The 65,544-nt window shown below is 38.2% G+C and overlaps 1 long non-coding RNA gene across 1 annotated transcript; it reads right to left on the reverse strand.

The window, feature by feature from the left end:
• Positions 1-38,709: 38,709 nt before the first annotated feature.
• On the reverse strand, positions 38,710-46,909 carry LOC125321938. Its single transcript, XR_007201777.1, has 3 exons — positions 46,820-46,909; positions 46,548-46,612; positions 38,710-38,787 (listed from the first exon to the last, which is right to left on the reverse strand). It is a non-coding gene; the product is annotated as an uncharacterized LOC125321938 (long non-coding RNA).
• Between the last annotated feature and the right edge of the window lie 18,635 nt (positions 46,910-65,544).

The following is a 65,544-nucleotide window of genomic DNA, read 5'->3' on the forward strand; positions in this document are numbered from 1 at the left end:
CTGGAGATACAGGCACATGATTTGCAGCCTGGAGATAAAATTTTATTAAAAGTGTTTTCCCATAAATCTAAATTGGAATGTGGGAGTGGCTGAAGACAGTCTTACTAAATTCTTACTTTGCTGTAAAAGTTAGAGGACAGGAAGCTTGGATCCATCACTTGCATGTTAAGTGGTTGTCAAAGGGTCATTCAGTGGATGAACAGCAACAAGTGCAGGAAGAATCCACCATGGTCATTGTTTTAAAAACTGAAATAGGTTTTTTTTTTTCCAGACCTACTTGGGTGTGAGGTTTCCAAGTGCCTGAGGAAATTATGTAAATCTTACTTATAAAATTGGTAACCTTTGCCATGCTTTTTTACATGAGATAGTACCTAAATTTATGCAGCCTTGTTACAAGGAGGGAAAATTTTTATTTCAACGGGTCAAAAACCATCGTCCAAATTACTGATAAAACTCACTATTGGATACGTACTTTCCTTCCAAGCCGCTCAGCTTCAAGCACTCCTCCATTAGGGATCCCTGTACCAAATAATGTCTCATGGACTACGCTGTGTTCAGATTTTACTTCCCACCAAGACCACACGCACTCACAACAGTGGGAGGTGGCAGTCCCAGAAGCAAAGAACAAATATGCAGCAAGTAAAACGTTGCACCTGCCCCACTCAACTTATGCTACTGTAGTAATACTACTCCTGTGAGCAACCTTGGTGGTTGTAACCAAACAACAGGCATATAAATGACAGGAATAGCTGGGGACTTTTCCAGGTACCTTGGCCTGTACCTGAAGGCAAAGGGTGATCTGGGATATGTAGTAAGAGAGCTCACAAAAAATTACCAGGAGATTGGTCAGGAATTTGTGTCTTAGGAGCCTCAACTCCTAATATTTTTGTCCTCAAATTTAGCTGTGATATCAGGATCATGGTACAAACATTTGTTGATAGGACCAAATGTAGTAATTCATTAGTAGGAAGTCCAACTGCATTCCACTCCTTATGCTTTCTTATCTGATTGGAAGTGAGTGAATTAGAAAAGGCCTTAGTTAACATTTCAATAGTGTCAATAGAAACTCTATGCAATAATACTGCTGATGCAATTGTGACATTCCAAAAAAAAAGTTTCATAACTCTCTGAAATTTCACTGAAAAATAGAATGTCAGTAGACACTTTCTTAGCCTCACGTGGGGGAGTGTGTACAATCATTAATACCAGTCATTGAATGTTTGTTGACCAGAATGGGAGGATTTCAGCTGATGTCTGGAAGTTTTGGTAGCAAGTAAAATTAATGCATAAAATGCTGTTGGATAATACTTCAACAGGCTTACAAGATGTATGGTCTTGGCTCATCTCCTGGATATCAGATTTAAGAGCCTGGTCAAAATGAATTCTTTATGGTTTATTGATTTTTATAATAATCTTTGTCATACTGTTTGTGTTTAACATTGTAACACTTGCTGTAGTCAATAGTGCTTACATCTTTGAGGCTACAAATATTCTGCTCCCATATAATAAATAACCTGAATGTTAATAAAAACAATGGCAGGACTGTTCTGGAGAGGACCATTATATAATTAAGAATAATTAGCAATAGTAGTTTGCATGAGCAGGCAAAGCCTATAGATTGTGATACATGAACTATAACAACTGTACTGCAGCTGCTGAAAAGACAACCACAGAACCCATTCAAACCAGCCTAAGAGGGGGCAAAACAGGAGAGAGAAACACTTTATCTTGCAGAAAAATATATCTTCCCCCATGAAACAACAAACAAACCAATAAGGTGTAAGACCCCAGGTCCAAACTATTGCTTTAGGGGCAGGAAACTTGAATTGTAGCAGCACAACTACGCAGGGATTTCTTTGTTCGGGTTCCCTCTTTGGAGGCACGCAGCTCAAGCGGTAGCACTATTAATAAAGTGAGCTTTATAAGAAAGTCTCTTCTTGGCTTCCTAACTCAGCGGGATCCTAGAATGTAATCTTGTTATGGTGGCTGGCCTGTAAAATTTCCATAACATCAGGTCAGTCTCATGATATTTGATGGGCATGTAGACAGGTCAAGTTTCAAAAGGATTGTGCAGGCACAAGTAGTGGAACTAAGAGAGGAGAACTATTAAACTAGCCTTTTTTTTTTCCATAATATGTTCCAAAATGGAAAACAACCCACGAGGTATAGTTCCAAAGTATTTGAATTAAAGAATCTCTACTTTTAATTTAACCTGCTAGTCGTGCCCTACAAAAGCAAACTTTCCACCCAGAAAAACAAGATCTATGTTTTTAGCTATATATTCACGTGAGAGGATCCTGGCTATAGATTTAATCAATAACTTGATAGCCCAATTATTAGAAAGCCTTATTTCCTGCACTTTCAACATGGGAAATCAGGCTTTCTCAGTTTAGTTTCTGTGTTTTAGTAATAAGTTTCTTGTTTGTGGTTTAGAGGGAGGGAGGTTGAGGGTTTTTTCTTCTTTTTTTTTTTTTTTTTTTTTTGGTCTTTTGGAACTCATTAGATGAGTTGTCTTTGCAGTCATAGTTTACAGTGTTGGTATTTGAAGGTGATTAACAGAATCAAAATGTCCAATAGGACACCATGGTTTAGATTCATGCTTTGCAATTCTAAATCTAAAAAAATATTTTAAAAGTTTGTGGGACATTGTTATGCTATATATCCAGGGATTTTTCTTTAATCAGAAAAAAATGTATGTGTATTTAAGATAGATTCTCCTTACATAAGTACTTACACTCAAAGTTTCTTTAAAGAACTTGTGAAACTACATGTGTAGAAAATATATCTGTACAAATACATGTGAAAGGCAAATTATTAGCATGCAGTCTCTAACCCACTGTGTAGCTCTATTCGAGTAAGGGTCAGATTTCCCTGGCCAGTTGAAAGCAGAGTTCTTATTTTCCCAGGCTGTGATTCTTCTGTGAACTTTAGGAGCTGCAGATTCTGTATCCAGGCTGACCCTTGATCTCGCACCTGATATGTTATTCCCCAATGTAGTGGTGGTGGTGTGGGAAATCCATTTGTCTATTAGCACTTTCATTCTAAATTGGCTCAGTGCTATGTTTCTCATATCCCCAAGTGATATTCTGTCCTTTAATGAGTGAGTACTTATGAAAAATTTTGCCCTAACATAAGCTGTGCTTTTCCCACCTTCCTTGGAGAAACTTCCCTGCATTTATGACTTTTAAGAACACGACAGACAGAGGGAGATCAACTGATGAGTATATATGTCATGCATAACAGTAATAGTGCATATGGACACAGCCTGAGGTGAGAGGGTATTTAGCTTTTCCTATACCAGCAAGTTGTCTGAACATGATGCACTTAAAATCTCATAGGTATTCCCTACATGTGCATGCACCTTCTATCTTTGCAAACAAGACTGTGAATTTTTCAGAGCTAGAAAATTTATCTTCTTTTTTTCTATTCACACAAATCCTGAAGCAGTGCACACATTCACAAAGTTGATCTCCAGGATGATGTCTACAGGTTGCTGTAGGCAGTGAGGCGAGGTGCTGAACGCAAGTTTCAGTATCTGCTGCTACTTTTAATGTCAGGGTAAAACCAAGAAGTAAGATGGGGAACATATATTGACCTACTAAGGATGAAGAACTAAATAAACTGACTTCAGCCTCCAGAGTTAGAGAAGTTTGGGTGGAGACATCACAGTAACCTTCCAGTATCTGAAGGGAGCCTGCAAGGAAGCCAGAGGGAACTTCCTCAGGGACTGTAGTGACAGAGCAAAGAATAATGGGCTCAAACAGAAAGAGGGAGAATTTAGGTGACATATATGGAAGAAATTTTTTACTATGAGGGTGGTGAGGTACCAAAACAGGTTGCCCAGAGAAGCTGGGGATGGCTCATCCCTGGAAGTGTTCAAGGCCAGGCTGGATGGGGCTCTGAGCAACCTGGTCTAGTGGAAAATGTCCCTGAGCAAGGCAGGATGTTGGAACCAGGTTAAATCTAAGCTCTCTTCCACCTCAGGCCATTATATGATTCTAAAGCCAGTATTCTACAGGAAGCATTTCACGTTCTTGCACACTGCTCGAATTTTGCAGTTAACAGTCAACAAGCTGAATTTTACAGGCCATTAGTCTATAAGTGAATTATTGCCCCTGGGTGTTGTAGAAATGAAAAACATTATTTCATTTTAGAAATGCTCTTTTCTTTGCAATTAAAATTTCATTATGATCTTTAGACACATCAGTGTAGGACATGTGCCTAGTAACTGAATTAGCATTAAAAGATTTTAATATTGCCTTTGGAACAGTTGGTCTCAGGATTTATAATCCACAAAATGAAAGAATTTAGACAAAGGATAGAAGCTACTATTGTCTGTAGTAGTAAATGATTTTATGTAATTGTTAAGTTTATCAAAATATGTATACCTAAGAGCCCTGAAGACTGTTTAAATCATATGTTGCAAAACTGAGGTTAACCATTTAAATTGTAAACATTTTAAAAAATCCTCAGAATTAATTCAGCTATCATGAATCATTCATCTGTCTGCCATCCAGGGAGGCTAGAAAGGTTTCACAACCTTTGGAGACTGTAAAGTACAATTTATATATTAAAATTGGACAAAAGAGAAAAGCCATGCTCCAAGCATACAAACAAAGCAAACCACAAAAGCCAGAGCTTTCAAATTTAAATAAGTAATTTAAAAGATGCTCTTGCTTTTGAATTTTCAAGGTTTTGTCAGCATATATCTGAGCCATAATGCTATTAAATGCAGCGTTTTGTCTACATCAGCTTTCTGATTGAAACAAGATAAAACCCTGTTTGAATTCATTGTTCAGGTGTATTTGTAGAGCAAAAAGCTGTCCCACGCAAGTGTCAAGCCAGATTTTTTTTTTCCTTCTATTTGATTCATGAGACACAGGGATTGTGATTCTTTTTATGTTTAAGACAGAGAGAAAAATTTTTGCATCTAAAAATTACATTGTGGATATATCTCTTTCCTAGCATGTTCCTTAATAGCATGTTCCTTACTTTTCTTTCATAATATAAACTTCTTTCTAGAAAGACTATTAAAGACAAGTAGAGTAGAACTATTACCACCATTAAAATTATATGATGAAATGCTATATGTAAGAGTATAAACAGAAAAGTGTCCAAAGAGATCAATCCTTAACACATCAATTCAGGCTTATCCAGCAAGTATACTTGTATTTCTGATGTTTCCTATATCAATGTTGAAGAACTATTAGAAGTAATGAAATCTAGTTTGGGAATCTCATCTTTAAATCCAGTTGATTTGGTATCATTTCAGACTGCCTCACAAACGGGACAAGCATTGTCTTTGTTTCTCTTCTTCAAATCATAATCTGTTACTGCAGAATATCAACTCTTCCTTTTTCTTTTCTTTTGCCCTTTGAATTCAGCGCTTAAAGCATTTGCCTGAAGCTTCTTTTCAGCTTTCATTCAACATATCTCTTCTTATAGCCATTGCAAAACACGAACAGCTTTTCCAAAATTTGTGGTACACTCTAGCCATACTTTCTCTGCTTGTGCAGAAATAGCAGATTCCTTAAACTCATACTGTTAACACTTTCTGATTATTTTTTTTAACTTATTTCCCTCTACTCTTCTTCAACTTCCCTAATAATTTTTTTTTTTCTGTGTAGGTTCTTGTAAACTGTAAGGTTTCAGGTTCATGATTCTTTTTAATAACTGTTGTAGGAAATTTCATGTCCACATGTGTATTGCTCCCTGAACCTCTGTCAGTAATTTAATGCTATATTCTGACCTCTGTCTCATTTCTTCAGTCCTAGATCTCCTGTATCTTGATGTTAGTCCTGTGTAACTGACTGCCAGACTGAACTTATCAAAGGTAAACCAAATGCACATATCTCTCTGGAGTTGTTCAGCTCTTTATTTGTTCTGATTTCCTCTCACACTGGGAAATAAGGTGTGATTCAGGGGTATGAGGATGTTGTGCTTTGGTTTTGTGGCTTTTTAGTCTTTTTGTTTTCCAAGCAGTGTCATGGGCCACTTGAGAGCAGTGAAGAGCTCTTCCCATCTCTTGTCCAAACACACAGTTACATTTCCCAAATAATCTATCTATTCTAAAATAAATGACAAAATCAAACTGTACTTATTTAGCTAAAACCTTACAACACAGATGAAGCTCCCCACCCCAAAATGGACACAATTACACTAGGTGAAAAAATATATTTTTATTCTCCCTTTACCCTGGTTTCACCCTGGAAACAGGAGCTTGAACGCTATAAAAGTCTTTTACATTTAGGTACTGCTCTGTGAGGTGCATCAAACTACAGTCCTATAAGAGCTATGTGGTCTTTTGATCCAAGAAAGCTCAAGAGCAACCAAATGATAGAGAAGGCTTAGGCTGGTTTTGGTATCATGTTGTCTTGTTTTCTTTTAATAAAGGGAACTGTTGACACTTTGAAATGTCATGAGACTTGTTTAAAACTTAAAGTAGATTCCAGCAAATTACTTTCTGAAGACCAAGTGTGTAGAAGTAAACATGGCATTCCCGTAGAATGAGCTGTATCTGCAGATCCTTACTGTTTCTCCAACGGATTTCCAATCCCTAGAGGGTGATGGCTTTAAAGTGCTGTATCCAATGCTGTCTTCTGGATTAACTAAAGATAGTAATAAAAGCACAGGGAATCACTAAGGTGAGGAAAAAAAGCCTTTTTCATTATTTTTCCTGTTGATTCTTGGTTTAGGGAGTTAGGATGGTAGTTGCTAAATAGAGAGCAAAAAATACTATTCCTCATAGGAGTACCTCATATCCAATGTTTTTTATTCCTGAACAGTTTGTTCTGCAGTGGACTAAATTTAGCTTAATTTGCTTTGCTTTCATTTCCTTAGTGTTACCAGTAAAATCACATTAAAAATCTCTCAGCTTAAATTCCTTAGGAGAATATTCAATGCTCAACTCCCAAACCTGTATTTTTCCTTTGTCACTTTGTTGATCAGAGAGAGAAACTCTTCTTCCCCTTCCCCACCCCCCCCCCCCCCCCCAGTAAAAAGAAATTATGGTTTAAGGCCTTAGAAATTCTAGAGGAAGATATTATAAGGAGCCTTATTTTGGTACCATTTGCATATATCCAAGACTTTACAACAGAGGGAAAAGCATACAGATGGAAAGTTTTGAACGTGACCTACTTGTGTAGGTCTTAAGCTATTAATTATAACACTTAGTATCTTCTTGCTAAAACCTGTCATCAGCAGTAAGGGAGACAAATGTCATACATAGACTGACAAGAGACACAGCGTCCCATATGACACAGAATCCCAGAATGGGTCAGGTTAGAAAGGACCACATTGGTCATCTGCTCAAGCAGGGTCATCCCAGAGGATGTGGCACAGGATTGTGTCCAGATGGTTCTGGAATATCTCCAGTGATGGAGGCTCCACACCCTCTCTGGGTGACCTGTTCTACTGCTCAGTCACAGCCCAATAAGGAAGTCCTTCCTCATGTTCTGGTGGAACTTCAGTTTCTACCTCTTGCGTCTCAGCCGACCCCCATGGAGAACAACCTCCATTCCCCATGGCTCCTTCAGTGCTCAAGCAGTAAGCAGAAAAATTAGGGATGAAGAAATGAAGTTGAGCCTGGGAAGGAGGGCAAAAGATGTTTTGTCTTTGTTTCTTGCTATTCAACTATATATTTTAACTGGTGATTAGCTACATTAGTTTTCCCCAAGCTGAGCCTGTTTTGCCTGTGGCGGTAACTGATAAATGCTCCTTGTCTTTGTCTTGGTTGATGAGCTCTTCCAGATTACGTAGTTCCCCTCCTGCCCTGTTGAGGAGGGGGATTTGTGAGAGTGGATGTGTGGGGTTTGACAGCCAGTCAAGGTCAACCCACCCCAGTAAGAAAGCTTTGCTCAATGAACTTGAGTGAGATCAACATAAAGGCTACGTCAGTAGCCATGAAAGAGGCGTAACTAGGACAGCTGTTCTAATAAATTAAACTTTTCCCTAGGCACTTTCACAGTCTTTTTTTCTTAATGTGTCAGTCACACCTTCCAGATGTGTCTCTTTTAGCTCTCCTTCTCCTGGGATAAAGGACAAACAGTATAGCAGCAATATTATGTTCCTCCCTGTGTAGCTGTAAATGTCCTCAACAGCCTGGGGGGAAGAAGAGAGGGGCTTGTGTAAGAAAACAGAATGACTTCCAGGGCTTGATTTCAGGTTATCAGGCCTCATATTTGAATATCATCAGAAGCGCTCAACTGACCGAATACAGATAGTGATGGTACTCTAAATGATTTTTAAAATAACATTATGAAAACTGGCTGGGGGTTTTTGAGAGGGTGGTAGCATTTGTTTGGGTTTTAACTTGGATGTAATGCTGCGGGTATGAGACCAAAACTAGACTTTCTTCATTATGATTGTCGTCAACCCTCTGTCATTGGGCTAAGAACTATGCTGTCTCCAGTACATGTACTGCCAGCTGTAAGCTTGAGGCAATTCCTTTTAAAGGTCTGTTTTCTTTTTCTTTTTCCCTTTCACCTCTGTTTATCTAATAAGGTTGCAGTTAGATCATGATGTTCCAGAAATATGTAACAGCTATACCTGTCACTAGGCTGGTCTTTATCTGCTGGCTCCCTTGTCTGCCAGCCTGCTGAGCTATCGAGCAAGCTTCTGCTATGAAGATTCTGAAATGATACACTTTTGACAATAGAAGAACACTTTATTCCCATTACATGTAGCCTTAAGTATACACATTACTCATACCAATACTGTCATTTATTGACAGTGCTGAACTGTCAGTGATCTAGTTAGCACAGTTTGGTGCTGCAGCTTCAGTTGCTAGACAGAATGACATTTTGCTCAAAGAGCTTGTTATTACGTTTTGATTTTATACAGGGGATTAAAGCCAAAACACAGGCTGGTTTACAAGGGAAAAAAAAATACAGTCAGGAATGGTTCACTGTTTGCACAATGTTTCATGGAAATTGGATACAAATCACAGCTTGTAACGAACTGGGGAGTTGAATTCTGTGGGTTGGGGTTTTTTTTCTTTTAGATAGGCTTACCTCTATAAATGTGAAACTGTTGAATATTGGTGAACTTGAAACTAATAGAACTTGAAACTAACAGAAATATTAGCTTCAAATTAGATTATTTAAAGGCCCCGTGCTAGAATGGAGTACAAGAGATTCTCAACAAGAACCTTCATTCTGAATTAATGAATTCTCTAGAGCTTTGTAAAAACATATGAAGACTTGGTATGAACACAATACAGAAGGGAATGTGCAAATATGTGTTTAACAGGGGTTAAGACTGGCTTGTGTTGGTGGTGGAGAGCACCATTTCCAGGACAGAGCTTCCAGGATGGTGTTCACTGCAGTAAAATGGAGAAATGTTGTCTGTATTAAGGTATGAAAGTCTGCACTTTGATAAGACCACACTGTAGGTGATTTGTCAGCAGTAAAAAGAAACTCGTCATGTGGTGACAACCTGACAGCTGCTATCTCTTTTTTCTTTTCCTTCTTTATTATATGTGTGAACCTGGCCAGACAATTCCTGTGCATTTATTGGTGCTTGTAAGTGCAAATGACATCTTGATTAAAGATGCAAATGCAAGAAACCCTTCCCCTTTATAAGGCCCTGCACTAACTTTTTGCCATTCCAAAGTTTTAGTATCTTGGTGCCCCAGAAAGGTATATTTGCCAACTGACTTTGAGAAAATACATAAATTTTAGAAAATGTAAGATAATCACACATGACTTTTAATGTACTTTAGGTTTTTTGGCTCGTTTGTGATTAAATTAAGGCAACAAGTATAGTTCAGTGTGTAGGATTCTAGTCTTACAGTAATTTACTCATGTATTGTTTTTAATGCATATTTCATAAAAATTGGGAGGAATGCCTTCTAAAATAAATCCTGACCTAAAACCCAGTGACATTACGCTACTTTAATCGGACACATGTGCTGAGTCTAGGCAATTTGTTCTGTACTGAACACTTTTACCACTGGCCTATGTAGCATCAGTTATTTCCCAACTCAGAAGTCCAAAAGATTTTAGGTAAGGTCTCTAAAGGCGCATTTGCTTTTTAAAAACAGGGGTCACTTTGTTAATTGTCTGGTTTCAGAGTCTTTAGAATGTACTTGGATTGTGATTTTGTCACATTCAGTACACCACTAGTTAGCAAAGTGCAATGGCTTTTTTTGGTCTAAAATACAAGCTCTTAAGGGAAACTCAAATGCTGAAAGACAAATTGCACTTTCATGTAGGAGGGAAAAGCAGAGATGATTCTAAGTGCTATAGAAGAATCACTTTGAGCCTCTTGTTCCATTACTGAGAGTTGTGGCTTAGTCCATGAATAGAAGTGAAACATAATGCTGTTTAACTATAACTGTAATCACTATTACAGGTGTGCAGGAAAGGTCTCTTTTCCTATCCTGCCTTTTTAATAAATTTAGGCAAGCTGGAATAGTATAGCCTTTGTTTTCCACGATGCACCTGATTTTTGCTGAGTGGTGCACATCCAAGACTTTTTGTGACTGGTGGGAAGGGACCTGAACACACATGCCCACAGTTCACTCACATGCCAACATGTTTGAACAAGAAGAAATTCCCATGTTTGTCATAGCAAATAATAAATGCTGAATATACTTGCCCTCCTTTTCACTGCACTTCAAAAAATTGCACAAGTGCAAAGGACAAAGGATTTACAAGGATTTACATAAATGCAGTGAGAAGCCTGTGTAGTCTAATAAATATATCTTCCTGTCAGATCACCCTCTTTTGGACACATCCTATTTCTTCAGTATGGATACACATATAATTTAGGAGCAGACACATGAAGTAGAATGCTGAATTGGTGTTGCCTCAGCCTGTTCTTGGTACCACTTGTGCAGTCAGCTCTCTTCCAGATGCTGCCTTTTCAGCACAGAAGAAAGAGTCTCTCACCACAGACAGCACTGCTTTAGCTGTGCAAGGGTGGGAGTAGGTAGAATTTAAATCTTTATTTAGGGACACTGTCTTGGTTCCGCAGTATCTTTAGCAATAATTTCTTTTTCTAGAGTGAAGCAGCAAACTCGATCTTTCTCTTCTCAAAACTACCTGTTCTCCACTGTCAATAATATACATTGAAAACATTGGTCAAAAAAACCCCAAACAAACAAAAGTACTCTCTGAAAATCTATGAGAACTTTGGGAGAGACTAGATAGAAAACTAAGGAAGGAGAGAGAGAGGAATTAGAGAATTGGACCAGGTAGCAATTAATAAATTTTAAGTTCTAGTCAGGTCATGTTATTTAATATTCCTTTTCCTCTATTTCCATGCAGATAGTGCTCACTGTATACTATCAGGACCTTTAAAGCTCTAAGAAATGTAAAGACATCAAGAAGCACAACAGACTATTTTTGGCAGGTTGCAATGTCATAGTGCCCTTGGACATCACACACTTCTGTTCCTTCCAGTTTCATAATGCGTTAGGGGATTTGTGCAAACTGTATCTCTCTTATAAAGCTCCAGAATGCCTGATAGCAAACCCTTCATGTTCTTCCTAAGTCTCTTTTCTGTGCTAGAGTAGGTTTTGTGGTTTGGAAAGTATCTTCTAACGGCAAAGACAATTTTATAGGGATGTTTCCTGGTATCCATTTCCATCAGCTGTCCCTTTAAACATGTCAGAGTTAAGAAATTGGAGCCACGAATTAGCCATCTGGTAGTTGATGATTCATCTCTGTCCCTTAGAGATAGCAATTTTGTTTCGATTTTCTTTAAAAGCTGGGTTTGCCGGTGCTCACAAGAGAATAAACTTCCAGGGGATTCACTGAGTTCAGGACTAGTGTCTTCCTTGCCATAATCTTCTGAGGAAGCACTAGTAATGACAAGTGCTTCTAGGGCCAAATCATTTCCATGTGAGAGCAAAGCCATTGTGGGTTTCAGGAGCCATGGATTTCAAAGCATTCAGGGTCATCTCCTTGATGTTAAATTATGCTGCAACAGAGCTGTAAGATTTCCCCTACCTGCCTGTACGTACTTTCAAACACCCTGCTGGTCAGTGATGCTAACTCTTCCATTATTTCTCAGCATTCTTCAATGAATAGGGGGAAAATTTAAGATATTGGTTGACAGGGTTTCACTTACTCTCTGCCCTATTTTGCCTGTTAGTCTTTAAGAAAATTAAATGTCAATGAGGGAGGACTGCTAAAAGACCATTTCTCAATTTCTAGACGTCTTTGTTTTACAGGGAAACAACCCCTTGTTATTTTAGCACTGTTAGCACCCTTTAAAAAAAAATAAAAATAACCTAAGTATTCTATTTCTACATTTACAGAGGAATATGATATTTGTATACTAAAAGGTGATAACTACTGAAGTTATAATTAGAATGGGAAGAGGGAGGAAATGGTATAGTAATTAAGGCTGAGCTGTCCTTTAAATTCATCTCCATAACATTTAAATGCATTCATTAACTCAATGCATAATTGGGAGGCATGCCATTAATGCAACATTTCTGAATGTTTATCAAATTACTTCCAATCATCGGTGTGTCTTGATGACACCTGGCAATCCAGTGTATGGACATCAATAAAATAGTAATTATGAAATACTAATTGTAATCACTCCGTAAGGTCTAAAAAGAAGCATTGCTGTTTAAATTAAATTAAGTTAATTTTATTGACTTAATTATTGAAGGATGAGCTGTTCCAAGCTGTAAAATTCTGAACTGACATTTCAAATTACTTTCCTACTTATAATTAATGCCAATTCTTCTAAAAGCAAAGACCACAAACAAAAAGATACCAGAGATAATAGGTCAGGCAAATTAGCACACGCTTCCTCACTGACTGCTGAAAAACAGTTTATTTGAAAATGGGTTATACAATAATTTTTTTTCTTTTCAGTAGAGACAAAAAAACCCCACAGAAGATCTATAATCTTAAACTGTTTGTTAAGTAAGCCTTCTCTGTTTGTCATGTAGTTAGATAAACTACAATTGTGATAGGAAATGTTCATTAACAGCTCAGCAAAATAGGTACGTAACTCACAACTCAATCTGCCTTTTGTTTTTTTTCTCCTTCCGTCTTTGCCATCTCATTTCCCTCTGTCTGGGCTCGCAGCTAACCTGAAGGCAATGTATTTGATCATTACTCTTTTCATCCACAAAGTCTATTGCATTAATAATATATAAACAATCTGTGTTGAAGGAAAATGTTGGTATCCAAAGCTTACAACTATTTAAATAATCCTAGATTTGTTTTCCACTGTGTTAGGAAGTGTTTAACCCATGTTTGGCTTTCACTTGTAATAATGGATTAATTAAGTATAAGCATGCTATAAACTTTATCAGGAGTTATTCACAGTGAAATTATTAGTTTGCAAAATGATTATGCAAACAGATACAGTTTTATATTCAGAGCTTTGTTTTGTGTCGTACAGCAAAGAGTAAAAAGACAGTTTGGAGGGAATACGTTGGTGCTGCTTTTGGCTGGGGTAGAGTTAATCTTCACAGTATCTAGTATGGGGCTGTGTTTTGAATTTGTGCTGGAAACACTGGTGATAACACAGGGATATTTTAGGTAATGCTGAACATCACTTTCACACCACCCCACCAGCAATTTAGCTAGGGGTGCACAAGGGAGAGGGCACAGCCAAGGCAGCTGACCCCCAACTACCAAAGGGATATTCTGTGCTATAAAGCATCATGATCAGCATCTATGGCTGAGGAGAGAAGAATGAAGAGGGTGCTTGGAGTGATGGTGTTTGTCTTCCCAAGACACCATTACATGTGATGGATCCCTGCTCCCCTGGGGATCATGAACACCTGCCTGCCCATGGGGAGCAGTGAATGAATTCCTTGTTTTACTTTGATTTGCGCAGCTCTTGCTTTCCCTATTAAACTTTATCTCAACCCACAAGTTTTCTACGTTTTTTGCTTCTGATTCTTTCCCCCATCCCAGCGTGGGCAATAGGCAAACAGCTGTGTGAGGTTTAGCTCTTGGCTGAGTTTAAACCATTATAGGTAGGTATGGGAGGCACTGCTTTGCAGATGTGTTGAGGCTGTGGCAAGGTTTTGGTGCTTCACAGAGTTTAAGGGATGTTTGCTCTCTTCAGGATATTTAAAAGGCATATTGTTGGATTTCTTTATGCTGCCACAGATACTGCATCAATGCATATGAGAATAATCTGTTTTTCAGGTCAGTTCTTTAGCATATAATTGAAAGCTAAGCTTTATTCTTAAAGACATACTAACTGGGACAAATGGGATAGAGCTAAGACACCTTAGACATGCAAAAATCTTGGATTTGGCAGAATGTGTGTTGAGATTACCTAAAACTGTATCTACTCTGTAGTATTTCAGAAATTAATGTATAGCTTGAATTGAATATCTCCAAATAGCCTCAGACAATTTGTATCAAATACATTTCAATTTCTCCAGATTTTCACCTATAAATATTAATAATTAATTTAAATGAATGTGGTTGAGCTTCCACTACTTTGAAGTAATGAGGAGAAATTATGTTATAGGAATGCTTTCTAGGTGAGGTGCAACCATTATAAATGTGAAAGCAAAGTCTTTTGACTCTTGATATACTTTCATTTGTAGAGGATGACTTTGAAATTTGAAAGACCTTCAGTCATTCAGAGCCCCCAATAAAATATCAAAAGCATCAAACTCCTTTATTTTTCAAGGGAAATTAGTTAATTATATTTACTGTAAAAGCTATTCTAATATGAGCATACGCTTATGCAGAACCAGAGGTGTATAGGTTCAAGCAAGCAGAATTAAATTTTTACAGCCTTGTAATGAAATTAGAAGCTGCTTTCAGACAGGATCAAAAAGTTAGGTCAATATGTGTTGAACTCAGCAGACTCAGCAAAGCTTTTATTTCATGAGTATAATACCTGAAAGGGTAACTGAAAAATACACAAGCGTTATACCTGCCTTATTATTGGTGGTAGTTTATCAGAGTTCATCAGAAATTTTGCTTTTCTAGGCTTACAGGAAATTTCTTGGGCAAATATCCTGTGAGCTGTTGGCCTTTAAATTTCCCTGTTGTTATAGTATAATTATGTAATATATGAATATGTAATTAATTTCATGTAACTAATTATTTCTGTAAAGATGTAGCAGTGTTTACTGCATGTATTTATTTAACATTGTTTTCACAATCTAAAATCTTTTTTACAAGTAGTTATTGAACACTAGTTTTAGTAAATTAGTGCTTCTTTCCTTCCTTGTGAAAAGCATACTGTCTTGATGTGCTAGATTTCTATTGGATTATTTGCATTCCAAGGCATACTACTGGTTAAGATTGAAATGTTTCATCTGCTGGGATCTAATCTCAGAATCTTAAAATCTTTCTCTTTTTTCCTTTTTTTTTTCTTTTTCTGTTGTTTCATTCATTTATTTATGTAGCAATATTTTTAAACTGCCATTGAGCTGTTCCAACATATTGATGGAACATCTGCTACCAGGCTGTTTGATTCTGCTGTTGTTTTCCAGATGTGTAGAACAATTATTTTCTTCTGTCAACACAGGCACCTCTGTACTTGTCTTCAGCTGAAGTTTGAGAAATCTCTGGAGAAATACTTCTCCCAATGAGAGATTTTGCAATTTTATCACACTCTGATAAACGGGTTTTCCTTTTGTACTAGTTTGAAAACAAACCAGTGGGAGGCACCAAGTCAGAATAACAATTTAATAGAGAAATTAAAAAAAAAAATAAAAATAAAGGCAGAAAACACTGGTTCAAACTGACAGTCAGGATACAACCTGACACCCTGTTAGTCAGGGTGGTGGTGGCAGTCTGATAAGATGGTGGCTGCAGTCCTCCTGAAGTGATGGATGTGGTTCTGTTGAAGCAGTGATCCTGTAGAGGGGCCTGCTCTTCCTCAGAAGGTCCAGTGGTGGCTATGTAGCTCCTGTCCTCTGGGAATCCAGTGGAAAGGTTGTCTCTGGTGTTCAGAATCTCAGATTACATCCAGGATGGAATGCTTGGTTCCTCCCTCTGGGTGGAGCATCTCAAAATGGGATGATGAGTCATGAGGCAAGGCATTGATGGGCTCATTAACAGAAGATGGTCGGGAGGGAGTTATCTCTGAGTCATGCGGCAGGACAATGATGGGCCATTAACAGAAAGATTGTCCGGAGGGAGGAGGCAAGGAAACACTGCCCCACCTGGTTTCAGCAGCTCATGAGGATGGTAATGGAATACACTGCAACCCAGGACACCTTTTTAAATTGTTTCAGAAGGCACTCCACCCAGCCTGGTATCACCTAAAGTACAGGTAGAGTCTCTACTCCATCATCCAGATTATCACCGACAAACGCGGGACATTTTCAAGGTTTCCACTGGGGGTTTCTATCAGACTGGCTGCAAAATGTGTGCAGATAACTTATCATAGAATGGCATGGGTGTGAGAGACCTTAAAGATCTTTGAGTTCCCACCTCTAGACCAGGTTGTTCAGACCCCCATCCAACCTGGCCTTGAACACTTCCAGGTATGGGGCAACAACAGCATCTGTGAGCAACCTGCGCTAGTGCCTCATCACCCTCACGGCAAAGAATTTCTTCCTAATATCTCATCTAAATCTACTCTCTGTCAGTTTGAAGCGTTTCACCTTGTCCTGTCACTCCAGGCCCTTGTAAGTTGTCCCCTCCATCTTTCCTGTAGGCTCCCTTCAGATACTGGAAGGCCACTGATTTCTACAGGGAAGCCTGACACGACATATCACCTGTAAATTACATTATATTAATCAAGTGGGAATAGGGAAGACAGGTGCAATCATGCAGAAAGCAACACCACCTAAAAAGATCTTGGGGCTATCACAAACTGCAAGCTACTTATGTTTGGGAAAGGGCTGGTGTTGGAAGTAAGAAGGCATTTGGTCATATGGCCAGAAATGCTCAGGGAGGTATTTATGGTGTTCTCTCATGGTGTAACAGTGGGAGTGGGGGAGGAGGAGGGGTGAGTCTTTGATATGTACTTGAAATTTTGGAATAGACCAAGATCTAAGGAACCTAACAAAAGCACAAAAATGAAAATAATGTCATTTGGTGCTTATTGATACCTTTGCAAGATCATAGTCCTTGGTAAGGACATGTTAGTGAACTCGTATGGCAATTCCCCAGCTTTGTAACTCTGTGAAACCTATTTCTTCAGCATACCACAATGTTGATTACTATGCATTCTCTACTGTCACGGATTCACTAACACTCATATAACATGGCCTAGAGGAAAATCATAAGTGGAAGGTTCTCAGAAGATAGCAGCTGATTTTGCTAATGAAAAATTGAAACTTAGGGCTGAGTGACTTCTGAATACAAGGTTAACTTATCTTAGTCCTTTTCTTTTGTCCGATTTAGTTTGTCTCAGCATCCTAATTTAATGAAATCTTTTACTGAACATTTAGATAGAGAAAAGACCTATTTTTCCCTAGCCAAAGTGGCTCTAAAACCACAGTAGAGAATACTTGGAAGACTGAGAGGGAAATGGAAACCTATAATGGCTGTGAAAATGCTGAGCAATGTCTCCCTTGCAGCATTAGAGCTTACTGTATTTCCTACAGTGTGGAATATTGTACATGAGCTGCAGGGATCTTGTCATGTTAGACCTTTCCTCTTAAAACACTAGACAGTTTCAAATACTTTCTCTTTAATCCTCTATGACAGCATGCGAAAATTTTTTAATGAAACTTCATTCTCCTCTTACAAAAATTACTGTTTTAGAAAACAGTGGAGGCTATTAATGATATTAGATGCATAAACTGTCAGTCGGAAGAAGAAAAGTCAAAACAAGCCAAACTTTGGATTGACACACTATAAACAAAAAAGGCTTTTGAAATTTTATAGCAGTGAGAGGCACTCATGCAAGATTACATGTTGAAAAACAGGAAGCTGAAGACTTACACCTACAGTAATTATTCCTTGCCTAGTGGAAATGACATGTCTGAAGAACAGGGTGGGAGTTTCAGAACTCATCATTTGCCTTATTCCCGGTTATGAACCAGTCTGGTCAAAAGCCTGTGGAGGGAGCTCTTGCTTTCAGAAAACAGAGTTCACTGTGGGATGAAGGATATCGCCTGGTTCTGACAATAGTGGTGGCTGTGATGCTTGTAAAAATATTTCTTTAGCATAATCTGCAGCAAAATTATTGTCTTGGGCTTGCTTATGCGTACTCCCTGTCCTTCTCCCATATCAGTTGTCTGTCTCCCCACAACAAGGCTCTTCCTTTCGCCTTCTTAGGTGTAGACTGGGAGGTTGAGCACTGAGGCTGACTGAAGACTATTCTAACCTAGGAGGCTTTCGGCCTTGGCTGTTAGCAGGATCCAACTTTATGTTCTTAGGAAACTTGATGAAATTTAAAGGCTTGTTATTGCACCCATTTTGGTTTCCATGGGAACACTGATAAAACATTTCACTTCTTCTGTAATCTCTTCTCATTATCTTCCAGAAGATAAGTCATCTGCTACCTAATTTTCTGGGCACTTATTTCAAGTAATTTTTGTTTTGTCTTTTTTTTCTATCTTGGATAAAATTTGGGAGCTGCTTGTGTGTCACTCCTACAGTAAGAGCAAAGGGTGGACAGAAATCCTGGTTTGTGGGTAGAAATGGTGAGATAAGGAAAAGCAGGATACAATTAGGAAACAGAATCATAGAATCATTTAGGTTGGAAAATACCTTTGATAGGTTTAATAGGTTGGTATTCCCCCTGCACTGGACTGAGAAGCACTTCTATCAGAGATGTGGTATAAGCAACTGAAAGGAAGGGGTTGTTCACCCATTCAGAGGACCAAGAAGTAGCACCAAGGTCATGGTATAGCTTATCATGGTATGCCCTGAAAGCCTATGGGATCTCCAAGATCCCAAGAATTATAACAGGGTATGAAATGTCACTCAGTTCTGTGTCAGAAGTTTGGGGTTTTTTATGACAACAAAAGTTCTGCAGTGACAGTGCTGTATTTTAGAAACTGCTCATCTTTATAAATTATTATTAGGCAAGCATCTGAGAACTTTGATGCACTGGTGTTTTTCTGAGAGTAGCACTGAACCAAGGAAATGACAAGAACGAGAATTAGAATTTCTGAAAGTACACCAAGAGCTCAAGTAACTTTTATGTTGCTCTATTTTCATTTTTTCATGAGAATTTTTCCTGAGTTGTAATCATCCAAACCCAGCTTTGGCTCTCAAGAAAAGTGGCCAGAGGTAGCTGGCAACAAATGGGTATATTTGGTCTATATGGTGTATTGGCTCTGGCTGAGACCACAGGAGACCTCAGAGGTCTGTGCTTTGCATTGGTATCTAGAAAGGTTTGAAGAACACACCCATGTTCTGGTCTTGCTGGGCAGTGTTCCCACAGTGCCACGGCCATCTCTCCAATATACCAGCAAGGCTGCCCTCACCCAGTAATATGGGAGTGGGTAAGATCTTGGGAAGGTGTTGCAGTGGGGATCCTGCAACACGCATATATCAAACCAGGAGTCCCGTGGAAAGGAAATATATATACGGACAGACTGATTCTTGCTAGCTGTTTCAGAGATGTTTATTTCTCCAGCCGCATGGCCGGAGCTCTGCCGAGGAACTGTCCCAGTCACGGGACCAAGGGTCCTTCTGCCCGCGCAGGGGACACAAACCAACCAATGGGAACGAGGCTGAGCAGGGGCAGCGAAACCCCGTGTCTGTGCCCTCAGGGCCCCTCTCCCAGGGCTACACGGCAGGGGAGGGACCCCAACACCTCACCCGTTTTATTTTAATAAAAGGAGAATGAAAACAACTGGATAAACATAACAAGAACAGTTTCAAAACAAAACAAGCCACCCTCCTGAGTCTTTAAATGTCCAAACAGATTCTCTGGAACATCTTAGGGCTGACAGAAGGGAGACAGAACTCTGAGCATGCTTTGTGGGGAAACTGAGGCAGGAGAGGGTTTAACTTCTTCCCTCCCCCTTTTCATCCCCCACTCGGCATTGGAAAGGGATTTTTGGGGAAACAATTGGCAAAAGCATGGTTTTGTGAGGGAAACCATGGATGAAAAAACGGATTGGGAATACACTGGGGGTAATAGGACATAGGGTAAAAGGGAAAGGTGGGATTAGGAAAGGGAAACTGTAGGGGGGGCTTACAATGGAGATACTGTCTAACATGACTACGATTTTTTGCATATATACTGCCTTTTACAGGAACACCATCAGGCCCAGTGACCTGCGATGCTTGTAACCCTTTTCTCCCTAGTACAATATTAAATTCCACCACCTCTCCATCTCCCAAGCTTGGGATGCATTTTTCAGGGTTATTCTTTTTAATAGCAGTTCTATGCACGAATATGTCTTGCTGGTTGTCACACCTTGTTATAAAACCATAATTTTGCTTAACATTATACCATTTTACTATCCCTAAGGTCTTAGTTGCTATGATCTTTTCCTTTTTCCGAGTGGCTGCTGTTTTCTGTCTCGCTGCGTCTTTGCTGTCTCTTTCGGTCGCTCCCGTGTTGGAATTGTCGGGGCTGCTGGTGCCTGCGCGCTCTTCCCGGGGTCGCGTTCGGGGCTGCGCGGGCCGGGCCGGGCCGTGCCGCTCAGTTCTCCGTGCGTCGCCTCCTCTGGTCGCAGCTTCGCTGCCGCTGCCGGGCGCTGCACCCACGTCTCGGCCGGGTCCCCGGGCGATGACTCCCCCGCGCCCTGCTCCAGCGCGCGTCTCGGCTGGGCGCGGCTCCGTTCCATCGCCACCGCCGCCAGCCGCTGCCTGCGCGCCGCCCCTCTCGGTCGGGCATTCACGGGGCTCGCTCCACCACGCGCTGCACGGGACCGTGCAGGTCCCGCCGGGTCCCGCCGCTCCCCGCTCCGCCGCCGACACTGCGGCTCGCGTGGCTCCGCCCGCGCGCGGGAACTGCCTCGCTGCTGCTCTCAGAGCGCTCGGTGCACGTGGCCTGGGCCGCACGGTCCCTGCGCCACGCTTCCCTTCACCAGGACACAGCTGACACTGCTCAACAGTCTCGGTAACTAAATAATATTCACGAAAATATTCTTCCATCGGCATATATCTTGACTCCAGTATTAACTGTGTCCAAACGGTTTTCCAAAAGCCCTTGGTAATAATTAAATCCCAAGAAACATAGAAAAAGTTCTTAAACAACCATGCCAGGAAGTGTTTCAGTTCTTTTTGAGCTTGAATCAAGCTAAAATTTACAAATCGTTGTTCAAGAATCATTTTAAGTTTAAGATAAATGTCCATATGCGGCTCTGAGAGCCAAGAGTCTTCCCACGGTTCCTCCATAGTTTAGATATGGAATAGCAAAGCAAAACCAAGAAGAGGAATCCAAAGTTTCCAGGGTTTACTCACACAAATCAGTCGCTTAGGGATCGGGGATCGTTCTGCTCACAAATCTCCACCATTTGTTGCAGTGGGGATCCTGCAACACGCATATATCAAACCAGGAGTCCCGTGGAAAGGAAATATATACGGACAGACTGATTCTTGCTAGCTGTTTCAGAGATGTTTATTTCTCCAGCCGCATGGCCGGAGCTCTGCCGAGGAACTGTCCCAGTCACGGGACCAAGGGTCCTTCTGCCCGCGCAGGGGACACAAACCAACCAATGGGAACGAGGCTGAGCAGGGGCAGCGAAACCCCGTGTCTGTGCCCTCAGGGCCCCTCTCCCAGGGCTACACAGCAGGGGAGGGACCCCAACAGGAAGGGTCACAGCCAGGACAGATGACCCAAACTGACCAAAGGGATATTCCATACCATACAGCATTTGCTCAGATATAAAGGCTAAGAGAGAGGAGAAAAAGAGAGGACATACATTATTATGATATTTGTCTTCCAGAAGAACCACCATCTGTGCTGAAGCCCTGCTTCCAGGGAAGTACCTGGATATTGTCAGCTGATGGGAATTAGAGAATAAAATCTCTGTGTTCCTTTTCTTCTGCATGCATCCTTTTCTGTGTCTTGTTAAATTGCCTTTGTCTTATTCCGTGGGTTTTTTCCATCTTATTTTCTCCCCTCCTGTCCTGTTGAGGAAAGGAGTCATAGAGTATCTTGATGGGCAACTGGCATCCAGGCAAGGTCAGACCCTCACGGTCCTTTTGTGGCATCCAACATCCGACATGACAAATTTCAAACAAAGATAGTAATTGGGAGAGGTAATGGGCAAAACATGGACTGAACAACATTAGAGAGCTAAAAGATCCTAGAGAACTTTCAGTTGTCGTAATTGGGACAAAAGTATGAGTGTTGGATTGTGTGTAAATTGTCCCCTTTTGTTTGGTGTCATGATGATGATTTTGGAGCACACAATTTTTTTTGTTGTTGTTGTTGTATGTGTGAGTGAAGTTTGTGAAGATTATGTGAGGACTGTGGATTTCAAAGATAATTCTTAAATACATAATTCCCAGATATGGGGGATCGAATGCTTTCGGTTTGTGTGGCAAAGTTTTGGTAGCGGGGGTGCTACAGCCGTGGCTTCCATGAGAAGGTACCAGAAGCTTCCCCCATGTCCAAGAGAATCATTGCCAGCTGACTGCAAGGGGGACCAGTCTCTGCCTAAGGCCGAGCCCAACAGCAGTGGTGAGAGTGCCTCAGGAACAACATTATTTAAGAAGAGGGGAAAAGTTACTGCACAATGTCAATAAAATTCCCTAACAGAAGTATTCACCTCTACTGGTACATCTCTTAAAGAACTGTAGTCTGTGGAAAGGACCCACACTGGTAAACTTTTTGAAGGGCTGGATGTCATGTTAAAGATGCCATGTTGGAGCAGGGGAAGAGCATCAGAGCAACAGAGATGAAGTGTTATGAAATGATCACAGCTCCCATTTTCCACCTCCCTGTGTCACTTGTGAGGATGGAGGGTGAAAAGTCAGGAGTGCAGTTGATCCTGGGAAGAATGAGCTGGGGAGAAGGTGATTTTAGCTTTGTATTTATTTTTCAATGTCCTACTCTTATTAGTTGGCAGAATGTTAAATTAATTTCCCCTAAGTTATACCTGTTTTGCCCACGCCAGTAATTGGTAAGTGATGTCCCTGTCCTTACCTCAACCTTCAAGCACTTCCATTGTATTTTCTTCCTCTGCCCTGCTGAGTAAAGGAGAGTGATAGAGCATTTGGTGGGCTCCTGGTGGGCACTCAGGGTCAGCCCATGACAGTGAGCCAGAAATTGATATATTGGGAGTGCACACTGGCCTACTGAACCATAAAGAACTGCCAGAACCTCAGAGTTCTCTTTTTTGTGTTAGGACTGACGTCCTTTAGCATGATTGTCATTCTCAGCATATAGACAAAGCATTCAGAGTTTGAAGTCTGTCTCCAGACATGACCCCTACCATATATATGTGGATGCTAAAAGGCAGGAGCAGAGAAATTTTCCAGCTCTGTAGCGTTTGTGAAGTTTTTCCTTTCTCATGCTTTAGCTGAGAAACAGAGAAATCCAGCTTCTCACAGCTTCTCTGTGAAAGCTTTTGTTCTCATGCGAACTGCATGGACAACAGTTTGAGAGAACATAAGCTATTTCTGCACCTGTAAGTTGTTGTGAGAACAGTAGAATTGTTTTCAGTCTTGTGAGAATAATATTTGGAAATGGGTATCTTACTGCTCAACCTATCACCTTGAGAGGTGGTCAGTCAATAGGCCAATAATGTAATTTCTTTATTGGGAACCACACTATAAAGACAAGCTTTCCATTAAACATGGTCTTAGCTCTGCTTCAGCCATATCTTTTAACCTGGACTTGTGTTGTGATTTCACTGTTCTCAGGGGATAACGGCAACGTATATATAGCATACCAATGCCTTAATTTTATCTGTAGTTAAATATCAATTAAACAATCTAATTTCCAGCTGACCTTCCCATAAGACAGGTTTTGCGGGGGGGGGGTGGTCCCGAGTGTGGAGAGCTGGCCAGATAAACGACACAGACACCGATACAATTTGAACATCGTTCTCCCCTTTATTGTTTACCTATACAAGCTTATATCTACTTTGCAAAGATTCACGCCCTAGTCCCTCTAGACAGCCCCGAATCCGTGGGGGAGCGGACCAGTGTATAATTTTGCCAAGGACTTTCAAGGCTGTCTGCAGCCAGGTGTTATCCAGGCTTGCCTGCAGCCAGGGGCCAGTTCAGGGGTTTTTCCTCAGCAACCCTGGGTTGTCCAATCTTTCCTGGGGTATCATATGCCCCTCTTCAACAAGGAATCCCTCTACAGACAGGGCTATAGTTATCTTGGCTATCTGCTGCCCATCGATAGATGCTGCCCTAGGCAGCATTCTTTGAATGAAAGAGCTGCCTAAGGCACTCCAGGTGCTATCTCACCAAAAGTTCCCTGACAGTCTCTGGAAAAAGGATGCTGTATCCAGCTCCTCCCTATAATGCAGCTATCTGGAGTGCTGTCCGAGTAAAATAAGAGGAAAAGACAACAGGATCAAAGTCTGTCTGAGGTTCTTGCCTTTGCCTCACTGAATACGCTCTAGAGAATGGACTTTTTTTAATATTTCCTATCCTAGTCTTTTCTACTGTAGTGGCTGTTTTTCTGCAAGCATGTATTTATCTTGTCCCAGTGCATGTTACATTTTTAAGTATGTGTCTCTTGAAAAGTGCAAAGGCAAGGGGTCCAAAATCAGCTTTATCCAGTCAATTCCAGAGCAGAAGACTTACAATAAAAAATGTTGGAATAATATAGGCAATGAAGGAAAGTAGCTGGAAGACTGCCAACCTAATACAAAGTCTATTCATAAACCTTACTCATACTGAAATAATAGAAAGCATTTAACTCATTTTAAAGGCCCGTTTGGGAATTTGCACCAACTGGCCAGTTAACTCAAAGTAGCAATTGTGCTGTATGATCACAGGGCATTATCATTTGGAAGAAAACCCCCAAAAGTTGATGACAAGTTAAATCTCTATCTAAAGAAGATCTTAAACATCTCTGACCTTCCAAGACTTACCTTGACTGTTTAAGGGAAATATTGATAAATTAAATATAGAATAGGACATGTATTTTTTTATTAATAGCAATATTCAACCCTGAAACCACCTCTGAATACTTAAAAGCAAAGACTCTTTTTCTATTCCTCATTTATTCCTCTTTTGCTGTCCTCATTTATTTTTCTTTTTGTCCTTAATCTTCAACAATTGTTTCTATTATCTTTTAAAAGATTATTAATGCAAATCATCTGTGGTATGGCACTGCAGTTGCATGCAATTAGATGTATAAATATATATATATTTGTATTTTGTTTGCCTTCCTATACACAAATGTATAACTAGTATATATTTCTGCTATTCTTCCTGTTTTCATGTTTTCTCCCTTCTTTTTTCCTGTTTATAACTCACAATGTGCACAAGTCCATACAATTTACCCCTTGTCCCTTTCTTTAAAAGCATTACCATTAGTAAATGCAGTGTTCCCTCCCTAGGAGTCTCATCTGGCAGGAATTCCTAGAGCACTTTTAGGCAATATTCCCGTCATCATCTAGATTCAAAGGGTCAGTTTAGTGCCTTGGATCTGAGGACGTCCACTTTTCTCTATTGATTACTTAGGAAAATAAGTAATATTAATAGCAAAATCCCTACCTTTCACTCTGAAATGTATATAAGGTGTATTTAATTGCCAAAGGTGAGTGCCATAAATAGAGCTGTGATTTCCACTATATGGATATGGAGCTAAAGGATTATGCCTTGTCTCACTCCATAAAATTCTACCAGTTAGATCATGTAATGTCTGGGATCAATTCACATGGCTTCTTCCCTTTGTTGAGAGCTTAAATCCAGTCCATGTAGTAAGAGTTGGATACATGTTTGGCTTCATATTGCTCTGGAGTGAGGTCAAACCCATCACCATTGTTCCATCTGGGAGGGTAGGTGGTCACTGAGCCAGAAAGAGCTCTCAAAGAATCCAGCAAAACTCCCTGTGCACTCTTTCACTGTTGCCTAGTCCATGGTTTGTGCTACCTATTCATTGCTGACAGCCACAAGAATAATAAGGAATTGAAACTGGAAACAGAACTGAGAGAAATGTGGCACTGCCAGTGGACCAGGAGCTGCTGACAGGAAACGAGCAAAGGTAGAGGTACACTTTATTGACCTTAGTCTCTCTGAAAGGTGACATTATATTAATGGAGGCCACAGAAGTACTTTAGCTTCACATACCTTTCAGCTTTCTGGTTTTTAAGGAAATGTTTTACAGATAGCATGTAGAAATCTAACTTTTTTTAAAAGGATAACAATTTTTATATCATTACATGACAGAGTATATCCACTATATCATTCATTTAGACTAATGGCAGCATTTACTGTCAGATTGTTAAGTCAGAACTCTAATAAAACCTCTTATCTCAGGCATTTTATAGTTCTTTGTGATAAAGTAGTTTTCTGGGTTTGGAAGAGGAGGATTACTAGTCAGAAGTAAGGGCTGGATTTTTAATTTATTTAATTGTGTCTGTAGCAGACACCAATAGCTTCATTTGTGGAGCTACAGTTCAAAGGTAGGTGTTATTTATTTTTTTAAGTATTTTCAGGCATACCAATAAAATAATGCAAGTTGAGGAAAAAATAGCTTCTGCTACTAGGTGCTATCCTTAACCTTCAGATGAAAATTGAATGCAAGCTCTTGTTGATTTCTGCTTTCTGCAATAATAGGTTTAATTTTGTCATCCTAAGTCAGAGGCAGATAAAATATACACATATGCTGTTGCATGTTGAGATTCTTGTGAATTGTGGTTCAAGACAGACAGGATTTATATTGAGCAGGCAATAAATCTGCACATCATCACAAGGTGTTGAGTCACTCCCTGCCTGATCTATGCAATTTTTGTCAGTTTTTATGCATCAGAATCTGCACGAGAACTACCCCTTGACTTCCGTGAGTGAAAAGCAGGCTTCCCTCAAGTGCCACCTCCTTTCCAAAGCATACAGGGAATGTGGGACTTAAATAGGAGTTGGTCTCACCACTTTGACTGCAGCAGCTTCCACAAGCCAAGAGACTCATTTGTTTAGGGCTGTTGAACCAAGGTACGGAGTGGGAATGCCATTGCTTTGAACAAAACCATCCTGCCTATAAATGCTCTTCGTGGAAGTGATAGTAATGTAGCCAATCTATTATGGATGTTGTTCAAAAGAGGCCAAAAATGTCAGTGATCTCCCTCTACTGAAGATATGCAAGGTCCCCAGTGCTGTAAATTCCATTTGGCTTTTGAGAGGAAAGGCATAATGTGTGCAGAGCCAAAGGCTTCCAGTCTACTGTATGAAAAAAGTCCCAGGATTTTCTTGGATCTTTTTTTTTTAAAGAAGCATATTAAGGATGTGAGGCATATTTAACACTCACATCATTACCTTCTGGCCATAAAATTTATTTTCATGGATGCTTTGCCATTGGTTGAATGACCCTAAGCCTAAAGCCACAACCCTAAACCTAATGCAAACCCTAACCCAAAACCTAACCCTAAACATACCCCTTATTTTAAGTAGCATAGTGAGAATGTGAGGCCTGTTTAAAACTCACATCATTCACTTCTGGCCATAAAATTTATTTTTGTATATGCTTTGCCATTAGTTGAATGACCCCAACCCTAACCCTAACCCTAACCCTAACAATTTCTATTTCAGGTGAGAGATGAGGTATCTGTGCACCAAACAATTTATAGAACGGATAACACTACATTCACTGTGACTTTGTACAAATGGAAAGAGTGATCTTTCTGGGTAATTGTGCTACTTTGCCTCTTTGATTGTATGTATTATCTCTGTTATTATGGGCTATTTGGTGTTGGAATTTTTCTAGAAGCTACTGCTGTTTAGAAACAAGCTGTAATCTGGGGTTGAATGTTAATAAATCTAACAGAAAATATGAAGATAAAAGATTTTAAACAGCAAAGTTGCCTGCAATGTTGATATATTGTTTCTAAATTAATACAGAACATATTTTGCAAAGGTATTGAACCTCAATCCAGCAAACACTCGATGCAACCACACAGGCAGAAAAGATTTTCTTACTTATGCTGTGTAGCTTAACCTAAAGTCCAGAAGCTGGATACAGCTCAATACTCCAAAGTGCAACCAGTTTCTTCTGGCATTTCTCCAAGGGCCCTATAGACACTGGCATTCATTAGGAGGCACTGTTCACATGAGTTTTAATTATCTTTCCTGAGGGTTTGACACATGGAGGCATCCTTCCCCATAAACTGACAGAGATTTATCATTGGTTTTTGACTAGAATGTCAGTTCATATGAAACACACACCTGTTACATGCTTGATTCAGGTGTAGAAAGTACCTGAATTGCTCAGGCCTGAGCCCCACAGCTGCTCCATAGGGAAGGAGTGAAGGATGGCAGTGGGAGACTCCTTCCTGAGAAGGATGGAGGTCTCTGTCTGCTGATGCAACCTTCTGTTCAGGAAGGTTTGCTGCTTGCCAGGGACTCAGAGAGATCATGGTGAGGTGACTGAAGCTCCTTTGGCTCTTAGATGGTCCTCATGGATATTTTGGAAATCCACAAGGATGATGGAGGGGCTACAGCTTCTCTCACGTAAGGAATGACTGACTGAGACGGGACTGCTCAGCCTGGGGATGTGAAGGCTCAATAAGGTATATAAATACTTAAAGAAAGGATGCCAAGAGGATGGAGTCAGGCTCTTTTCAGTCATGCCCAGTGGCAGGACAAGAGGCAACAGGTCCCAACTGAAACATAGAAGGTTCCCTCTTAACATATGGAAACACTTTTTCACTGTGTGGAGGACCAAGCACTAGAGCAAGTTGCCCAGTGGGGTTGCAGAGTGTCCATCCCTGGTGATATTCTAAAGCTATCTGGATGCTGCCTGGAGTAATGGGATCTAAATAACCCTGCATGAGCGGGGGGATAGACCAGGTGACTTTCAGAGGTCCCTTCCAACTTCAACCATTCTGTGAGCCTACCATGTGTTCTTATATGGTATAGTCAAGTAGATCCATTGACTGTAAGGCACCAAAGGTATGGTAATGCAACTGAATAAATCTCTGAATAAAAATACTTCATGTTTTATTTTTAAAAGTAAAAATAACTTCTCTTGAAGTTGATACTTCTTTCCTTACTAGCCTTCCCTCACAGATTTAAAGAAAAAACCAAAATCATTCTAAAAGTGCTTTTAGTTTGACAGAGGTCAGATTAGGTAAAACATTCTTAGTAGATCATTCAAGAAAATATAAAAATTTAAACAAGCATGATAGGTATATGTTTTGAACGTTCATAGAAAAATGTTAGAAAATTAGTGGGTTTGGAAGTTGTAGGCAGGTAAAAATGTATAACTTTGCATTCAAAATCATGTCAAGAGTGTACCTGCATGGAAATTGATCTCAAATGTACTGACAGGGAACCTGGATGTAGAAGAACACAGAGGTGGGGTGGTGGTGGTGTCTTTTTAAAAAGAATGTTTTGAAAAAAAGGTGACCAATAGAAAGATACTACAGCAGTACTGTAGGGTTATTTCGGATAAGGTTAATATCTTGTTCTGAAAATTTGGCATACTTGAGATTTTTTTTCACTTTGGTACTAGTGATATACTTCAAGTACTCTTATAATGTGTCATATGTCATGTGAAATTTTCTTTATATAATTATCCATGGACACTGTACAATCATGAAATTTCAGGAATTCGTCTCATCATTCTCAGCTCGGAAGAACAGCAGATGGTGTTTCCTATTGGGTTACCCCAGAGAACTCTTTTCTTTTTTTTTTTTTTCCCAAGCTTGAGTTTATATCTGAGTATATATAAATTCCATGATTCAATTTATATAAGCATGCAAGGCATAAAAGTGATAATAGCATTGACCTGTAAATAACATGTTGCTTTAATAGCCTTAAATGCTGTTATTCCAATTGAGATTTCCTGTATCAAAAGTGAAGGGTAGAGGTGATGTGCCAAGTTAGGGGGGCAGTTAAGTGAAAAAATACTTTTTGTCAGAGAACTGGGGTTGCAATTAAAAATGACAGAGAATATTGAAAATATGTTTTGGAGGCCAGATTGCAAGAGTTCCTGGGGGAAGGAAGGAGGCAGCGCCTCTCTGCTCCAGCTGTCTCTCCCTCCGGCAACACAGAAGGGACTAACATCAGTACAGGCACCTGAAAGAGAGGCTGTATTTCCATATTAATTGCTTATTTCTACATCCTGGGGGACCTTGTGGCGATTATTTTTAGGGCCAAAATTTTGTCATTTGCGTTGGAGAGGGATAAATGCTTCAAGAGTTGCCAACACTTGTCCCATTCTAAGGTTAATTCTCATGGTATAAAACTCTCTGAGATGGCAATAACAAGGAGAACCCAGCTCTCAGATAACACTCAGCTACATTTCCTAGAGAAACTATCATATGGTTTAATAGTGGTTAAGTTAATAATTCTGATATCATGGAAAATGAAAGAAACTGATTAATATCACAAGTAGTGAAGAAACTGCTTTGGAAAAAAAGAATTATTGCCTCAGAAGCTATTCAGAGAAGTACAAATATATCTGAAATTCATATTCAGATTACTATGTCAGTTAATTATTACTTTTTTCCTGGTGCCCTTTACCTTTTTCCGATTGCCAGTCTTTCTTTTCTTCTCTCCTCCTTTTTATTATCTCTATATATGAAAATTTAATTGGCACTTTTAAATAACTATGAAATGGGTAAAAAGTCTCTATTTAAACAAAAAAATAAACACAGTAAAATATATGAGGGTTTGGTTTTGATTTTGTTTTTTTTAAATGGGAAATCAGTGTTAGTATTAATGTGTTAAACATGAGTAAGATTAGTGGCTTAGTTTAACTAGTATTTTGCCATTGGTAGTATGACCTTTCTCCTTTTATTTGTGAAATAGATGTGCTAATGGGACGTCACCAGTCTTGAATTTTGAATTATTGTAATTACCTGCATATACAAGAAATTAATGCAAAGATGTGTGCTGGCATACTTTGTTTTAATTTTCTTTATAAAGATTTTAAAAATCTCAGGCATATTTGTTATTTTCTTGTAACAGCTGCCAATGACTCCATCCTTCTCTTCCTTCTCTTGTTTTCTTAATCTGCAGAGATTATCAAGTATATGTGGGAATAAATTTACCATACATTACTACTGAAAATACAATGTTTTTAATATTTTTTCAAATAGTTTTTAGCATTATACTATGTGCACCCTCCACCTCTCTGCTGCTTCCTACGTGCCACTGGTGGGTTGAGCAGGATGTACTATAACATGACATTAGCTTCCGTCCTGGCTTTTGTCCATCTCATACAAAGCACCAAGGTATATGCCTTATCTTTGCTTCAAGCACCAAAAAAAGCATGGAGCCCACTCACAAATCAAATTGCCGATGAAGAATGATTGCATTTTTTTCAAAGTATTCTGCCATCTGCATGTTGTTTCTTCCCTGTAATATGCCTGAGGGGGAAATCCCCAACAAATTTTGGGAAGATGAAAACAAAATTCTCTGTACCTAGCTCTGAGCTCTGTGTAGTCAGTCAATATATTACCATGGAAATGGATGACACCACCAATTCCTCCAGTATAGTTAAATTTTTAAAAGAAAAGTGTAAGGCAGGTATGAAAACTGAAAGGAAAAATAGTAGTATATGTTGAAGGGCAGAAACCTGTCTGGGATCTGAATTGTAGTTTTACATATGTCTGGGAGAACAGAAGAATTACCGATTCCTTCCTCCTCTTGGCACTTCTGATTTGCCAATTTAATTCTCCATTAGGAGTGGTTTATTTCATTATCATCTTTTATCTTTTTATCTTTTGTTTGGACTTGGCTTTTTTTAGGATATTTCCTGCTGACTGTTCAAATTCTCTCTGAGAAATGAGGTGACTGGAAGCTAAATTGGCAATGCTTAAGACTGTTATGAGTATTAAGGCCAAAAATCTTGCTTCACTTGCTCTTAAAATTTAGAGAGCACATAACTTGTATTTATTAACTTGTTTAACCTGTAGTCATTTGATTAGGAGTGAATTTTTTTCCTTCTTATGGATGAAAATAAGACGTATCTTAGAAAACAAGGGGTACGTTACTCCCAGGTTGGACCAGGGACCTCCTGACGGCCCTTCCAGCCTTAATTCCAGTATGTAAGAATCCTTGGGAAGATGAAGTTTCCTAACAAAGAAGTTGTGAACAAGAGTTATTGAAGATACAAACTCAGAGAAAGAAACTAAGAAACATAAGCCTAAAAATTAGATTTCACCATGCCAAGAGAACTGCAATAAACATTTCACATTTCCAAAGGTATGGAAATGAAGTTGGCAGGGTGGTGGGGGAGAAAATACTTATGTATATTTACTTTTTTTAAGCCTGCAATAAAAGGACTTGAACTGGGATACACTGGTATTTATCTGTCAAAGTCAAAAGGTGGCCGTGAAATACTTTCTTCTACTTAGCCTTTGAAAGAACTTCATTAGGTCTACTTGAGTCATATAACACAGCAGCTGTGTTTGTCAGTTGCTTCCCTTAATGCTTGTGAACTCAAAAGAAAAAGAAGTATCACAAAGATTGATCATCCACAAATTTCATTTAAATAGAAGGAAAAGCCTCGTTAATCAGTGTTTTCTTCCCTTCCATAACATGGCAGAATCCTTTGTTGGTTACTAGGGAATTAACCCGCTCCAAGTAGTCTTAGAAAGGCTCTTCATTCAGGATAAACTCTGATGATAACTTGGACTGTTCTTAAAACCAATTTTAAAGAAAGACATAACTTAATAGGAATTATGATCCTTTTATTCTAGCACTCACTTAGAAGCTTATTTTGTTGTTCCAGTAAGATTTACAATGGCAGCTGTATTTGAACATTTTAAACATTGCAGAAGTAGATTCCAGTACATGACATCTTGTTGTAGCACAAGGGAAGGCAAAAAAAACTCTGCATGCAGACCTTGGATGGGAATTCTAAAGCCAAAAATTCATAACTGTTTCTGTCTTGTGATTGCTATATTTTTTATTGTTCAACTTAATAAACACAAATATTATGGAATATGTGTTCCCCCTAAAAGAGATATCTGTGATACATAAAATTTTAAAAGGGACCTATTTGCTTTTTTAGGTGAATTGTGTGTAGAAAAAAGTTTTCTTTAATTAGTCTGTACATTGCAAATAGAAGAAAGATCAGTTCGTCATCATTTTCCTTGGTATTTGTTCATAACAACTGATCCCTTTTGCAGTCTAGCTCTAGGAGTGGTAGGTGTCTTTCAAATATTTCCAAGGATTCCTGTTTAGAAAACAAATCCAAACCTAAAATTAAAGTAGAGATTATTCAATGAGAAGACATAGACTGAAAAGCTGAAAATATACATAAATGAATTTTTCTATAAGCTTTTATAGAAGTTTAGGGGAAAATATGAAAGGCTGGATATGATAACCTACAATGTTACTCTTATCAACAGTAGTGCCAGCTAGGGTATGGGAATATATTGCTGAAGAGGGGTTTGATATAGGAGTATGTTGCCAGAACTTGTTAGAATAAAGAGCTATTTATATTCCTTACCAATTTAGTGCCAAGGGCAGGGACACCTTCCACCAGACCAGGCTGCTCAGAGCTCCGTCCAACCTGGCCTTGAACACTTCCAGGGGTGGGACAGCCACAGATTCTCTGGGCAACCTGTGCCAGGGCTTCACCACCCTCACAGTAAAGAATTTCTTCCTAATATCTGATCTAAATCTGCTCTCTTTCAGTTTTAAGCTATTCCCCCTTGTCCTGCCACTACGTATCGTTGTGCAAAGACCCTCTTTCCTGGGTCCCACTAGGTGCTGATACAAGGCTGATCTAAGGTCTCCCTGGAGCCTTCTCTTCTCCAGGCTGAACAACCCCAATTCTCTCAGCCAGTCTTCATATATGTCTGCATGTAGTGCATATTTGCCTTGAGCCTGGTTTTACAAAATCTCCATCTCCTCCTGACTTCAACTGAACTGAAAAGATCCAGCGCGTCTGGAAATCATGGCTGTAAATACTTCTGTAGAGAAAACATAGATGTGGAAAGCTCTTACGTGATAAAAATATCACTTTAACTGCATCATTCAACAATCCCCAGAATTACCCAAATATTTTTTCTCTGAACTCCGAAATCGCAAAAGGGAAGAATATTTTTCTCTCCTTTTTGAGTAATCAGTCAGGAATATATCAATCTTGTAGATTTTTGGAAGAGACAAATCTAATCTAAATTCTATATTATAACAAACATTGGTCACACCAGTAAAAGTGGGAAAACAGTAAATATCCGTAATATCAAATTTACTACCCAGCATGCTGAACAAAACATTAGTGTGTCAATAGGCTGTGTATTTACATTACTTTGATGGTAAAAAGAAATGTTAAAAGCATTAACCATAGAAAGATATACCCTCACTGTAATTTCTGTAAGTTATACAGCCAATAAAAATAGGCTTCAATAAAAACACTCCCATAAAATAAATAAATAAATAAGTAAATAAAGTGACAAATTGAAATAATGGAGCAATTTCTTTGGACTCTAAAGTAAACAACGGTAATTTTTTTTTTACCAATCCTGTTGTTTCTTCTCCGGAATTTTAATTACATACAACACAGAAGAAAGCTTTATCTGCACAACTCTTAAACACCACATTTCTGGAACTGAAAAAAGTAATATAAAGGCATTATTTGTTATCCAGTCCAATGCTGTGAGACACTTTTCTGTATGTGTTTTACAAGCCACTCAAATACTTTCTCAAGCAAACTTATGTCACACCCTGATAGTGACAAAAGAAACTTTCTTTTTACATTTTTCATTCTCCTAAGGTGCAATAAAAGTCTGCACTATAAATGACCTTTGAAATAAAACATCCAGAGCAGTTCTCCATAGCTCTCATAAACTCTAATTAGGTGGATTTTTTTTTTTTTTTTTGCTGGGGGAATGTGTAAAAGGGAACAGCAAGTAGAATTGTACTGCTACTCTTTATACCTGCAAGTATCTAATGTTTAATTCAGTAGTCTGGGTTTTCAAACCCACAAAAAGTGAAGACAAGCAGAATGTGTGACTCTGTATGTGCAGCTCATCCCTTTCTGGGTTTAAGAGTTATGGTAAAAGTTTGATTGAAGCTGCTTTTATTCAGTTACATCTTCTGGAACAGTATAGCCTGCAGTATTTGTAATTAAGCAAAATAGAAAATCCTGCCATATACCCCAGGGAAGAAATACGTGCCTGAGGTGTGTGGCCTAGGCAGCCTTTGTCCTTTCTAACAGGCTAGTTATTTGTAGCCCTGGGGCTACAGACTTCGATTGCATCACGGTTCTAGGTGCCTTTTTGGCAGCAGAGATTTCAGGAGCACCAGCAAGACACACACCACATGAGCCACTCTGAGGGAGCCAGGAACAGACACGCAGATCAAATTAGTACCCCATCCTCTCCAGTGGCATTTTCAATGTTATATTAATTCTGAAAGTTGGTATTATTTTTGCTTCTATCATATCTGTTCTTTTCTGAGCTTTCTGTCAAGGCTTTCATTCTTAAACCTTCATTAAATATGGAAGGGGCAAAATGACACAGATGGTGACATGCAAAGACACATGTAAGTGTTGTATTTGACATTGACTACCAGCACGAAGCAGTAAGACTGGATTTCTGCCAGAACTTGATTTAGGCTGTTCAGAGTTTCATACGTTAGAATTTCTTTGGGCTTGATTTTGTATGGGGTTTGTAGAGTTGTTTTACCATAGTTATTCAAAGACATTTTATACTTTGAAGCATTTTTCCTAAAAAGATACATTGTGTAACAGAGTAGTGCAAAAAGTAAATATTTGTGTGGTAAAAGTACCTTTAATTTTGCTTCTGAATTACAAGATAAAATATATTGAGCACCACCCATCCTTACTTTGGTAGGAGTGGTCTTTGTAAAAGACCTCTCCTGGCAACTTGATGCCACCAGTGCTTGGGGTGTAGCTGTGTGAGGTGTATCTAAATGTTCTCATGCATCATGACTTCTGCAAATACTGGGTAGTATCAGTATTTACTTAAGTTTCACCTGTGTTTCTTTATTTCTAAACTTCTCTTTATCCACACCAGAGCCTGTTTTCAAGTAAATGTGCAAGAAAGTTTGAAGAACAAACACATGGGTGGTTTTGATGTGGACATTCTCTAATGTCTAATTTTCAGAAATTAACATTAAAAATTGATGATTTTTTTTTTTAAGAGATATTATTTCTTAGCCTTTCAGATATATTCCAAATAGTGGAGTTATCTTTAAGATTTCTGGGATGGGAATAAGTATGCTTTAAAAGGAAAACTTATTTCTCCCTTCTTTCACTTTGCTTTTAAAACTGGTCTAATTGATATAACAGGAACCTTTTCATCATTACATAGGAGACTATTTCCAAAAAAGAAAAAGAGCTGAACTTTTTATAAAGATCAGTCTATATGTCACTGTAGTGACAGCTCAAAATAAAAGGTGCTGCAAGTAGTGTATTTCTGCTGTAAGTAGTGTATTATGGGACTAATTTTTAGCTTTCTTCTCAAGTTGCAAGTTTGCTTTTCCTGTGAAATCTAGGCACGTCAAACATTTTTCCAGTCCCACGGTGGTACAGTTTTGGGGACAGAAATTCAAACATGAATATTCCATGTCTTAACTGAAGGGCTTTGATTGCTATAGACTCCATCTCTGCTTTTGAATAATAACTCCCAAGAGAGATTAAAATCCATGAGAGAGTAACAAATTAGCCAGTAGTTTCTGAGTTTCTTCCCTCTCTTGTTTTCCCCTTGCTCTTTTTGATCAGAGCTTCCATCCTTGTCAAGAGACATATCCCAGTTAAAAAGTTTTGATGAAATTAATATGTTTTCAATGGAAAAAAAGACTGACACCATTGTCAAAATGTTTCTAGAGAGCAGAGTTTTTAAAAGTTTAACAAATTCTTGCTTTTTAAGTCTGAGAGTGATTAGATTGGTAAAAGCAGTGAAATTATCTAAATCTTTTCAAAGCTAATAAAATTCATGCAACATTCTCCATACACAGGAGCATACATTGAATTTCTGAATCAAATAAAGTAAGAGGAAATAGTTTCTACATATTTTTCCATTAAGCCAAGATTTTATCCTCTTATAACTTTTTTATGGGCAAAGATGCAACACAAATGTATTTATGTAAAACCAAGAATTTATTGTTAATAGCATGGAAATCTTAAGTTTAATTATTACTAATCCAGATGTAAATGTTACAGAAAGAAAAATAATACAGTCAAAAATTTACATATACATGGCCCATCTCCTGGAGCAATGTTCACTCTCCCTCTGTTCCTGTGGTTCCTGGGGACAGGTCTTTCACGCTGGTGCTGAGAGGGGAGGTATGCTGTGGGAGTCCCCAGTATCTGGAGTTCTTTACTGACAGGAGTATGATGCTGATGTGGATGGTTGCCGCTTCATTGGTTTACAATTCACTTTGGATTACTTTGTATGGATTTTGTAACAATTTTACACCTTTCTGCTTCTTCACTATCATAACATCGCTGTGTTTCCCTGCACTGTGTCTTTGTGTTAGTTGTAGATCCCTTACTCTGCACAAAGCGCTTGTTGTTATAAAAACTGCACTTGTATCACACAAGACAAGCAAAAGCAGGACAAATTAGCCATGGGCACTTAGACAGTTTGAGAAACTGCTGTCACAGCAAAAGCAAGTGAAATGAAACTGCAGGCAGGTCAAGAAAAGTTCACAGAGTGAACAGGAGTGACAAACCTCACTGCTGAGGCCTCCCAAACTCAGTACAGTGCTTACGGCAGTGGCAATGCCTTACTGCAGGATTGCTACCCTTTGTGAGAAGGAAAGCCTGGGCCGTAACGACCTGGAGAGGGGACTGCCCTGCCAGTCTGCTGCAATGTTTTCTGTGGTACTAGTAAAAATCACTGCTCAACCAAGGATGGGCTCAGGACATATAACAGCCCATCCAGTGCACAGGGATGTGCCTAGGGATACTGTGCTGTGAGAACTGATTTTCAGGAAACTTCAAAGACGTGCAGCAGAAGCCAATGATGTTTTCCTCACCTCTAATGCTTTCCTTGCCTAGTCACCTTTTAATTACCAGTGGCCTGGACAGAATTTTCAAAAACCACAAGGCGGCTACAGACCCCAAGGCTTGAAGACTCTTGCAGAAGAACTTTTAATCTTCCAGGGTTGGAGAAGAAGTTAAAAGCAGTTGACAGACTCAAATTTTGATTAATTAACAGTTACATTCTTGATCCTTTTCCAGGTGAAAGACCACTAAGTAGCTGCTTTGTCTTACGATTGAAATAACAGTTGCCATCCCTTGAGGGTGAAGGATGCCAAAGGCAAAAGCAATTAAATCCTTGTTATGCTCTACCTGTTGGCAAAGCTGATAATTCACAGGTAGTTTGCTACCTGCAGCTTGAATAACGAGGTGTATAACATTTACAAGGCAGGGCAGTAAAATGGACATGGCAGTACCATTCAGCTTCTCTGCCTGAAGATGAGAGGTTTCATTAAAGCAGTCACATATAAAGTGCTACAACCATGCAAAAACATCTGAATCACTGAAACTGTTGTATGGAGTTACAAATTTGTCTGTAAAAGTATTTACATTTGTCAGTTCAGAGAAAATTTACTTTTGTTTGGTTTCTAGATCTAGATTAATTTTGTTGGGGTTTTTTTTTCTGCATTTCCTTTCTGTGTTTTCTTCAGACCTCAAATTAATGAAAAAAAAATTGATGAGCAGAGTATAAAACTGTTCAAAATAAATTACACAGAGATAATATGCACACATATGTCATTATTAAGTACTTTATACAAAGAACACAGTCAATATTAAATTATCATAAAAATTGCTACTGTTGCAGTACCTGGCAGCTCCTCTAGGAAGGGACCCCAGTGTTTCCTTGACTTCTCTACAGTTCCTGGTGCCAATAGACATTCTTACCTTTCAGGGAAAATGATGGACACAATTTTGTTAGAAGTATTATCTCTTGATAAAAACAACGTCCTTTTTCTAACAAGCATATGTGAAGCTGTGTTGTAAGAGAGAAAGGGATGTCTTGCAGAATTAATATGTCATTTTTTATCCTAACTTGGTATTTTCTAAAGTACTTTGACATTACTTTGTCATTTCACATTTCATAGATCATTATTTTATTATTTTTCTAGCCAAATATAATCCTAAATAATCTCAGTTCCTAACCTTCTTTTATTACTTATTTTACAGAACCTATTTTTCTGAATTTCCTTCAACAGTGGCTGCTCATCCCTGCGAGATAAAGCAGCATTGCTCAAGCCTTGATCTAAAAAACCAGAACATTGGAAGCCTGAAGACTGAGCTTTCTATAACAACAGCTTCTAGAAAACTCTCTTATTCAAAGGCTCCTAGAAGAACAAAACAATTAAAATATAACATCAGAATAGTTGTAAGAGGCTGGACAGTAGGGTGGACTGAAGAAGCCTTCCTCAGAGTAGTCCAGAGTAGATGGCCAGTGTGAGGGAGCCCATAAACTGATTTTACCCCCTCCCCATTTATTCCCTTGGAGAATTTACGGTGCCACTGGTCTCTTGCCTTTCACTAGGATGTTTTCAGTCTATTACCAGCTGTATTTTCCATTTTTTTTTAGTTCCTACCTTTGAGCAGACTGAAAATTATTCTTGTTTATATTTTTTTAATGACATACAGGCAAACCATGTCAGGAAAACTATGTCAAAATGTGTTTCTTACATTGTATCCTGAGGCCAGCAACATTGCTGGTTGCTCTGGGCTCCAGTGCAAATGAGTTATCTTAGTGAAGACGTGACACTGAGTAGCTTTTGCTGGGAATGCTTTATCCTGGGACTACTCTGTCTGAAGTGAAAATTCAGTACTGGGTGTGGAAAAATAGAATATTGGTTTAGTTGACAATATTAAGCTTATAAAATTTTAAAATCTGTATTCAGATTGTCATAGTGTCTCTTGCCAAATGAAAACCATAATAGAAAATTTACAGCTGACCTACTTTTAATGTTGTAAGACTTATGTTAGAATGGCCTGAAGCACTTTCCTTCCAGATTCAGATTACTATCAACCAGATAGGCACCCAGCAACACATAATACGAAGGAAGTGATGATTCATTGTCAGAATCCAACAAAATAGGATAACTCTATCTCCTTGAACTACCCAGCTAATGTTTTTTTAGGTTGCATAATGCATTATGCATTATTAAATTCTTACTAAGTCAGCTGATGGGAATTCAGATTCTGAGGAGTCTATGACTATCAGCTGCCTGAAATGGTACTTCTCAGACAGAATCTGGCAAAATTCAGGGCAAATTATTGCCCAGCATCTTACTTGTCCTTTTGTCAATTCAGATTTCTAAATAGAATATATGCACGTATTTCTGATTTCTTTACAATTTGTAGCAGCAACAACAACAACAACAAAAAGTCCAGACACTTTGTAGGGGTTTGGCTTTTTAAAGAAAAGAGAAAATAAAAATGATTTCTGGAACAGAAAAATCTAAAGAAGGTCTTTTGGCTAAATAAAGCTCAACTGTATTGGACTTCATAATGTTTTCCTTTTTTCTGTCCTTTCACCACTTTCTAATGGAAACAATTCACCCCTCAAAGTGAAAAAAAGAAAACTACTTCGGCTTTTCCATGGTATTTATGGATAGTCTAAACCAGAAAGACAATTTAGTGGCTTTGAGATCCCTATGTCCTTGACCTTTTCAATGTTGAGAAGAAAGGAGCAGCAAATGAGCTTTAATTGTAGCCTACAACTTACTGTAGCCATCTCTACCTGAAAAGATATGGCGGCAGCTATCTAATGCTGTATGCTTAAGATCCTGTCAACACTGGCATTGTAAATCCCATTGGACTGTTCTTTGGAACTTGGCCATAAAAAACGTGCTTCAAATTGAACCTTGCTGTGCACGGCTATAGACTAACAGCTTTTGCCTTTTCTTCATACATATTTTAAATTAAATGGGTTTTCAAGTAAGCAAGCATAAAAGAAAGCTATATGTAAACAAATAAGTGTTCTCATGTTAGTTCATTTTTTTTCTTTATTGCTCAGCTGCTAAAGAAATAGATGAGATAAAAGCATTAATTTTATTTCTTTCCTATCCTGTTTCTCACTCATGTAGATTTATCGCTTCATCCTTCAGTCGTGTGGTATCTGTCCTTCACTTTCCTATCTCCTGTCTGTTTCATCTGTATTATCAGTTTGTTTCATTTTTGCCACACTTTCTCAAGTCTGTCTAGGGTCTTCCAAATGGCTTCCTGCTTATATTCTTTTACAGTTGTACTGCTGTTGTAATGGAAAGCCTCTGACAGATCTTTAACTGCAGCAACCAGCCCTTTTCTTTCTTACCTGTGTTTCTTTATTCCTGCAGTATTTCCCACTTAATCTGACTTTTACATTCTCACCTTTCTACTTTTCATTATCATTGCTAAGCCGCTGATTGAAACAGAAATGAGAAAAGTTGGTGTCTTCATATATCTACCTATCTATTTTTTGTGTTTCTGTCTGTCTCTACCTTCTTGTGAGATGTAGATTAGCAATGGTTGAATTAAAGGTTTTCCTCTCTGTTTTTTTTTCCTTCCTGGAGTGTTGGTGGGGGTTTTATTTTCCCCCATTCATGATACACTATCTTGTTCTGTACCAGTGTAGTTCTGCACTGGAAGGAACCAAAACATTCCAAATTACAAGAAGTAGCATCATCTTTTCCTCATTTCTCCCATCAAAAGACCCAGGTCTCAAGGAGGTTTAAACACACTTTTAAGAACCTTTCCTAAAGCCATCATTATAGGCTGAACACAGATCACAGTAGACAACACATTAAAGAGGAAAATCTGTTATTTTTTTACCATTAAAAAATGTAACAGGTAAATTAAAAATGACAATGTAAAATCTATTTGTAAGTGAGGTGAAATTCTTGATTAGGCAATGACACAGTAAAAAATACCATAACACAGAAAAACTGCTTTTGTCTAAGAATTTTTATATTTTACACAGGAATTATAAGGAAAAGGGTTTCAAAGCTGAGACATTTTCTCATCAAATTAGGACTTATTAGTCACAGTACGCACTAGCACTGAGGCCTTTCATATCTTGTGTATACTGCAGAGGGAAAAGAAAGAACCCCACAAATATGTCCAGAGTGGCAATGATTGAGTATTAACATATTAGCACTGTGATATCAGAGAAGTCTCTGGGACTTATCAGTGAATTTCACTGACTATAATGGAATTGCTCATTCAGATTTTCACTTCTGGAAAGGGAGTGGAAGCATAGAAAAATTTAAAAAGTTAAATCTAAAGCTCTTTAATTTAAAAATGTAACTGTACTCAAGAAAACAGAGTGGAAAAGTACTAAATTAAGTTGAGCTCTCTTCATTAACTCCATGCATTCGGACAACTTCATAGTGTGTAATATGGTTAAGTTAATTAAAAATTTCTCAGGCCATTCCAGTATTTTAAAGTGTCATTTATTCTTCAAACCCAATTATATAATAGTATATTCTTGCTCACTGAATTAATATTCAGATTTTTGTGAGAAGGTGTTACATGAAAATCCAACTCTAACAATGATTTTCATAGTGGTCAGTTGTTATTTTTACCACATTTATTTTGTAAAAATAGAAAGCTGAAGATATTTGTTGACTTGCCATTTACATCAATTGTCCACAGCATATTATCTTTGTTGTTTTGCCATATAAATACATTGGCTGAATAACTGTTAGAGATTATTATTCAATCTGAAAAGTTTATTGTTCTTTCTTGCAATTATACCTGTAAAATTCAGTAATTCTGACTACTGGCAGGACTAGTTACTAACCCGATTTTTCAGGCAGTACATTTGATTTAAAATATTTCCCTAAGTGAGCTTTATTTCAATGATCATAATCTTGGCATCTATGGTATACCTAATGCATTTCACTAGCCAACAGCTCCAGTTCTAGGGTCAATTATGAGTAAGAGTACAGTATAATTTCACCACAAATTAATACCATCTGTCAACATGATAAGTATCAGGCTGGGTTTTCAAACAATCAGCTTTTCTCTCATTAAAGATTCTGCAGAGAATAAGCTTTCTCAAAATGAAAAGAAGGGGCCAGTCTTAAAAGCAGAGTTATCAGTATATCATGAATAAAAATGGTAGAATAGGATTCTGCCCCCAGAAGATAATGCAGTAGTCTAAATAAACTAATGTACCGTGTCTTCCTCTACAGATATTTTTCCTTTAAGAAAATGACTATTGCTTAGATCTGCCACAATGAATTTGTGTTTAATAAAGGTTACTTGTGCACCAGTCAAATTTCTTATGGTCTTTGATGGTCTTTTCTATGGTCATTAATGCTGTCCGCGTCATTAATTGTTGTCTTCCCTGATGGGGGAGATGTTCAGATTTTTGCCAAGAGAAAAAAGGAGGCGAATGGGACTTCATGCTTCTCAGTCTCCAGACAGGTGTTTATTAATTCTTATCTAAGGAGTACAAGCCACTGGCGTGGCCTAGACATAGCACAGAGCAGAGAATGCAGCAAGAAGACAACTTATTAAGATCTCACAGCCTTTTTAAAGGTAAATTACCCAATGAAAGCTTAAAATGCAAGATATTTTCACTTTTTTACCAATGTCCAACAAGTTCCTGAATCATGTAGACAGGAACTGCAGAATTCTGTATCCAATCATCCCAAACCACTATTGCTGCAAAATATGGAGTTAGTGAAGAAGGAGAAAGAAGCTTTTAACTACAACTTATCCTCCATTTTGAGGTTTTCTACTTCTATTTACTATGCAAAAAGACCTAAAAACTCTAAATTTTTCACCCTGTGATAATCTCACATAATATCCTATCACCTAATTCACACCATTGTAGATTCAAATTCTTCCCAGAGGCTAGGCAAATTTTCCCATGGACAAAGGTCAAAAATAGTACTGTCCAGGGGGGTAAAACCTTTCAAAGCAGGCAGAGAAATATTCTCTGCATTCTAGGTTCCTGCAGTCATGAATGATCTTTCAACTGTTGCATTTGGTTTGTTTCCAATTTTGTCTAAAAACAGGGGGGAAACTACCTATTGGTAAACATGTGGGTTATCTACTGTTATGCCTTATCAGAGGAGTGATTTTTCTCAGCTGTGATGATGTAAAGAGGGATGACCAGGTATCTCCCTGTCAGCACATGTACTTGGTCCTGCTCCAGCAAATGTTCCATGGAAGAAGCTATAAGGAAGATATTTAGGTCTGAGCCTGCCACCGTGCACACAATAGTTTTCTTTTTACTGTCTCTGTTCTATTGAATCCAATATTTGATACTCAGATGATAAAAGTAACAAGTAGCATCTTTGTCTCTGGAACTTTGATCCCTGCCTACCACTATGGTGGGTAACTCCTTCGTCCTGTGACATCAGGTTTAAACTGACTAACAGGCACAAAAATGAAGTCATTGTGCGTGAGAACCAAGCCAAGAACTCTTAAGTCATCCTTCCCTCTATAATTGAACAAACATCTGAGTTTTGCATTTTTCAGTTAAAGCTTGAATAAAGCCCTTAAGTTGCTATATGATGTTGCGTTGAATGTGATTTCTAATAATAAAATATACCAAACTTTCCTGAAATACTTTAGTATCACTACACTGTCTTAAATAAATACATACTACAGAGAAAATGATTCTGAATTTTTTCCCACGAAAATGGTAATGGTTAAAAAAGGTCAATTATGCCTCGTTTAGGCTGGTTGGTAATGGGGATCAAAATAGCACTTGTCTCCAGGTGGTGATAGAAAGCAAAAAAAATGAAGCACTTGTAGAAAGAAGCAGATTTCTTCAGAGTTCTGCACTTGTCCCATAGGGACAAAGTAGAATAGAAGAGTAAGTGCTGCAATATTCTTATCACAAGGCTGCATTTTGCAGGCCTTTGAAATGTGAAGGAGTTTTTTCACTTATTTGATGGGAGAATGTTGCCAAAACAGGTACTGTCAAATTAATTGAGTACAATATTTGCCAGTTGTGATGCCCAGAGAGACCTCTAAAATTTATTTAAAGGAGTAATCACTGGGAAATTGCCAAGGTCTCAAAACATTTTTCTTCTTAACCTCATAAGCAATTGTCATCTCATGTCTTATTTTTTAGCTACAGTTTGCTATTTCATAGAGGAAATGATTAGTGATATCATGCATCATTAACTGTGTGGCCGAAGTTTAAGCCTCAGACATAGTGAGCCAAATTAATTTTTAGTGTAGAACTACAGACACCAGCATTTTACTTGGAGCCAGCAGAGGCTGAAATCACACAGAAAGTATTGATTTTAGATCCCCCAAGAATGGTGTGTCTCATGTAATTCTACTGTTACCTCCTGCTGATTCATCAGAAATGGCTTTCAGGGAGTTCAGCCTTTTTGGCAGAAGACACTTTTTGATGTAGTGGTAATAACCTACAGAGGTATTTATAATATGCCCAGAATGATATTACCTTAATGCTTGAATAAATCACTTGCTAGAATTTTCTCTTTCTTTTCCTATATTGTAATCCAAAGCAAATGAAGACATTTGGGTGCATTGTCTATGAAAGCAATCAAGATAAGTATTATGCTAATACTGGACAAAATGACTTTGTGATTTCTTTTCTATACACATTTTTCTATTCTGAAATTTAAGGATATCCTGCCAAAGGAAAATGAATCTTCAAAATACTTTGGATTTGTCATTGTTCCAATTTTTCTTCTCTTCTTTGGACTTCTATTTTAAATTACAAACTTAAAACTGATTTGTTAGGTCACTGTTGGTTGAACCACAGTATTTTTTATTGAGTGGAGTCAGATGAATACAATGACCTAGAGAGTTGATAATTCCTGATTTTTCAGTAAAAAATCCTCAGACTCGTGAAACTCTGTGTGGAAACCAGCTCCTGTGAATTGTTCATTAGACTTACGTTTATAGTGTAGAGAACCAGGGAAAACAGTTTGAATCATTAATATGTGTGACCACCATTTCATTTTTCTTTTTGGCTGGACCAATTATTACTCACTCCCATAAATTAACTTAGGGGACAGTTCCCAGCTGACTTCTTTTCTTTGAACAAAACTCCTTTAAGCTCCTTGACACACATTGATGAAATAGCTATCTCTGTGCTATAATGTCCTTGATTTTAATGATACATTAATGGAACTTTCTCATTAATGATACCTCTATTACACTTCTCCATACTTTCTCTTTATTATTTTGTTATCCCCTTAAGTCACAGCCGATGTTGAGATAAGATCCCAAGGCTTCAATTGGAATAATACCTCTAAAGCCAATTTCAGGAGCCCCAGATCAGTCAGAAGACTCTCACTCAATAAGTTTAGCATTTTATAGGAAATTAGTATTTATCAATTTAGTAATTAAATATAAAGATTAAAATGTAAGTAAAGGAAAGCTACAGCTTAAATGAAATTTGATTTAATTAAAGAATTTCAGTGTTATTGTACTAAAAGTCCCATGATTCAGTTTGTCTTCTTCTAAGTGTCAACCTTACCATGGAACTTTCTTATAAGCTACACTTTGGTTACATTATTGGCAAAATAAGCATTAAATTTATAATAAATTTTTAAGTTGATATTCAAGTTTTACACTAAATACTATGAAATATTTCATTCAAATATTATTAGGATGGAACACAATTAAGCATCTTTTAAATTAAATTCCAGCTTTTATTTTTTATCTTCAATCTATTTACTTACTAAGTTGTTTCAGAGGTTATTAGCTCAATAGTTGTTTTTTTTCCTATAACTTCATTTGTGTTTTCCTATAGAGAGATAAAAGTATTTTAAAAGTTTATACACTCAAATGTTTATACACTTTCTGTGATTCTTCTGTTCACATAACAAAATGAATTAACTGCATGCACTGATGTTTCTGTAAATGAAGTACAAAAGACAAGAAGAATCAGAAATTTTTTTTTTAAAAAGCATGCAATTTTACTCTCATCATTATTACATCAAATATTACTTACCTTGTACTTTCTGTCTAATAGCACCCACAACATCTTCAGTATTTTTCAAGACCCAAGCAAAGGTCCTTATGCAGCAGAGCCTATAACCAGTAGCAAATTTGAACAACTCCAAGCATGGGGTGGGGACAGGTTGAGATGTAGGAGTGAAGGGAGATGATGTCTCCCAACTCCCCAGCCTATCTGTAAGTTCTATTTGTACTCATTTTCCAAACCAAAGTAGCAGTTATCATTCTGGGTCATGGACGTTTAAGAAAAAAAAATGATTAATTGAACTAGAGAGAGACAAATTCAGGACAAGCCGGGGACTTTGAGGGATTTGTAACCATTGGGAAAGCAAGAATGAAGAAGGAAAAGAGACCATCTTGAAAGAGTAACTTTGTTACCGGAGATTTGTTAGCTAACACTTAAAAAGAGCTTTTGGTTGACTGATGTTTTATTTTGCACAGTGGTGATAACATGTTGAAATTTTATTTTGGGAGCCTTAAATTAGAGAACCTTTACAGAACTAGCATGTTTTGGGATGATACGAGGATATGGAGCTGTAAAGGGACTTCAGGAAGTGGGGCACTGGTTACCTTTGCATCTCTGTATCTGCCATCGAGGATTAGTCCTGACCTTACACATCTGCCTGGGTCACCTCTCTAACATCTTCTGGGCCTCCTCCATGTGCCCCACATTCCCTTGTTTTCCCAGTGGAAGCCAGCCTAACCACTAATCGAATAATGAAGGAAAGACTCTATAAATGTAATTAAGATTTTAATAGGCCAGGGGAAAACCTGAGCAGAGGTGACAAGTTTGTTCTTAACATATTGACAGGGCTCGGTTGTGGAAGCTCCTCACACATGCCCTGCGGATTCTGCAGTTGATGAGATATGTGTATCTTTGCTTGCTGAAAGCATATCTACCAGTATTTAAGAGGATTCCTTGCTTGCTCCCTATAAATCTTCCTAGTAGATTTTAGCCCCTTGGGGAGCATTAAGAACTGAGGTTTGAAGATGGAAATGAAGACTTTCAAATATAAAAGTCTGTGAAGTATATTTGAGATGTAAATGCAAATGTGTTTCCCATGTCTGATCTTGTGCCATTTTCCTGGTGCATGCAACTAGAGTTTTCAACTGGATGAAGTGCATCTTCTCAAAGAACTTTCCTGAAAAGTTATCATTTTAATTTCTGTTCACTTGGAGTTATCAGCACACTTATTAACAAAATGGATATGGAAAATGTGATGTAGGGAAAAGCAACCCAAATTTGAAAGTCACAAAAGCTTTTTCACTGTGAAAAGTCCTCCAAAACAAATTTTTTGTAGATACTTGGGAAATGTCTGCAAACAGCTGCAGTGTAAAAGCTGAAGTCGTCACCTATTTACCCAAATCTGTGCAATCTTAAGAGCATACTTCTGAATAAGAGCATTTAAGGACAGATCAGGTTCAAAACTGTCACACCATATATATTATGTTTTCAAACCCAGTCTATTCTCCTTACAGATTTGATTATGTCATGCAAATATTCAAATTCCAGATAATAATGGTCCATGATGATTTTTGCCTCTGCCTGCTGGCAGAGTTGTGTTGACATAGTTGTGTTGTTAGGTGCCTACAGCAGCTGGAAAAAAGTAAAAAAGAAAGGACAATCTTAAAAGTACAAGACAAATATGTAAGCATAAAATATGTCCATAGTGAACCCAGTAAAATATTTCTGGAAGGATGTCTTTGGAACTTGTTTCCTTTTCTTAGATTAAAAATGATTAAAAATTCATATTAACAACACTTAAAATTCAGTTACAGCCCAGCTAGCTTTGAGCCCAGGTAAATATTATCCTAAGCAGTACCTACTACAAAAAGAAATTAAATAATAATTTAAATGCATGCTTCTTAATTACGATTTTTGTTGCTTTTCCTTGTGTCTCCCCACACCCACCCAGAGTCCACGGTTTATCTGGTCCTTTTCTGGAGAAGGAAAAGACTGGGGGTAGTTAGGAACCAACATCCTCCTCCTCCAATGCTCGTTCCCTCAGTCACAGCTCAGGTGAACCGGTCCAAAAGAGAAGAACAGGCTTGCCATCACCTACTCATTGTAAACTGAATGAATTTTCACAATAAAGAAACCGCTTTTCCTTTCTCACATGCTGATTTTCTTTCAGTCTTGCAGATTTACTTTTACGCATCTCTCATCAAGCTATTAAACGCCATAATAAATTTTCTTGTATTGTGAAGATGCACTACTAACTTTGGAGAGGAAGAGAATCCCTCTTTTCTAATTGATGCTGTAAAATATAGTAAACAGGATGATGAATTAAACTTTCTTTGTGAGAGAAATATCTTCTTTATGAATAATGCATTAGGCTTTATTTAAAGCATACGGATTTTATTTGCTTTTTATTAACTTACTACATTTGACACTGCTTCTGCATTTCCATACCCCTTCTCCCCCTGGGAATGTCTTCTAATAAGGCACTTCATAAAATCTATGATTTCTCTTTTTTTTCCCCTTAAGAAGCTCTAGATTCAAGGCAAATGCTTTGTTGTTGCAGAAGTAGCTTGTTTACATCCCTTGGGTGTGAACTGCTTGCTATGGAACATTCTAAATTCATTTGTATCTATATCAAAGATCACCTCATTGTTAAAACTTCATGCCTAACTTGTAAAACTGGTTACCGTGCATAATATTTGCTGTTTTCTGGCTCCCCTCTAGAGTTTTTAAGCTGTATATGGCCATTTGAGCACACAAGTGTAATAAAAGGAGCATGGAGAGAGGGGGTGCCATGTCACACACATGCCTTTTAAAATAGCTTCTGTTATTTATTTTATTTTTTTCAGTAGTGCATTGCTGTACTTGAGCCTTTGACACTATTGAGCTGACCACTGTCAGGCCTATCTGTGCTTTTATGGAACCATAGAACAGCCTGGTTTGGAAGGGACCTTAAAGATCATCTCATTCCAACCCTCTGCCATGGGCAGGGACACTTTGTGCTAGACCAGGTTGCTCAGAGCTCCATCAAACCCGGCCTTGAACACTGTCAGGAATTGGGTAACCACAGCTTCTCTGGATAACCTGTGCCAGGGCCTCAGCAACCTCAGAGAAAAGAATTTCTTCCTAATATCTAATCTAAACCTACTCTCTGTCAGTTTGAAGCCATTCCCCCTTGTCCTGTCGCTTCAGGCCCTTGCCAATAATCTCTCCCCATCTCCCTTTTAGGCTCACTTCAGGTACTGGAAGACTGCAATTTTCTTCAGGCTGAACAATCTCAATTCTCTCAGCCATTTGTCTGTTTGCTGCTCTCTGAGCAGTTCAGTCATTGCTGGATTTTACTGTCCCTATCTGATCTGAAGGTGGGATACGTTCCCTCCTATAGATACAATTTTTTATGAATTTTTTATGAAGCATGTGATTGAGACAGACACTAAAGTCCTTCTCAGAAATTTCCAAATCTGCAGTTATGGCAGAACAACTTCCGTTTAGGTATTTGAACAGACTTTGGTATGATATATCATAAGAATATACTGTATCTATGTGAGCCATAGGGAGCTTCCTTCTGTTCACATCAAGCAATTTACAGCTTGGAAAGAGCCAAAAGGAGCCAACCTTCCACCCACAGAAGTCATGTTTAGGAATGCTCTCCTTTCAAAGTGTTATTGACTGTTAGACTATGATTCTCTTCATCACTGTTTTAGACCTTCTGACTTTCTCCACCAGAATATTCCTCCTTTAGCAGCTGTAGTCTACCTGACCACTTCAGTTGGTCCTAAATAAAGACCCAAGCATCCCAATAATGACCATGGAACCAGCTGTAACTGTTTACCAGTGTTTCAGACTTTTTCTATTACTGGCAATATACAGAACTGATCATGTGTTTGTATATTCTGGCAAATACCACTTACATAGTTATATGACTAAGCTAGTTTGTTTGAATTCCTCAATATCTGGATTTTTCCATGTGCCAAGTATTTTCATCACCAGCCCTGTAATGAAGATATGAATGTGGCAAATAAACACAGCAAAATTTAATGAGAAAACAAGAAAATCAAAACCTTGGGTCAGGAAACAGATGTACTAATAAATACATAATTTCACCAATTTAAATAACATTTCAGTGACTAGTACAGTATTTGGGTGTAGCATTTTTCATGGAAGACTTGTGTTAGGTCTGAATTTACAGCTATTGGAATGAACAATTAAAAAAGCATAGCTCATTTCATATGTGTAGCATACCACTTACAGCTCAGCAGCATTGGTTGCAACAGGGATTGAAAGATCCAAGTGCATTGGAAATGTCTGTCTGTGTTTTGCAGTGGCTTCCTAATTGGCACACAACCCAGCTGACCTAAAGAAAATTACAAACATCTGTCTCTGAAGCAAGTTGCCCTTGGTGTTCTTATGCCCATGAAATAAACATACACTTCTGGGACACAACAGATGTTGTACCATGCTCTAAGAGTGATTCCATTACTCCACTGTTTGTTAAGGCAGCATTAAGGTCATTAGTTCAGACACTGATGTGGTAGAAGCCTAAAAGATGTGGGGCTAATGTGTACGTCTCAGGCACAGATAGCCAGATAGCTGTGGAGCCAACCAAGGAGTGTTGGTAATAACACACTGTGAGAAAGGCTGTGGCTGGAGCAGGAGCCATATGGAGGTAGGGAAGCACTTTTCTGGGAAAAATCCTTATTCTGGCTCCTGGAGATAAGCACAACACAGCACAGCTCAGGAATGAGGTTGAGAGGTGTGCATGGACTGTAAGGGGTGAACAAGACCACCAAAGACCCCTGAAGCCTCCAACCCATTTCCAGAAACCTCTGGGAGAATGGACTGTGTGCGAGAACTAATTGCATTGAAAGTGAGAAACTTATCTCCAGAGTGGGAAGAACTTATCTATAAAAAGGTATCCCACCATGTCCAGTGCACTTGCCCTGTGCATGCACCCCAGGTCCCTGGACACCCCAGCTGGATCAACACTGGAGCCAGAACTGGTGATCTGTTTTCCTCTGTTTCTTTGTCTGTTTCTTCCTCCCTCCCCCTCTTTAAGTCATCTCTCTCTTTCCCGCTTCCCTCTCACCCAACCCTTTATCCAAAATTCACTGCCTTGTGCTTATATGGGTGGTCAGGGTCTAGCATTGCAATTTCCATTCCACTTTGTAAGCTTTTGAGGACACTCTACTTTTGTTGCTCCTTTTGACCACAAGCACCTACAAATCTAGGGTGCTCCCCTCATTAGGGGTGGGACATTGCAGATGTCTGCTTGGTCCTTTGATCTTGGCATTTGTGTGTGTCAGGCTGACAAAGAGCTGACTGTCTTTAAGCAGAGTGGCTCCTTACAGGTAGCAACTTGGCAAACCTTATTTGCTCCTGTGAACAGCTAATTATCTGCCAGAGCATTGTTCCTTGTGTGGGATCAGCACACCCACTTAAAAATGGATGGCAAAATTGATTACATTTCTTTGCTTAGTTTTGAATTCTTCATATCTATTTGCTTATATTTTAACTCAAATGATCTGAAATCCCAAATTTAATTTAAGAAGGAAAATATGTATTGTATCTAGCCATCTTCCTGCTGTTGTGTTTCTAATTTCTATTTACTCACAGTGACTTTTTCACCTCTCTATAAACTTCATATCTCTCTGTCTTTGGTTTCAAATACTTTATTTTGTGTTTTCTTCTGCATTTTTGCCCTTCTGGGGAAGATTGGGACCTTAAGTGCATCAATTCGATAAGCAGGACTGTAACCCTGGAGAAAATAGGAGTATTGGATACCAGTCTATGGCAGTATATGATTTCTTGCCTTTCCAGCCAAGAAATTGTGCAAAGACAAAGGACATACACACTGGTAATCAGTTTCCAAAATCAAAACATGAGAACAAAGACAACCCTGAGTTTTAGATTTAAGGTCTGAGAGTTTTTATTCATTTTTATTTTCCTTTCTTATAGAGCAGAGTGAGAAGAGAGAAGAGAAAGGAAGAATAGAGGAGAAGTGAAAAAGAGAAAGCAAGGGCAGGGGGAGAGGATTTGTTTCCAGACAGGAAGAGATCCCAGTCAGTGGGATCTTTTCTCCTAAATTCACGTAGCTCTCTGATGACAGTGAGACTATTAGCAGTGCTTACCCATTATGTCCCAATAACCCAGGCTGGAAACAAACAGGCCAACCTACATTTTCAGTACACCCTGAATTAAGGTTTGCAGCTTGTTGGTTGTTTTTGGTTTTTTTCCTAAAATCCAAAAATAGCAGGAGTTAGGCATTTAATTCCCTAAATGCAGTCTTTACAGTGCACCTTAGGAAATGCATGTTTTGTATAATATATTAGCTAGAAAGCTGTCATTGTAATGATGAATTTGTTTTAGTTTTTATCACTGTGGAATATAGCTGTTTTGTGGACCTGTGCCCAAAGTTCATAGGCACAGCAGTACCTTACATATTGGTTATATTAAACACAATAATATTCTGACACACAGCACTCAACAAAAAGAGAAATCATTAACCTTCCAGTGATACTTAGAAAAAGATAATACTTCTTGGTCTAACATTTAATAATATAAAACGGCTTCTAATTCTTTTTTGAGAGAGCTGTTAATGCTGAATAACTTGTTTATATAGTGATTTGTGCACTTAGACTTGCTCTCAGCCATGCATTTTAGTGTAAAATCCACCACCAGAAAAACCCTGAAAGGTTTATAATTGTACCTATCTGAAAGCATATGAACTAAGATACAGAAAAGTTATGACATGCCCAAGATTGTGCAAGTCAGTCTGAAGAGCAGGAACAGAACTCAACTGGTAACGGTCAGCCCTGTCTCTCACTCTCTTCCCTGCTGTGTCCCAGCTGTCCAAATATTTTAGATAAATTGGCTCCTGGAAGAAACCCAGGGAGCTAAAACTGAATATAAGTTCTGGTGGATATAGAGAAGGCAAATAGTGTGAGGAGCAAGCTGACATTATGGCTTTATTTTTAACAGAGGACAGTCACCTGCTGAATCTTGAGAAAATGTCTTTATTTTTCTTTGCTTCTTTAGAAAGCAAAACAAAGCATCCAGAGAAATACCTTTCTCAGCTCTCAGTGGAGTGATGGAGCTTTGTTTGCTGTTTATCTGATAAGTCCATGGCTGGAGCAGCACCAAAATTGTCCCCAAAATAAGCAAGAATGGCAAAATCCCTCTGTCTCATGAGACATTCCCTCTTCTCAGAAGACAGGTCCCTTTAATCGTGCTGGCAGTAAGGCCTGGGAAAATGGATGTTCCACTGCAGTGTCACTGGAAAGCTGTTATCATCATCTCCAGGAACAGCCACAGATACAAGCAAATCACTCCTGCTTCTGGTAGGTGCCTTGGGAGACACAGGGTCTGAAATTTTTCTCTTCTGCTATGGCAGTTGTTGTTTGCTTGTCTCTTCATCTACCTTCCCCCCGCTTTCTCTCTTTGAGGGAAAGAAACTGGGTTTGTTTCTCCCAGTTTTGTCTGGGATCTCTGCAGCTGGAGACTTTCCCAAGTTAGTGTCCACCAGTGCGGATTCTGAACATTTTCTTTTTCAAAAAAGCCTTATCTATCCTCACGGAGGTTAACAGGAATTTTGCAGCAAGGTTCACCTGGACCAACACCTGATTTCCAGCTCAAAAGAGACGTGAGGCAGGAGTGCTCTCTAATAAATGCACTCAGCAGTCTTGCTTCCAGAGGTCTCTAATCCATCCTTGCAGGAGTCTGCAGTTTGTTTCCAACTCAAATAAAAACTGGGGAGAAAAAAGATAATGGGGTGTGGTCCTCTGGCAGGATACAGTAAGGACACACTTTGATATGTGCCTGGACTCAGAAGGTGTGCCCATGACCTGCAGTTTAGGAGTAAAAATAGTGAAGAATCTAAGGGAGAAAATACACAGAAAAATCTACAGAGTGAATTTATCAGGTGAAAAATTTATGACTTAAGATGTAGGTATGAATTTTGAACACTGGAGAGTAGATTTTCATTCTTTTTTCTGTAGCTATGAGGCCTTCTTCTTGAATGTTATGATTTTCTGTCGAAAAGATAAGATTAAATTAGTAGTCCTTGCTAGTGGAGAGTAAGAAAGGTTCCTGGTTCTTAGGCCTGAAGTCCGACTTCAACTGATAATTTTGTAATTTAGATAATTTGATAAAATTCTGAATGCTGAAACTGGCAAAAAAAAAGAAGGATTATACTGGCGATGAATTAGCAGTAATTTAGTTTTCTATGAAGGTAATAGGTTTTGATGAAAATGAAGTAGTAGGAACTGCCATGGTAGGGTTAAAATAGCATTAATAAGTATTAAATAGAATAAGTAAAGATATTATAATGTGACTACAACAGCTAGGACAGTACTATAAATAGAGAAAGCCAAGAAGTCAAAATGCTGATAATATATCAGAGCTCTATAAATTGTTCTACTCAATAAATAGATTGATTTGCTAAATAAAATACTATTATTACATCATCCCTTCTTCATCTTTGATTTCCCTTCTTCCCTCTTAGAAATTAATTGCTATCTTGGGTTAAGATTTGTAGTGTCACTGACAAATGTAAATTGCCATTGCAAAGACTGAGGAGGTCTAGTAACAGATTTCTTAAGAAATGGGTTTTTTTGGTGCAAAAATCTTGCACAACCATTTTTTGTGCAGGGCCATGAGCTTTGCATACAACTTTGATGACTACAAAATTATTGTTTTAAAGATCCTGTCATGCTGGAAAATAGTTATGCATGAGGAAAGCAATGATTTGTAGGCTGCAGATAAAGAGTGGTGATATGCAGGTAATGACAATGTTAAGCAGCTGCACTATCCTGTCAAATAGAGTTGTATAACTGCAATTTTTCTTGAAGTCATGTTGGGATATGCATTTATTGCATGGTTATTATATGGGTTTAACACCCACACAAGGTCTGTGTTGGTGCTTTTTGAGTGCTACTGAAAACAAACCAGAATGTAATAAACTGTGGACTGTAGAATTAAATCTTCAGAGAGGAGGAGGAGGAGGAGGATGTTCATCATCATTTCTGTTCATTTAACTGGCAGCTAGGACAAAGAAAGCAGATCGAAGGCTCTAAAAAGTTATAACTACATGAGGGAATGTAGCTGCAGCTGGAAATTCAGGAGGAAGCTTTCTTGGTTTTGCCATCTTTGTGGGGCAGGAGGTAATTGTTGGTTGGTTTTGTTGATTTGGTTTTTTTGGGTTTTTTTTCTAATTATCAACTGGAAAAAATTCTAGCAGTTCTGTTTCCCATTCCAAGGCAGAATGAGTGACTTAAACAATCTGACTGAATTGCATTTTCCACTTAACAAAAAATCCCTCATCACTGAGGTTATGGTCCTCCTCAAAACAATTTACTGTTATTTTATTACCCTCCCAGTGAAACTGTAAAAGATAAGTAAGTCCTACATCTTACGTAGATTTAATTGGCAAATCAAACCAGGCTGTACAGTTTGTCACATTAAGTTATATTCTGGATTAACATTCCCTTGCATAATTGGACATTTGTATATTTGACATTTTTAAGGCTGAGTTTTCATAGAAGTCTACACTTTTTCGGCATCTGAGTGGGAGGTGAGGTTTCACAAGGGACCTGGAATATACTCACTGAAATGAATTCAGTAAAGCATTGGAATCACAAGTTTTACTTGAGGGTGGTGAGGAAATTTTAACAATAGAGATAACAAAGGAAATACATGTGGTTTTCCAGCTCAGAACCTTATTAATAATAACAAATAATATATTATTATACTGCTTTGTGCCTGTATAAAAATAGATATGCTTAGTTTTTCAGATACACTGGGCTTGAAACATCAAGAAAACCTTCTCAATGCTAACAAAATATAGGAAATTAATATTAGATATTTGGGAAAATATAATATTTTAAAATATTTGCAGAAAGTTTTATCAAGTTTGGAGCTAAAGGACAAGGCATTAGCGAAGAACAGACCTTGTGTTTTATGACCAAGTATGCAATCAATACCGTTCACTCCTCCTTTGCAATAAGCTTCAAAGTACTTTAAGCTCCTAGTGGAAGGTACCATGACCTGATGATAACAGTAATTTGGTAGAACTGGCCATAGTGACCATTTAGTAGCAATGTAAACAGCCTTTGCAGTCACAAACCATTTATAAAGAGTGTAATGATTTCAGAACTGTCAGCCTAAGTAGAGTGCAGCTGAGGGAGGAGGTGATGAGCTGTCATTCAGCTGTTAAAGGTTTGCTATTGGCACATCATTATGTACTGCCAGTCACCTAAACCTCATGTCGTTGTTCTGCTTGCTAAATTATTGAGGTAAGAAGGTTTGCAACTAGTGCATGATGAGAGCTTTTAATGCCAAAGGGACAGTGTGTCTCATGCGGTAGTATGGGTATTTTTACTTAACAGCAGGCTTTTTTATTGAAGCCTTATGCAAGCACTAATCCATTCACTCAACTGCTTTCAAATAGGAAGAAATATAAGTAATAAATGAATCAAATTTCCTTGTGGCTATCAAAGATGTTTTATTTTCAGTGTTCTGTTTTTCCTAAGTCTTGCTAATCCAAATTTTGGAATTTATTTGTCTTCTGTCACTGATAAATTGTTTATGACTCAAACTTCAGAAGGGCTGTGCAAACCAGCTCCTATTGACTCAGGAAGCTGTGTACACCCAGCTCCCCGGAGCCTCCCCCCTACCTAACTATATCTGTAAAATGAAGGTAATAATTCCTAACTTTTCAGAGGCTGACATAATGAATAAGCTATTAATATTAGATGCAGATATGAGAATATGTAAAACTGCCTAGATACCAGATTTTGTTAAGGGAAGGAATAAAAAATCTTCAATCTGGTATGTCTTTAAAGGCACCTTCTTGGTTTAGTTGATAAGGCACTGTACAAAGTACTTTAGACATACAGTAGAATAATTGAAGTGCAGAAGTTAAGTACTTTGGTTTTGATATGCTGAAAGGACTCCAAATAAGGATAGTAATGGTTTTGCTTGTCCCTTTTACTCTCTGTGCACATTGTCAAAAGCTGCAGATCATTGTTTTCCTATGACAGAGAATTGGATAAAGCTGAGCCAAATACAGCTTCTATACAGAATATTTTTCATGGTCTTTACTGTGTCTCTGGCTTCTAGTCCATGCTGTGCTTGCAAAATGGTTTCTCAGACTATTCCACATGCAGATGAATAATTTTCCTCTATTTCTCTAATTCATTGCTCAAATCATTCTCCAAGCACTGACCAGAGCTAGCACTGTCTATAGTAACACCCATCCCCCAAAGATGAACAGATTAAAACTCAAAAGTATAAATTCATTCAGTGATGCAGAACAGTGCTATGAAGCACTTATTGCACTTTCTACTTCTATTATTATTATTATTACTATTATTTTAAGTGGATATTAATTTGTCACAGAAAGCTGAGTCACTCACCTTGAATGATGCTGGAGATTTCTGTGAAGAGCTCGTGCTGTTTTAGTAGAACTAAATCACGGAAAAAAGATACACAGAGAATCACAGCAGAGTTTGGTTTGGATGGGACCTTAAAGATCCTCTTGTTCTAACCCCTTTCCCTGGGCAGGGATACCTTCCACTAGACTGAGTTGCTCAGAGCTCCATCCAACCTGGCCTCGACATGTATCTAAGTTTTCACTGTCCCAAATTCACACTGGATATAGACTTCCATATGGAATTTCTTTCATATGAATAGATATGCTGAGTTGTTGATAAATCCCTGAATATAACAGACTAAAATTTTGGCTCCTTACAGAAAACCTAACTACTTTCTGTAGGGAAGAAGAGACTAGTTGGGGAGCTCAGTAACTACGTAACTCCTGCATTTCAGTTTCCCATTTTTTAAGTCAGTGAACTTACCTCTTGAAGCTGTTGTTGGAAAGGTCACTTGATGTATTTGTTTACTTATATGAAGGTGATATCTAAGTAAGCCTGAGTCTGTTTCCTTGGTCTGATTTTGATAAGATGAGAAGTTCTGGCAAGTTTTGTCATAAGCAGGAGAACAAGGAGCTGCCAAAGGAGTCCAGTACCCTGCCCTTTTGTTTGCCTTTGTGGTTTATCTCCTCCTGAGATCCATGGGATATAACATTGCTGATGCTGTACTGTCTTGGGGACCCGATCACTTCGCATCAACTAGGAACAGACCCTGTGCCCATGTCTTCTAACATTTTCCTGCTGAAAATCAACCAGCTGTTTCCTAACATTCACACCATAAACTCTATTACAGCTGGAATGATGGATGGCTTCTCGTTACACAGACAATTAAATATTTTATCCCAAGGCAAATCTTCGTGTTGTCATTGTTCTACAATTCAAGGTGTTTTCATGACCTTTATAGCTCTTGATAGACCCCAGCCCTGTTACTGCAGCTGAGATAAGCTGAAAGAAAGCTCAGCTCTGTGTCTCAGTTTGAGTGTGCCATTCTGAGGACTGCCTCTGGAATCTGCCTCCTTTGGCAGTTTATCAGAACTCAAGCCTTGTGACCTTCAGATTAAAAAAAAATTTTAAAAAATCAAATGTTAAATATTAAAAAGAAAGCAGACATATCTGCTTTTTCTTCAGATGTTTTTCTGCTCAATTCTTGACTGTTGTAAAAAAGGCCAGAGCTGACATTCATGTAAATACAAAGGGCCTCCTCCTTTTGGATTATATCTTTCGCATGTCTTCAAAATTTACCTGTTTGCACAGAACAAGGTACCACAAACTATTTTAGCTTATCTACACAAGATAATGATAATTGACTTTTTTTCCCAGCAGCTTTGTATTTTTTTCCAGTGGCTGAATGTGTTTATTCTCCTGTTTTCCCAGATTAGCATGTATATTTTTATATATAGTATTATTAGTGCAAGTCAGAATGTCTGTCTTAAATAGCACTAGAGAGGATGTGCTCCTGCTTTCCCTGGGATTGGATTAGTGAATACTGCATGTCAATACCTAATGAATGACCAAGTTACTTCATTATTTCTGGGAATTTTGACTATTTTGTTTGTATTTTTTACTCTGAGTTTACAACATGTATTGCTAGAACTTCAGTAGTCAAAGAGGTTTAAACATCAGAGAAAAAAAAATATAATATCTCAGCAAAGCTTATAGTAAATATTTGTAACATAGGTGCTTTAGAAGACATACATCAAGAGGAGATAATACCATGTAAGTCTTGGGACCCAAATGAGCTCTAATTCAAACTGTTAAACTGTCAACTGCTTTGTGGCCTGAAGTTTGTATGCATGAAATGTTTTAAGGCTACTGGAAAAGGTCACAGTCCTTAAGAAAGAAAATGCAAACCAAACATCAGATTTATCTCCTTCTTAGAAAAGTAAAAGGATGATAAAGGAGGGTTTCTTCTGTCCTTGGAGCTTTGGAACAACTCTAAGGATACAGCCCATTTAGAGTAATAAGATCCTGAAGTTTTTTATACAGTCAGATCACCTCTTGCCTTTGACAATGGTCCCTGAAAAGCTACTTCAGCTTCCTCTGAGTCAGTGGAAAACCTTCTAGTGATTTCAAGAGAATTGGATGAGCTTTTAAGTGCAGTTATCCAGCTGCACAATTAACAGCCAGAAAAGCACATTCTATAAATTATTTCGCTATTTAGGGATACATTTAGCATGTCCTAGCAATATCAATTAACCAGGAGAAGAATGACTCATCCAAGCCTTCTCCAAATCCATTAAGTCAATATCTGACTCACTTTTTGTGGTATGAAAAATGGTCTGTTAGCTAAATTCACTCTCGATTTTTATCAGATCATCCTAACTGTATTAAACTGAACTGCAATGAAGGCAAAGATATTGTGGCCAGAAAGTGCCAAGTTACCATAGAAAAACAACAGGGTTTTATCTGCCATGCTGATAGGTTTTGCCATTTGGCTGAAGATGCCTTGGCCCAAAGCAGTGTGGGAGCTTTAGAAGGGTTTTTTTGCAGTATTTTTTTTAATACGGATATGAAGAATCAACTACTCCCTTCCTTGTGGAAGCAACCTTTGCAGATTTGAAAACAAACACAGTTTTTCTTTCATTTTCCTCTCCATCCTGTTAGCTAAAGAATCCCTTTCAAGCATTATTTGTTAATAATATCCTTACAGGTTTCCTTTGAATAAATTCTAATGAGTGTACTTTTTCTCAGCCTCTGGAGTCCAAAAGCCCTACAATGCTTTTATCTACTCCAATTCTACTTCATACTCCGAGATCCTATCAATGCAAAATAAAGGAGTATTAATAGAAATTTACATATCTGATAGCCTGTGCTCTTTTTTATCGTCCCTAGCTTGTCTTTTCCCAAGCAACCTGAGACTGCTGATGATTGATTGCCACCATAAATCCTTAGCTCCTCTCCTAGAAAGCAGGGAGCTGACACCTTGTTCTCAAGTACCATATTCTTTCAGCCGAACACAATTTTGATTTTATTTCCATTATCTTTCCTTTTATTTTCTTTACAGACCTCTTCGTCAGTTTGCCAAAATCATCTGGAATTCCAATCCCAAGCCCAAAAATGTGCAACACTTGTGGTAGTCTGTGCTCCTCCGAAAAAGAGTTGGTAACTTGAGATCAAGTACATTCCACCTTGGTATGGAAAGCAGCATTCTCTCAAAATGCCACAGAATACCCTGAAATTGAGGCCATGGTTTGTATAATATGAAGATGAGGAAATTCATTCTTTGCCTTCAGGCAGAGCTATTTGCAGCCTGTCTGTCTAGCAACCACAGCATTATTCTCAATCTGGCCATTAGCTGAACCATAATAACGTGTGGTTCTGTAGGCACCTCATTTCCATCAGAAGCAGAACAGGTATGTGTAGAGCATTATGGATTTTTTATGTGTTTTAATATATTTATACAACTGTATTAATACACAGATTGGTCTCCTGCCATGCATCAGATGCTCCCAGTCCTCTCCAGCTCATTAAAACTCCATAGAAGCCCGCAGCAAAGCATTTTCCTGGGAACCAGAATGAAGGTGGCACACAACTCAGTCTGGCTACCACTTTATTATTTGGCAAGCAGAGAAATATGAATGTAAGCCATAAATTGGTCTGCTAACATTTCTATGAAAATAACCTCCAACTGCTCTGAAACAGATTCTGTTTGTAAACAGGACTTGCTACTATTTGGATGCAGATTATTTCTAGTACATCCACTCTCCCCCTTCCGACTTGTGCTGTATTTCATCGGTAAAGAACTGTGAGTGCTGAAATCCACAACCTACTTCAACATTATTTAAATGCCAGTATGTGTATCCTGTATGTGGTATGTTTTTCCTTATACAATACAAACTATTAACACATAAAATTTGCACCAGGTATCTTGGCCTTTAGGTCTATGATAGTAATGGAGGAATGCATCAAAACAAAATGAACTAATTGACAAAATGAACAAATGAACAAAATGAGCTATTTCACTACCTTTAACATGCACATTCTATATTCAGAGAAAAGACCATTAACTCTTGAGCCCTGAATATGTCATGTTATAATAATACTAATGTCTCCTTTGCCTTGTCAGGATTAAATATTAACATTCCTATTTTGAATCAAAAATTAAAAGAAAGCTCTCAGGCATAAATTGAGAGCACTTTCAGAATTTGAGGGGTTTGTTTTATTTTTGTTTTAATAACAAAATAAAAATCTAAAATGCTTCCATTTGAGAAAATAGAGGGCAAGAGAAATGATCCTTTTTCCTTAATCACCCTTGGTTCCTAAGTGATGCTTTCAAGATTTCTATAAAATAATATAATACTTTTATTTTTTTCTTTTTTCTATTTTTTTTAAAATATTGTAATTATTAAAGATAAGGACATAAAAACTGCTTGGAAAAATGTCTCTAGTGAAGCAAAGGTGTTTTAGTCCAGATGGAAGAGAAATCTGGTGCTATGCTTAAGGTATGATTTTCTTCAAAGAAAGTAGAATTGGATTTCTGTGATTAATGTTTGTTCTGCCCCCTTGTGGTTATGGAGTCCAGTAGGGCTTAGGTAGGACTGTCTGGGTTTAAGTATTCGTGACTAATTAAAAATAAGCCTTCTGGATATTTAAAGTGATGCACTTTTCCCAGGATCTGTATAGACCAAGAACCAAGGAAAAAGATAAGACTCCTCAAACATGAACAATGGACAGATTAATGTTTATAATTTAAAGTAGTTTTCCAAAAGAGTATGTTTTTACATTGTGAAAAGATGCTCAGAAACTTTAAATATAAGCAACAATTTATTTAGAAAATAATAAAGGATAATTTCAACTTTAAATGCAGCTTTTCATTGTGGTTTTACTGATACAACTCAGTTTCAGGGATGCTTTCCTTCCCCACAAGTTAAAAATAATTATCTTTGCAGTTTAATTCACTCATAGTCAAATTTCAGAATGTGATCCAGTGAGCTTGTAAGAGTGCACTGCTATATTTCAAGCATTCATTTATTTAGACAAATTATGGAAATATATCTCTTAATTTTCAGAAAGTCCTAGAATTAGTTTGTCACAGACTAATTTTTAGATAGCAGGTCAGATTCTTAAATCAGAGATCATATAATAAATAAATTCACTGACTCTACTGTAAATAATGGTTTATTGTCATTTAAGGAATAAGGATTAGTTGGTTTTAAAGACAAATTTTCTTAGCCTTTTCTGGGTTTTGCTACACAGGGAAGATAAAGTGATATTACTACTTAATTTATCTCCAAACTTTCATTAGAAAATATGTTAGAGTGGTTTTCTTTTATTGGGTACTAATTGTTCAATTCCAGTTTACAAAACCTATCATTAAATAGTTTTCTTTAAATTATACTGAAGGAAATAAAGTAAATATTTTTATTAGTCTTCAATATTTCCCAAAAAACTCTGCCCCATTGCCCCAGAATCCATGTTTTGTTTCAATATGGCTTCAAAATAACTAAGTTTGGGATTTTTTTTCTATGATTCTACATAAAAGGAATTTCATTGCACACAGAAAGTTAAGCCAAGCCTCTTTCATCCATACCCACACATCCACAGGGCATAGGGTATTAAAATATGCATAACTAATTTATATTTTTAATGAGACATACATGTCTCATGTATTTTTTAATCCAAATCAGAACTACAAAAGTAACTGTAGCAACTGGACATTAGGAAAAGCACTGGATGGACATCACACCATAGTCTGTAACCTGACAAACACAGCACAAAATCTCTGCAAGCCATAATGTTTTCAGCTGGATTGTGAAGACAAATGTGTCCTTTAGGATCAAACTCTTTCTCTCATGTTTCCCCTTCAAACCAAGTTATGAACATATTGGCTCAATAGCCTCAAATATAGTTTTCTGGAGCAAACCGTTTCAAATATCATCAAATGTATAAAAAATAGACAGTCTGACCAAAGGAGCACTTTCTGTTGGTGTCATAAGAAAAGTTACTACATGATCTAGCAAGTCGTGAGATTGGATAGTCAAAGTCTTGCTCAGAATGGATAAGGAAGTGAGATACTGAGCTTTTATCACAGAATATTCCCCTGACCTTGTGTATGGAATAGGCCTCTCCAAAGTCCTTACTCCAGAAATGGCTGCATGTGGTAACAGCACCTCTAAAAAGACTGATTTTCAAAAAGGGCCACTACAATAACCCATGAAGGCACCTTATGACATTGTGAGGCATTGGGGAGACTCAGAAATATGTCTTTCTATCTTCTTCTAATGATTTTTAGATTTTTAATAAGCTATCTAATGTTAGTGAGCTTTCATAAAGATAGGTAGTGGGCCAGCAGGATAAACACAACTTGAAGAGTCACAAGTTCACTGTTAATAGCTTTTAATAGCCCAAATGCTAACAAGATTTTTTGCATAACATCAAAGGAAGTCTGCTACTAATGGAAATAGCACTCATTTTGGCACCAAAGTACTCCGTGGGAGGTTATAAAGTACATGCAGAAACAGCAGAAAATGTTAGACTGCCCAGATAGAAAGTTAATTGTTTAAGAAATGTGAATCTGGTGGAAATGAGACCTCGACAGTTCTGTACCTCATGGAAACTCTGATTTCATATCACAGTATCACAGTATGTTTAAGGTTGGAAGAGACCACTGGAGGTCATCTAGTCCAACATCCCTGCTCAAGGAGGTTCCCTAGAGCACGGTGCTCAGGACTATCCAGCCATATCCATCATCTGCATCTCCTGTAATTCATGCCTGTTAAAATAGTGTTCCTTGGAATAACTGCAGATAAAACACACTGCTGGGTGACTGGCATAAGGAGACTGGGGACTTGTTGAAATAAGTGGGGTCTAGAGAAATTTGTGTAACACAAATACATTTGTAATAAGATGATTTGTGTAGCAGGGGTATATGTTACAAGATGGTACAGTCTCATCTTTCTCGCAGAAAGTGAGTTGAGGTCATGAGGTTTCATAGCCACTGCAACTATTAGGCTTCTGTGAGGGTTATGAATCAGCTGTACACTTTCTTTTCTACCTGCTCATCTGCCACCATAGAGACAATGGTGCCAGGTTTTTACAGAACACATAGTTGTTTGTACAGTTTTGTATTCATCTAATCTAATGCATTTCTAATGAACACTTCACTGTAAAATTGGTACTTTCTTGAATATGAAAAGAATAAATCCTTGGAATCCCTACCTGCTTTTCAGACTAAATGGAGACCATGTGCATTATACATTTGTATTCATGAATGTTTAAGCATATTTGCTCTTGTATTGATTTTGTATGATGCCTTTGGGTGTTCCCTAGCAGGACTCCCTATGTAAACCTAAGCAAGCGACTTACAGGGGGGCAGGGCTGGAGAAATCCATA

Source organism: Corvus hawaiiensis, chromosome 2, assembly GCF_020740725.1.
Source record: "Corvus hawaiiensis isolate bCorHaw1 chromosome 2, bCorHaw1.pri.cur, whole genome shotgun sequence".
Taxonomy (NCBI): Eukaryota; Metazoa; Chordata; class Aves; order Passeriformes; family Corvidae; genus Corvus; species Corvus hawaiiensis.